Source organism: Ceratotherium simum, chromosome 4 (genome assembly GCF_057802395.1).
Source record: "Ceratotherium simum simum isolate JZ-2026a chromosome 4, ASM5780239v1, whole genome shotgun sequence".
Classification (NCBI taxonomy): Eukaryota; Metazoa; Chordata; class Mammalia; order Perissodactyla; family Rhinocerotidae; genus Ceratotherium; species Ceratotherium simum.
Window position 1 is genome coordinate 2,689,647 of NC_141903.1, and position 72,089 is coordinate 2,761,735.

The window sequence follows — 72,089 nt, forward strand, 5'->3', positions numbered from 1 at the left end:
ACATATATTAAATCATCACATTGTATACCCTAAATATATAGTTTTTTAATTTGTCAATTACACCTCAATAAAGCTGAAAAGAAAAAAACGTGAAGCATCAAACATTCACTATAATCATAATTACACAGAAATACTCATTTAAAATGTGTTTCATTGACAACTTTTACATTTACGGCTGATAACTTTTGTAATATTACTATTTTTCTTGTTTTTGATAAAAATAGCATTTCAGAAACTACTCATAGCTGGCAGTAGTTGATCCCTACACCTAAATCCCCATGCTCCTACCACATCACTTCTCATTTGTATGTTCTTCAGTTTTTCCCATTGGGTTCCTGCCCCCACATCCCCCTTCCTTCTATCATGGATTCACCAACAAGGATGGGAGTGAACCACTCTGTATATCCCTCCTGAACCACTCTCTGCTCCTGACCACCTCTCAGCTGCCCTACTACTGGGTGTGGGGCGATGAAAGATCATTGGACTAAAATTCAAAATGCCTCAGTTCTAAGCACAGCTTGGTGAATTAGGAGCTATGTAAAGGAACCTTACATTTCTGATCCTCAACAACCTCACCATCAAAGCTAAGAAGAACTACACCCTGCCTATGTGCCTTTAAAGAAATTGGTCTTTAATGAATCTTTATCAAGTGATTGACAAGGATATAAAGAGTGCAGGGAATAATACAAAAATGAATTAAGCAAGATCCCTGCCCTTAATAATAATAGGAAAACTTTATTGAGCAAGAGTTTGTCTATGCCAGGTGCTTCTTATCAGTTAACTCACTTACTCCTCATAACTTGTGAGGAGGTGATATCATCACCATAGTTTACAAATGAGGACATTGAGACAGGGGGAGGATAATAACTTGCTCACAGCCTCACAGGTGTTAACTGATAGGTCTGGGATTAGAACCTGGTCACACAGACATTACATTTCTTTTAGAAGCTGTCTCAGCCAAACTTCAATGTAATGAAACCAGTGACAGGAAATTAAGTTTAAATAGTTGAGCAGAGGCTGGAGCACTATTCTATGAATTCCTGACTTTACCCTTGTGCCAATCACATTAAAATACCTAAAATTTAGAAGAATGAGAGGGCTTCTAGATGATTTGTTTATGTTCATAGTGCATTCTCTTAATATACTAATTTTATGTTAATGGAAAACCTTAAGCTATTCTTTTGAATTTGGTGAGATTCTTGAAAGCTATTATTTTTCTTTAAAAAAAAAAACCGTATTGAGGTATAATTCACATACCATAAAATTCACTCATTTAAAGTGTAAAATCCAATGGTGTTTCATATATTCACAGAGTTAGGCAACTGTCCCTGCAATCTAATTTAAAAATATTTTTACCACCACAGAAAGAAACCCTATACCAATTAGCAAAAACTCTCATCCCATTCCTCACCCCTGCCAGCCCTAGGTAGTCACTAATCTATTTTTTTTGTTTCTATAAATTTGCCTATTCTTGACATTTCATATAAATGGAATCATACAATATGTGGTCTTTTTTGACTGGCTTCTTTCACTTAGTATAATGTTTTCAAGTTTCATCCATGTTGTGGAATGTATCAGTACTTCTTTTTATTACCAAATAATATTTCATTATATGGATATACCAGATTTTGTTTATTCTTTTTTTTCCCACTTCTTTTTTTGCTGGATTGGCGTCATGTCCAAGAAACCATTGACTAACCAAGGCCACAAAGATTTACTCCTATGTTTCCTTGTAAGAATTTTATAGCTTTAGCTTTTACATTTAGGTCTATGATCTATTCTGAGTTAACCTTCACCAACGATATGAAGTAGGGGTCCAACTTCATTCTTTTGCATGTGGAGATCTGCTTGTCTTAGAACCATTTGTTGAAAAGACTATTCTTTCCCCCATTGCATTATCTTCACACCAAATTAACTGACCATAACAGTAAGGGTCTATTTGCAGACTCTCAATACTGTACTGATCTGTCTTTATGCCAGCACTACACTGTCTTGATAATTGTAGCTTTGTAGTAAGTTTGAAATCAGGAAATGTGAGTCTTCCAACTTTGTTCTTCTTTAGATTGTTTTTGTTTTTTTTAATTTCAACAGTGTTTTGTAGTTCACAATAGACGTTTCGCATTTCTTTTGTTAGATTTATTCCTAAGTTTTTAAATTTTTTTTTGATGCTGCTGTAAATGGAATGTTTTCTTAATTTCATTTGTGAATTGCTTACTGTTATAGAAATACAACTGATTTTTTTTTTTTGGTGAGGAACATTAGCCCTGAGCTAAACATCTGATGCCAATCCTCCTCTTTTAGCCGAGGAGGATTGGCCCTGGGCTAACATCTGTGCCCATCTTCCTCTACTTTATATGGGACGCCGCCACAGCATGGCTTGACAAGCAGTGCATCTGTACATGCCTGGGATCTGAACCTGCGAGCCCTCGGCCACTGAAGCGGAGCATGTGAACTTAACCACTACACTACCGCGCCAGCCCCAAAATACAACTTATTTTTATATACACTCTTGTATCCTGCAACCTTGCTGAACCCATCTATTAGTTCTAATAGTGTTTTAGTGAATTCCTTAGGATTTTCTGTCAACAAGCTCATGTTGTCTGCAAATAGAGATAGTTTGACTTCTTCCTTTCTAACCCACATGCCTTTTTTTTCTTTTCTTCTCTTTTTTTTTTTTTTCTTTTTTTTTTCTTTCCTCTCTCTCTCTCTCCCTCTCTCTTTCTTGCTCTCTTAATTCATCTGGCTAGAACCTAGAGTGCAATGTTAAATAGAAGCAGTGAGAGGAGATATTCTTATCTTTTTTGTTCTTGTTCTTAGGGGGAAACATTCAGTCTTTCACCATGAAGTAGGATGTTAACTTTGCAGATTATTCTTATTGTTAATTGGTGTCTATATTTTGCATTTGTTTGTCATAATTAATTTTGATACTAATTCTACCATTTTTTTATCAGCATACTTTTTTTTTTTGTTTATTGCAGTAACATTGGTTTATAACATTGTCAAAAATTTCAGGTGTACATCATTGTACTTCTATTTCTGCATGGACTACATCATGTTCACCACCAAAATACTAATTACAACGCATCACCACACACATGTACCGAATTATCCCTTTCACCCTCCTCCCTCCCCCCTTCCCCTCTGGTAACCACCAATCCAATCTCTGTCCCTATGTATTTGTTTATTGTTGTTATTATCTACTACTTAATGAAGGAAATCATACGGTATTTGACCTTCTCCCTCTGACTTATTTCACTTTGCATTATACCCTCAATGTCCATCCATGTTGTCACAAATGGCTGGATTTCATCGTTTCTTATGGCTGAGTAGTATTCCATTGTGTATATATACCACAGCTTCTTTATCCATTCGTCCCTTGATGGGCACTTAGGTTGCTTCCAAGTCTTGGCTATCGTGAATAACGCTGCAATGAACACAGGGGTGCATGTACCTTTGCAAATTGGTGTTTTCAAGTTCTTTGGATAAATACCCAACAGTGGAATAGCTGGATCATATGGTAGTTCTATCGTTGATTTTTTGAGGAATCTCCATACTGTTTTCCATAGTGGCTGCACCAGTTTGCACTCCCACCAGCAGTGTATGAGAGTTCCCTTCTCTCCACATCCTCTCCAACACATGTTGTTTCCTGTCTTGTTAATTATAGCCATTCTGACGGGCGTGAGGTGATATCTCATTGTAGTTTTGATTTGCATTTCCCTGATAATTAGTGATTTTGAACATCTTTTCGTGTGTCTGTTGGCCATCTGTATATCTTCTTTGGAGAAATGTCTGTTCAGGTCTTTTGCCCATTTTTAATTGGGTTGGTAGTTTTTGTTGTTGAGATGCATGAGTTCTTTATATATTTTGGAGATTAAGCCCTTATCAGATGTATGGTTTGCAAATATCTTCTCCCAATTGTTAGGTTGTCTTTTCATTTTGTTGATGGTTTCCTTTGCTGTGCAGAAGCTTTTTAGTTTGATGTAGTCCCATTTGTTTATTTTTTCTATTGTTTCTCTTGCCCGGTCAGATGTGGTGTTTGAAAAGATGTTGCTAAGACCGATGTCGAAGAGCGTACTGCCTATGTTTTCTTCTAGAACTTTCATAGTTTCAGGTCTTACATTCAAGTCTTTAATCCATTTGGAGTTAATTTTTGTGTATGGTGTAAGGTAAGGATCTACTTTCATTTTTTTGCATATGGCTATCCAGTTTTCCCAACACCATTTGTTGAAGAGACTTTCTTTTCCCCATTGTATGTTCTTGGCTCCTTTGTCAAAGATTAGCTGTCCATAGATGTGTGGGTTAATTCTACCATTTAACTATATTCTACTTTATCACTTGTTTAAAATATTATTACAATTATCATTTAATGAATTTAAATTTATAAAAATGATGTATTATTCATTTCAATTATTAAAATGACTGGAAAAAACAAGTAGTGGATGACAAGTGGAAGGGAGATCATCCTCACAAGTTTCCCTAGGATGTGGCCACTGTGAAGCATCAGGAAAACTGGCCGCAAATTCCCAAAGAAAGAGCCCACACCCTGGAGAAAGGACTGAGATGCCTACATGGCTGCATGTGGGGCCTCAGGCAGTCCCCAATCCTAAACCAAGTTATAGTGTTTGATACCAGGGAAAACATTTCATGAACTTTCTCCACATAACTTCCACTGAACTCCTGTCTAATAAGTATTAAAACCCTCAAAATGACTGTAAGGAGGCACACTTTCTGTTTTCAAAGGCGATTGGTGGAATGAGACAAACATTTTTGAATACTTTATGTACCTCTCAGTTTCCTGTAAAAACAGGCCCATTTTCTCTGGAGTGTCGAACTTCTCCCAAGTTGCAGAGCCGTGGTTAGAGATAGCTGATAGACTTGTCCATGATGGTCCAGAAGGGCTGAGGCTCAATCTGGCCCTAGATGATCACCTGAGGGAACTGTACAGTTTCTGGAAGAAAGAAGGATGCTAGCCTGAGGGAGGCACATTAAGACTGGGGAAAACAACTTGTGTTCTCTTTTCCTAACTCAGCTAGGGAGGAAAATCTGCAGGAAGGACTGTCAGGATGGCGACATCAGGTTGCAGCTGCCTGGACTTGTGTTTCTATGTGGTGCTAGTCTTGGGGGAGGAAGTCCCCCTATATGGGTCTAGCATCCAAGGGCCAGACCCATGTGTGAGGTCTGGCCCAGGCCACCCTAAAATCTCTGTGACCTTGTCACCCGCACACAGATGTTTGTTCAGTGTAACCTCCAGAGTTACTGCAGAGAATCTGCTGGAAAAGACAAGGGTCAGAGAGGCTTCTCCAGCTTTGGGTGGGGTGGGGGGCCCAGGGAGCACAGAGCATCCTGCCTGTGGCCCCAAGGTCACTAGTGAGGGCAGAAAGGCTAGAGAAAGGAGATTCCCAGGTAACTGTTGAGCATATATTTTTTTGCTCAGAGTTGGGGACACAGGTGCAGTGCCCCTGGCAGGACTGATCCCCAGAGCCAAGAGTGACTGACCAGGCTAGGCAGAAATACTAAGAGGGCAGGTGGGAGAGGGAGCAGGGCCCTGCCCATTTCCCAGAGCAAGGGCCCTGGAAGTGTTCTCTAAGCTCCAGCAAAGCCTTATAAGAGCTTCTGTCCCTTGATCACTGCCCTAGTCCCACGACAGGGCTTGACACATGACACTTGTGTTTGCTCAGCTGTGCCCAGCATTCCAGGGCAGTAGGGACCAGCCCAGTGAGACCATCTCCTGTGAAGCCTCTTCCCTTGGAAGCAGCTGGAGCTACTTCCAGCCACTCCTGCTTCTCTGGCTGCAGAGCCCAGAGTCTGGGGAGGGAAAGAGCTGCCCTGATGCTCTTTGTTTCTCCTCTCTCTGTTCCTGTGGGGTCCTCTCACTGAGTGTGGGACGGTGAGGGCCCCCTGCTTCCAGCAACTCAGGCCCGGATTCTCCAGGGATGGGGACCTGGTGATTGGGGGATTTTTCCACCTCCTATCAGTTGAAGTGAGCAGCTTCACTCACTGGAAATTGTTCAGACAACATCCCTGCTAGGAGTGTACTGTGTATAAGTAAGTGTGTGTCTCTGGTATATTTTTTTTAATGGACTGGTTTTCTCTCAGGGCTTGTAGGAGGAGCAGCCAGGAGGACACTAGGTTTCTCTGTACCCTGTATTCTGTGACAGGCAGTCCTTAAACTCTCTTTTCATGACCCTGAAATGCAAAGCTGAAGGCACAGACAATCCCAGGCCCTCCTGGTCCTTTCCAGGGCCTTACCCCTAGCAGCTCTTCTCTCCCAGGGAGACCCCAGGGAGGGATGCTGTGAGGCAGCTGTGAGTTAATGAGCTCAGCACTGTAGAGCGCTGAAAGTCAGTCCTGCCCAGGAGTTCAGCAGCTGAAGCAGAAGCTGGGAAATCACAGTGACAGTCAACAAAGCCATGGGCAGTGGGCCCCCTCACTTCTCCAGGCCTTTCCCTGGCTGTGCCCACCCAGTCGGACTCAGGGCACTGCTGGGAGATGGCACTGCTTGGCGGAGCCCAGGTTGCCCTGAGCCCATAAGCACAACCCACAGGCCTGGTTCTTCTCTCTCTAGAGTCGGAGTGATGCTCTCAATGGAGGGTCAGGGATGCCGCCCTGGGATCAGAGCCAACCTGTAGGAGGAGTCCCTCTCACAGAGTGCCTTGTTTGGTCGCTCTCCTTGGTCCTGAATTCTCTGGGGTAGTCGCAAGTCCACCGAGGTCCTTGAGCTCTCCTGAGTCTTGAGCAGAGTCAGGGAGTTTCTTTCAGCCAGGCTGGTCTCTTTTTTCTGTTGTGTGGAGTCTTGTAGTTACAAAAAAAATCACCCTGTGGCTAAGAACATGACAGGGAGATGGCTGGAATGTTGTATTTTCACCAGGCTTATTAAAAATCTAAAAATAATAGTACTGATTTCCAATTATTCACATGGAGATGCTGATTGGGGACTGTTGGTGCCTTCTGTTCAAAAGCTGCAGGACCACTCAGCAGAAAATCCCAGAAAATTTCAGAAAATCACAGCTGAGATGCTAATTACCACACAACCAGTGAGAAGTCAGGGTAAGGCCACTTGTCAGTCGTGTCCTGAGCAGTTGGATGAGTTTTTGTGGAGACTGGACTCTGAATTTGAGTGGTTATCATGGAGACAGTGGATGTGGTAGAAACGTAAGGGAGAGAAACAGTCTAGGAAGACATCTCTGCATCTTCCCTAGGACTTCTCTATTTGTATGTCTAAAATTAGCATTTTATTGGCAAATCTACCCTATAGGCAATATAGCATAATGCATATGTGCGATAGCTAGTTGCAAATAAAATTTTAGATCTTATTCAAGACAATTACGCTGGCAATAAAATTTTGAATTTTTCAATATAAAACCCATATTTAAAGTCATGGATTTTTTTAAAGACCACACAGAGATTATACATATGTTTAAACTCTTTGCAAAATGTAAAGAACAGAGGCCTTAGGTTAGAGCTCTATAAAACCATATATTTATGGAAAAACTGGAGCATATTTCCCTGTATAGGGGACTCAGGAGTGACCAGAGGAGTCATAAGAAAAGCGCATGGGAGTTGTGGCACATCAGCCAAGGATGGAATGAGTTTTTGGTTTGCTTTTGATTTTTTATAGTTCAATAGTTTTTAGTAACTTTTTTTTCTCTTTAAATAGAGACTTCATTATATCCCCACAGGTGATAAAGTCCCAGAGGTAGTTAGGCAGGTAAATACAGATCCTGCTAAACATTTAATATTATCAAGCTTGCACGGTGCACCATGGTTTTGAGGCCAGCAATCTCAGTGTCTGGGTGCTGGCCTGATCTTGCTGGGCATGCAATGCCACTATGTCTGTCCTCATTTCCAGCAGTTTCCTTTCATTCAATGAATACAATTATTTTACTCTTTTCTAGATTAAAGTCTAATTTGGTATCTGTTCCAGCTTAGATCACTTCATCCTTTAACTGATGTAGTTCAAGTTTTATGTTCTCATTTTCTGCTCTGAAGGCAGAAAATTCACTCTTCTCCAAAATACTCATATCCTTTTTCACCGTAGCAATCTGAGACACTGTTTGCTGAAGAGGGATCTCCTGCTGCATCTTGGTGACATATCTTTGTAGAAGATATCCATGTTGGCCTCCGTGATCTTGACCAAGGCGCAGACAGTGATTTCTGCTTGTTGAATAGTAAGCCCATTTTCTTTGAGTAAACACACTAAGGCATGGGAGTCAAAGTAGAAGTTGCTATTCTCAGAAGAGGTGAAATCTCTCCTTTTGCGCTCCAGCTGCAGACACTCTGGGAAGCGAGGACGGCGGCCTGGCAGTGGCACAGGCGGAGGACGCCGGCGGCACTGGCAGTACCTGGGGCGAGGCGGGGCTGGTACCTGCACACGCCGCTTGGGAGGAGCGCTGGGCGAGGGGAGTGGAGGGCCCGGGGCGCCAGTGCTCCCAGTCTTCAAGCGGCCCGGGCGGCGCGGGGGTGGAGGCGGGCGGCGTAGGGACCACCGAGCAGGAGCGGAGCAGCAGGGAGGCATGTGAGGCGCCCCAGACCGCCGGCGAGCGCGGCCAGGCAGCGCCCGGGCTCCCGCAGCGGCCGGTGGCGGGAGGAGCAGAAGCTGCCGGCGGCCCGGCGGGCGCTTCGGCCTGTCAGCTGGGACGGAGCTGCAGCCCATCCCCAAGGCGGCCATGCGGCTCACGCGCGTCGCAGGTCGCAAGTGGCCTCAGCCGGAGTCCGAGTCCGAACCCGAGCGGGAGGGAGCCGGGCAGCAGTGCCGGCCGCCGTTTCCTGCCGTGCGGGCCGGGCTCCGGGCTGATTTTGAGTAACTTCAGCGAGTGGTGTAGCCATCAGCATAAATCAGTTCTAGATTTCATACTTCAATAAGATCCCTCATGCCCATTTATAGTTAATCCACGTTTTTACTCCACGTATCAAGCAACCACCAGTCTACTTTGTCTCTATTAATTTGCCTTTTCTGGGCATTTCTTATAAATGGAATCATACAATATGTGGCCTTTCATGACTAGTTCGTTTCACTTAGCCCAATGTCTGTGAGGTTTATCCACGAGGTGGCGTGTGTCAGCAGCTTGTTCATTTTTCTATGAATAGTATTCCATTTATGGATATTCCACATTCTGTTTATTCATTCGCCAGGTGGTGGGCATTTAGATTGTTTCCAGTTTGAGACTGTTATGAGAAATGCTTTGTGTGAATGTTTTCTCTTCTCTTTGATAGAAACCTGGGGTGAATCCTGGGTTTCATGGTAGTTTTAGGTTTAACTTTTTGAGAAACTACCGAACTGTTTTCTAAAGTGGCTGCACCATTTTACCTTCCCATCTGCAATGTATGAGGATCCTCGTTTCTCAGTATACTCGCCAACATTTGTTATCGTCTATCTTATTTATTACAGCCATTCCAGGGTGTGAAATATTATCTCATTTTGGTTTTAATTTGTATTTATTTATTAACAAAGGATGTTGAGTATCTTTTCGTGTGCTGATTAATCATTCTTATATCTTTGGTGAAATTTCTGTTCATATCTTTTGTCTAATTTCTGAAGGGATTGTCTTATTATTGACTTGTAAGAGACACAAGTCTTTTATTGGATAAATGTTTTTTCAAATACTTTCTTCTAGTCTGTTGCTTCTATTTTCATTTCTTAATGGTGTCTTTTGAAGTGCAAAAGGTTTGAATTTTGATGAGGTCCAATTCACCTTTTCTTTTTCTTTTATGGACCATGCGTCTGGTGTTGTATCTATGAAATCTTTGCCTAAACTAACATCTTGAAGACTTTGTCCTATGTTTTCTTCTAAAAGTGCCATTATTTTAGCTCTTAGATGGTAAGTGTATGATCCATTTTGAGTTAATTGTTGGTGTGAGGTGAGGGTCTAAGTTCGCATTTTTGCATGTGGATATCCAGTTGTCCCAGCACTGTTTGTTGAACAGACTATCCTTTCCCCAATGAACTGCCTTGCCACCCTTGTCAAAATTCAATTGACTATAAATATAAGGATTTATTTCTGGACTCTCATTCCTATTCCATTAATCTGAAGATCTATCCTCATGTCAGTACCACACTGTACTTGATAACTGTAGCTTTATCGTATTTTTAAAATTGGGAAGCAAATGTCCTACAACTTCTTTTTCAGAATTGTTTTGGCTATTCTAGGTTTTGCATTTCCATATATATTTTAGGATATGCTTGTCAATTTCTGCCAAAAAATATCCTGCTGCAATTTTGATGGAGATTGCATTGAATCTATAGATCAATTTGGAGAGAACTGCCCTCTTAACAACATTGACAGGGATTGTTAAGGATTTAGTGTTCCCATCTTTGAACATGGAATGTTCCTCCATTTATTTAGATCTTCTCTTATTTCTCTCATCAAAGTGTTGTAATTTTCAGTGTACAAGTCTTGCAGTTTGTTAAGTTTACTCCTCACTATTTTTTTCTTTAATGCTATTGTGTATGGAGTTGTAGCTCACTTTCACTTTTTAAAATTATTATTTTTTATTGAGGTATAATTGACATATAACATTATGTTAGTTTTAGGTGTAGAACATAATGATTCAATATTTGTATACAATGTAAAGTGATCACCATAGTAAGTCTAGTTAACTCAGTAAGTCTATGTTACATAGTTACAAAAAATTTTTACCATACATAGTTACAAAAATTTGTTTCTTTTGACAATTTCATTTTCAGATTGTTCTTTCCTTTTATATAGAAATACAGTTGATTTTTGTATATTACTCTTGCATCCTGCAACCTTGCTAAACTGATTAGTTTTAATAGTTTTTTAGTGAATTTTGTTTATATTTATCTGTAGAAGATGATATCATCTGCAAATGGAGCTAGTGTCAGTTCCTCCTTTTCAATCTGGATGCCTTTGACTTCTTTTTCTTGACTGGTTGCACTGGTTAAAACTTCCAGTACAATGTTGATAAAAAGAGGCAGAGTGGAATCCTTGCCTTGTTCCTGATCTTAGAGGGAAAACGTTCAGCCTTTCACTATTAAGTGTGATGTTTGCTGTAGGTTTTCAGCAGTGGCCCTTGATGAGGTTGAGGATATTCCCTTCTATCCCAAGTTTGTTAAAAGTTTTTGCCTTGAATAAGTGTTGGATTTTTTTAAAAGTATATTTTCCATTTTACTTCTTCCCCTGAGGATAGTTTTTCTGGATAATGTTGGATCTTGTCAAATGCTTTTTCTGCATCTACTGAGATGATCATTTGGTTTTTATCCTTTGTTGTATTAATATGGTATATCACATAAATTGATTTTTGGATGTTAACCTTGTATTCCTAAGATAAGTCCCACTTGGTCATGGTGTATAATATTTTTATATGTTGTTGGATTCTGTTTGCTAATATTTTATTGAGGATTTTTGCATCTATACTCATGAACAATAGTGGTCTGTAGTTTTCTTTTTCTTTCTTGTAATGCTTTTTTGTGGCCCTGGCATCAGGGTGATACCAGCCTAATCAATGAGTGGGGAAGTACTTTATCCTCCTCTATATTTTGGAAGAATTTTTGCAGTAATGGTATTATTTCATATTTAAATGCTTGATAAAATTCACTAGTGAAGCCATTTGGGCCTAGGAGTTTCTTTTTTGTGTGTGTGGGGGAAAATTAATTATTAATTCAATTTTTTTTACTTGTTACAGGTTTATTCACATTTTCTGTTTCTTCTTGAGTCAGTGTTTGTAATTTGTGACTTTCTAGGAATATCTTCATTTCATCTGCATTGTCAAATTTGTTGGTATAGTTTTTAATAATATTCCCTCGTAACTCTCTTAATTTCTGAGAGGTCAGTGGTAATGTCCTCTCTATCATTCCTAATTTTCACTACTTTTTTTTTGGTGAGGAAGATTGACTCTGAGCTAACATCTGTTGCTGATCCTCCTCTTTTTGCTGAGGAAGATTAGCCCTGAGCAAACATCTGTGCCCATCCTCCTCTACTCTGCATGGGGACACTGCCATACATGGCTTGACGAGCAGTGCGCAGGTCCGTGCCCAGGATTCGAACCTGCAAAACCCAGGCTGCTGAAGCAGAGCCTGCGAACTCAACCACTACACCACTGGGCTGGCCCCGAACCATCTGTGTCTTTTTTATTGGTTGGTCTAAGAGTTTGTCAATTTTGTTGATTTATTCAAGAACCAGCTTTTGGTTTTATTGATTTTCTCCATTGTTTTTCTGTTTTCTATGTCATTCATTCCCACTCTATTATTTTCTCTCTCTTTGACTTCAGTTTGGTTTTCTCTTTGTATATTTTTAAGGTGAAAGATTAAATTATTTATTTTGACATGTTTCTCTTTTTACTAATGTAGGCATTTAAAGCTATAAATTTCTCTCGAAGTACCACTTTAGTGCATCTCATAAATTTTCCTATGTTGTTTTTTAATTTTTATTCTGATCAAACTATTTTCTAACTTCCCTTGTTATTTCCTTTTTGATCCTTGGTTTATTTATAAATGTATTGTTTAATTTCCAAATATTTATAGATATTTACAATTGCAATGAGTTTTAAGGAAGAGTACATGGTTACCACTCAGGTGTCCAGTAGAAGTAAAGCAAGATATAGATAGGAAAGTACCCATAGGTTTCAGCAATATAGAGGGAATTGGTGACCTCCAAAAGAATATGTAGTTTTTATAACTGTACTTACAGAACATAATAAAATGCCAGGTGTAGAGCATAATAAAATCCCCAAATACTCCAGGAATTATACTGCAAGTAGAAAAGAAATAATCCCAGAAAAATGGCCTAGCACAAAGAAAGGTATAGTGAATAAATAAGTTCATAAACATGTAGGTATATCCAAATGAATAAATGTCTTATAGAAAGTGACATAGCATCTATTTAGTGTAGTTAAAAAATAAATATTTGAAATATTGAACCACAGTAGTATGTAGAGATGAAGATTAGAGCTAAAGTCCTATAGTTGAGTTGTTGTTTAATTTTGCTTTGTTAATTACCTGCACATGGTAAACTTTCAAGGGTAACCACTAATAGAGTATATAAATTACAAATCAGCAGAGGAAAAAAAATTGGAATAAGAAAGAAATAATTAACTCAAGTACTCTAAAGAAGGCAAGAAAAGAAAAAAAGGAAATATGCAAAAGATGTTGCAAATAGAAATCAAAAGGTGATAGAAACAAGTCCAAATATATGCATAATCATAGTTGTTAATTCACTAAACATAAAAAGTAAAAGACAGATATTGTCAATATTGTCAGGTCGAATAATAATAACAATGATAATGATAGCAATAGTGGTAATAATAATCATTAATCCAGTGATATCCATTTAAAAAAAGACTCACCTAAAACATAAGGGCATAGAAAGTTTGAAAGTAAAGTATATATAAAGATCAGGCAAATACTAACTAAAAAAGCTGATATACCATACTGATATCAGACAAAACAGACTTTAAGACAAAAAAAATTAGTTATTAAGAGTATTACAATATAATAAAAATGTACAATCCATGAGAAAGATATAAAAATTCTATGATGTATGCATTTAATAAAATTAATATTTTATATTTATTCAAACTTTATATATATTAAATCACACCAAATACATTTTATAAATCTGGCTTCTTTTGTTCAATATTAAGTTTTTGAGATTGTTGTTCATCTTGTTCATCAATTTTTGTAGCTGCATATTATTTTTTTTTTACTTTTTATTTTTATTCTTTTGCTGAGGAAGATTCACCCTCAGCTAACATCCATTACCAGTCTTCGTCTTTTTGTATATGAGCTGCCGCCACAGCATGGCCACTGACAGACGAGTGGTATAGGTCCGTGCCCGGGGAACCAAACCTGGGCAGCTGAAGCAGAGCATGCTGAACTTAAACACTAGGCCGCCAGGGCTGGCCCTACATATTATTTTATGATATGTAAAACTCCAATTATATTAACCCTCCTACTGTTGATGGACTTTACAAAGCAAAAGTTGATAGAACTTTAGAGAGAAAGTGACAAAATCATCTGTCATACTGTGATCTTTGTACAGTGCTCTCAATTTTTGATTGGTCAAACAGACAAATATTATGAGCAAAGATACAGAACATTTAAACAACACAATTAATAAATATCAAATGAACATACATGGATTCTGCAATCAACAATTAGAGAATATACAATCAACAGTCTTTATAAGGCCATTTGGAACATTTATAAAAACTAGCCAAAAAGCAAGCCTCAACAAACTTCAAAGAATAAGTCTTATACAGACCATGTTCTCTGATGACATCATACTTAAGATAGAAATTAATAAAATTATTAATTATTAAATTATAAAAATTATTTTGATTTACTTTGGGGAACTTGGACATGCAAATTATCTTCCCTGGGTTTAAGTTTATCTAGCCAGAAAAGTGGGAGCAGAGGTGCTTACTTATCCATGGGAATGTTATTTGCAACACTTACATAATGATTTGCTGATGTAAATGGCCACAAAAGTGCATTACATTGGTTGTAGTAAGTTTGCATAGTACCTAGCCTCTCTGATATAAATGAGCTTTGAAAAGGGCAGGCTATGAATATTGTAAAAAAAAAAAAATCTAAGATAAAATTGGGATTTTCAGGGTGATAAAGAAAATTTTGTCACCTGAGAACATTTATGAAACACTTTGCTTACTCCCTGAGGGAAGCAATAAATATATACTCTATTGTAAAGTGTAAGTCAATGGGAGGCACGTTTGTGTCATGGGGAAAGTTAGCTTTAATTTAGAGCCACCCAAGACAAAGATGGAAGCCACTGAAAGGATTAGAAGCAAGAGAGAGGACACAGCACCAAGGCCTGTTGGTCATAAACATAAACCACAAGGGTAGCTCCAGTTTAAAGGTTTAAAAATGAAAACCACAATGAGATGCCACTTCATACCTACTCAGATGGGTATAATTAAAAAGACTGATGATGATAAGTGTTGGTAAGGATGTGGAGGAACTGGAACTCATGCATTTCTGGTGGGACTGTGAAGTGGTGCAGTTGCTTTGGAAAACAATCTGGCAGTTCCTCAAAAAAATTAATAACAAAATTAGGTTAAAACAAATAAGCAAACAAATATATATCTATAAGAAAAATACAGTTATATGTACAAGATATCCATGGAAATAAAAAACACATAGAAATAAACGATATTGAAGATTTTTAAACAATTGAAGAGTTGTGGAATATTAATGTCATGTCCAAACTAAGAATTTAAGAAAATAAAACAAAATAATTCAAAATAAAACAGAAGTAATGATATAATAAAGATAAAAGAAAACAGAGTCATAATGAAGAGGATCAACAAAGCCAAAAGTTTGTTCCTTGCTTGGTAAAGTGGAACTCACCCTCACAAAAAGGTAATTTACTAGAATGACTCAAAAAGGAGAAAGACTGAACTAATAAAGGAATTGAAGTAGCAGTTAAAATCTTCCCACAAAAGTAGCTTTAAAAGTGAGTTCTACAAAAATTCAAAGAGTAGATCATTTCAATGTTATAAAACTCTCCTTGAGAAAAGAAAGAGGGAATGGTCCGAACACTTTGTATGAAGCCAGTATAACCTTGCTACCAAAGCCAACAAGGACAGTAAGAATTTATCATTAGGCCCATTTCACTAAAATCATACATGCAAATTTCCAAAACAAAATAGCATACAGTTGAATACAATCATGCACAAAATTATTGCACATGACCAAGGTAAGGTATTGTACTAATGTAATGATAGTAAATATGATTAACTGCATGAACAGATTTAAGGACAAAAAAATATATATGATAGTTTCCAAGTTTGGAGAATAAGAATTTGTGAAAATTAATTTTAGAAAAACCTCAACTAAACTTAGAGTCGAGAAGGGGAAGACCTGTAGGGGGAGCTCTCACCAATATCACTTATCGTCATTTGCATGCCCTTGCCACCATCTGCATGCTCCACAGGAAGAAGTGTACCTTGCTATCTGGGAGGAAGATTTTCCTTCCCAGTAACAGCCCAGCAAATGAGAAGCGCAGCAGCTCAACCGATGAGAAGCTGTTGCCACTCTGAACTCTTACTTTCTCCCAACTAGTTTTGTTTAGAGCAGCCCCTCCCAACCTCCCTCTTTTCTCTATAAAAGCAAACTCCGCTCCTTTGTTCTCTGGATTTGCCTGTGGTCTGCCATAGCCTGCATTTCCTGGATTGCAATTCCTCTGGCTATTCCGGAATGAACTCATTTTGCTGCTAAGATAACTTGCTGTTTTATTTTTTAAAGTTGACACATTGTTAATTAAATGCCCATTTATGATAAAATCTCTTTTAGAATCTAGGAAGAGAAGGAAATATTTTTAACCAAACAGCATCTAAAATGCCCTCAAAATTTTCTCAATGGAGTAAAGTTTTGAAAGCTTTCACTATGAAATGTATAAAAGAACCAAGTTTTCCATTATCACCACTATAATTCAAGTCCTAGCTAGGGCAATAAGACCTGAACATAGGAAGTAAAAGCATAAGGATTGGAAAGGAGGAAGTAAAACTCTCATTATTTGTAAAGGACATACTTGTCTACATCAAAGCTTTTCAAAATGTACAAATTATTAGAAATAATAAAGGCAGCTGAGTGTAACAATATAAAAAACAATTGCACTTATTTTTAACAGCTTTTTACTTGTGAACTATAATAGACATAAGAAAATGTATTGAACGTTAAGTTACAGCAAAACGAATTAGTATAAGGTGAATATCCAACAACTACAACCTAGGTTCAGTAATAGAGCATTGTCAGCCCACCCAAAGACCCCTACATACGTCTTTTTAGTCACAACTCCCTTCATCTATCAAAAATTAACCACTGTCCTGATTTTATGATAATCACTTCCTTATTTTGATTTTGATTTTTACCACCTAAATATGTAGTTTCCATTTACTTGAACTTATATGTATCTATATAAAAAGTTTTGCACAAAATTAATGCACAATGATCAAGGTAAGCTTAACTTTTTGACTGTATAGAACATAGAACTAATTCTAAAATCAAAACTACATAAGATTTTTTCAGATGTGTCTCACTTCCATCCTTCTTCCCTCCACTCTGATCTCTCTCTCACTTTATGGTAGCCATTTTTATTAGCTTATTATTCTGGTAGTTTCTTTCTGCACAAATAAGCAAATATGCATATATATTATTATCCTACTCACCACTTTTAACACAAAAAGTGATATATACACTGTTCTGCATCTTTCTTATTTCAGTTAAAAAATCAATTCATATGAATTTACAGAGACTTTCTTAATTCCTTCTTCAGGTGCATAATGCATATTCCATTGTGTGGTTGTAGTATCACACATTTAACAAGGTTGAGTTTGTTTCAAGTATTTTGCTTTTACAAATAATACTATGATGAATAACCTTGTGCATATGCCATCTCTTATCTACCCCTATATCTTTGGGGTAGAACCTTAGAAGTAGAAAAACTGGGTCAAATTATAAATTTATAAGTAATTTAGTGAGAGAGAGCCAAATTCTCCTCCATAGGGACTTTATGATTTTGCATTCTCACTAGCAATATATGAGTGTACCTGTTTCTCTACAGCCTGGTCAATGGGATATGATGTCATATCTTTGTTTTTCCAGTGTGATGAGTGAGAAATACTTTCCTACTGTAGTTTTAATTTTCATTTCTCAAATCATGAGTAAGTTTGAGCATTTTTTCATATGTTCATGGGCCGTTTGTACTTTTTCTATTAAATATGTATTTTACCCACTTTTTTCTAATATATCATTGAGAGTTTTCCTCTCAGTTTTCAGGAGCTCTTTATATATTATGGACATTTGCACTTTGTGTTATAGAGTGAAAATATTTTTCCCAGTTTCTTATTTGCATTTAGACTCTGCTCATGTTTCTGTATGAATGTAAAATTTGTTGTGTTATTTTAAGTTTTACATGTATGGATTTATTAATATTCTAAAAGAGTTTCTGGATTTTGAGTAAGGATTGCCATGTTTTCCACTGGTACTTGTGTTTTTTGTTTATACTTAGATTTATTTGTTTACTTTATTGTTTCCAGCTTTATTGAGGTATGATTGACAAATAAAAATTGTATATATTCAGGTGTACAATGTGATGTTTTGATATAGTATACTTTGTGAAATTGTTATAACAATCAAGCTGATTAACATATCTGTCACCTCACATAGTTATCTTTGTTTGTGTGTGTGTGTGTGTGTGTGGTGAGAACACTTGAGATCTACTCTCTTAACAAATTTCAAGTATACATACATTGTTATTAACTATAGTCACCATGCCGTACATTAAGGTCTCTAGAATTGATTCGTCTTATAACTGAAAGTTTGTACACTTTGATCAACATCTCCCCATTTTCCCCATTCCCTAACCCCTGGAAACCATCATTCTATACTCAGTTACTATGAGTTTGACTTTATTAGATTCCAAATATAAGTGAGATCATGTAGAATTTGTCTTTCTGTGTCTCGCTTATTTCATTTAACTTAGCACAATGTCCTCCAGGTTTATCTATGTTGTCTCAAATGGCAAGATTTCCTTCATTTTTAAGGCTGAATAATATTGAACATGAGAGTGCAGATATCTCTTTGAGATAGTAATTTTTTTTCCTTTGGATATATACTCAGAAGTGGGATTGCTGGATCATATGGTAGTTCTATTTGTCATTTTTTGAGGAACTTCCATACTGTTTTCCATAATGGCTGTACCATAATGGCTGTACCAATTCCCACCAAGTGTATAAGGGTTCCCTTCTCTCCACACCTTGCCAACTCTTATCTTTTGACATTTTGATAATAGCCACCCTAACAAGTATGAGGTGATATTGCATTGGGCTTTTGATTTGCATTTCCCTGATGATTAGTGATGTTGAGCACTTTTTCATATATCTGTTGAAGTTTTGTATGTCTTCTTTGGAAATATATCTATTCAGGTCCTTTGCTCATTTTTAAATTGGCTTATTTGGTTTTTTGCTACTGAGTTGTATGAGTTCCTCATATATTTTGGATATTAATCCCTTATCAAATAAATGCTTTGCAAATAGTTTTTCCCATTCCATAGGTTGTCTTTTCATTTTTTTAATGATTTGTTTTGCTGTACAGAAACATTTTAGTTTGATGTAGTTTCATGTGTTTATTTTTGCTTTTGTTGCCTGTGCTTTTGGTGTCAAATACAAAAAATCATTGCTAAGACCAATGTCAAAGAGCTTTTCCCCTACATTTTCTTTAGGAGTTTAATGGTTTCAGGTCTTAAGTCTTTAATCCATTTTGAGTTCATTTTTGTATATGGCGTTAAGACAAAGATACAACTTCATATTCTTATTTGTGATATCCAGTTTTCCCAACACCATTTATTGAAGAGACTATCCTTTTCCCATTGAGTATTCTTGATGCCTTTGTCAAAAATTAGTTGACCATGTAAGTATGGGTTTATTTCTGGGCTCTCAATTCTGTTCCGTTGGTCCATCTGTCTATTTTTATGCAAGTATCATACTGTTTGATTACTATAGCTTTTTAGTATATTTTGAAATCAGTTAGTATGATGCCTCCAGCTATGTTCTTCTTGCTCAAAATTGATTTAGCTATTCAGGGTCTTTTGTGGTTCCATATAAATTTTAAGATTTTTTTCTATTTCTCTGAAAAATGCCATTGGAATTTGGATATGGATTGCATTGCCCTGTAGATCACTTTGGGTAGTATGGATATTTTAACAATATTAATTCTTCCAATTCATGAACATGGGGTATCTTTTCATTTGTGTCTTCTTCAATTTCTTTCATCAATATTATTTAGTTTTCAGTGTATAGATCTTTCCACTCCTTGGCAAAATTTATTCCCAGGTATTTAATCATTTTTCATGCTACTATAAGTGGGATTGTTTTCTTTTTCAGCTATTTCATTGTTAGTGTATAGCAATGCAATGGATTTTTGTATGTTTATTTTGTATCCTGCAACTTTACTGTATTTGTTTACTAGTTCTAACAGTTTTTTGGTGGAGTCTTTAGGGTTTTCTGTGTATAAAATCATGACATCTGCAAGCAAGGACAATTTTATTTCTTCATTTCTGATTTTATTACCTTTTATTCCTTTTTCTTGCCTAATTATTCTGGTTAGGATTTCCAGTACTATGTTGAATAGGAGTGGTAAGAGAGGGCACTCTTGTCTTGTTTCTGATTTTAGAAGAAAAGTTTTCAGCCTTTCACTGTTGAGTATGATGTTAGCTGTGGGTTTGTCCTGTATAGCCTTTATTATGTTGAAGTATGTTCCTTCTGTACCCAATTTGTTGAGAGCTTGTATCATGAAAGGATGTTAAATTTTGTCAAATGCTTTTTGCATCTGTTGATATGATCATATAATTTCTATGTTTCGTTCTATTAATGTGGTGTTATCTCATTTATTGATTTGCATATGTTGAATTATCCTTGCATCCCAGGGATGAATTCCACTTGATCATGGTGTATGATCTTTTTAATGCACTGTTGAATTCAGTTTGCTAGTATTTTACTGAAATTTTTTGCATATATATTCATCAGGGATATTGGCCTGTAGTTTTCTTTTCTTGTAGTGTCCTTATCTGGCTTTGGAATCAGGGTGATGCTGGCCTCATAAATATGTTTTGGAGTGTTCTTTCTTCTTCAGTTTTTTGGAAGTGTTTTAGAAGGATTGGCACCAATTCTTCTTTAAATGTCTGATATAATTCACCAGTGAAACCATCTGGTCTTGGGCTTTGTTGGGAGGTTTTTATTACGAATTCCACTTCCTTTCTCATAATTTGCCCTTCAGATTTTCTGTTTCTTCATGATTCAATCTTGGTAGGTTGTATGTTTCTAGGAATTTATTAATTTCTTCTAGGGTATCAAATTTGTTGGCATATAATTGTTTATAGTAGCCTCTTTTGATCCTTTGTATTTCTGTTGTCTCAGTTGTAAGGTCTCCTCTATCATTTATAATTATTATCAATAATAATTTCTTTTGTTTAGTCTAGCTAAAGGTTTGTCAATTTTGTTTATCTTTTCAAAATACCAATGCTTAGTTTCATTAATTCTTTTGTTGTCTTTCTAGTCACTTTTTATTCCTCCTCTAACCTTACTTTTTCCTTTCTTTTGCTAACTTTGGGCTTAGATTGTTCTTCTTTCCCGAGTTCTTTGAAGAGTAAAGATAGGTTATTTATTTGAGATCTTTCTTTCTTTCTTTCTTTCTTTCTTTTTTCCCCCAAAGCCCCAGTAGATAGTTGTATGTCATAGTTGCACAGCCTTCTAGTTGCTGTATGTGGGACGCGGCCTCAGCATGGCCAGACAAGCGGGGCGTACGTGCATGCCTGGGATCCGAACCTGGGCCGCCAGCAGCAGAGCGTGCGCACTTAACCGCTACACCACGGGAAATGTAGGTGTTTAGTGTTATAAACATCCCTCTTAGAACGGCTTTTGTTGCATCCTATAAGTTTTAGTTTGTTTTGTTTTTGTTTTCATATGTTTCAAGATACTTTTTTATTTCTCTTTTGATATCTTCTTTGACCAATTTGTTGTTCAGGAGTGTGTGGTTTAATTTCCACGTTTGTGAATTATTCATTTTTCCTCCTGTTATTGATTACTAGTTCCATACCATTGTAGTTAGAAAGGATAGTAGATATGATTTCCATCTTCCTGAATTTGTTAAGGATTGCTTTGTGGCCCAACATATGATCTATCCTAGATAATATTCCATGTGAGCTTGAGAAGAATGTCTACTCTGGTGCTGTTGGATGGAATGTTCTGTATATGTCTGTGAGGTCCATTTGGTCTATAGTGTTATTCACATCCATTGTTTCCTTATTAATTTTCTGCCTGGATGATACCCAGTGTTGAAGGTGGTATATTGAGGTCTTCTACTATTATTGTATTAAGGTCTATTTCTCCTTTCAGATCTGTTAATCTTTGCTTTAAATATTTAGGTGCTACAATGTTGGGTGCATATATATTTACAATTGTTATATCCTCCTGATGATTTGACCTCTTTATTACTATATAGTGACCTTCTTTGCCTCTTGTGACTGATTTTGACTGAAAGTCTATTTTATCTGATACAAGTATAGCCACTCTGCTCTCTTTTGGTTTCCATTTGCATGGAATGTCTTTTTCCACTTTTTCACTTTCAACCTATGTGTGTCCTTAAAGCTAAAGTGTAGGCAGCATATTGTTGAATCTTGTTTTTTAAATTCATCCAGCCACTTTGTGTTTTGATTGGAGATTTTAGTCCATTTATGTTTAAAGTAATTATTGATAGTTAAGGCCTTATGATTGCCATTTAGTTAATTGTTTTCTGACTGGTTTTTTTTTTTTTTTTTTTTTTAGTTCCTGTGTTGTTTTCTTCCTCTCTTACTGTCTTCCTTTGTGATTTGTTTTTTCGTAACAGTACGTTTTTATTCCCTTTTTTTTTAATCTTTTGTGTATCTACTATAGGTTTTTGCTTTGTGGTTACCATGAGGCTTACATAAAGCATCTTATAGATGTAACAGTCTATTTTAAGCTAACAACAACTTACCTTATGAAAACTCTACATTTTCTTTCACTTCTACTTCTACATTTTATGCTATTGCTGTCACACTTTACATCTTTTTATATTGTGCATCCATTAACAAATTATTGTAGCTATAGTTATTTTTAGTATGGTTTTTTAACTTTTATATTAGAGATAAAATGATTTATACACCACCATTACAGTATTAGAGTATTCTGAATTTGATTGTTTATTGACCTTTACCAGTGAGTTTATACTTTTGCATGTTTTCATGTTGTTACTTAGTGTCCTTTTAGTTCATCTTGAAGAACGCCTTTTAGCATTTCTTGTAAGGCAGGTCTAGTGGTGATGAACTTCCTTAGTTTTTGTTTGTTGGGGCTAGTTTTTATCTCTCCTTCATTTCTGAAGGACGGTTTTGCAGAATATAATATTTTTGTTTGGCAGGGTTTTTTTCCATCACTTTGAATATATCATCCTTCTCCCTCCTGGGCTGCATTGATTCTGTTGAGAAATCCACTGATAGCCTTCTGGGAGCTCCCTTGTATGTGATGAGTCATTTATTTCTTGCTGCTTTCAAAATTCTTTCTTTGCGACTTTTGACATTTTGATTATAATGTGTCTTAGAGTAATCTTCTTTGAGTTTCTCTTGCTTGAGTTTCTTTGAACTTCCTATACCTGGATGTCCATCTCTTTCCCACCATTTGGGAAGTTTTCAGGTATTATTTCATTAAATAAGCTTTCTGTCTCTTCCTTTCTCTCTTCTCCTTTCAGGACTCCCATGATGCAAATGTTCATTTACTTGATGGTGTCCCATAATTCATGTAGGCTTTCTTCACTCTTTTTGTTCTTTTTTCTTTTTGTTTCTCTGACTGGCTAATTTCAAATGACCTGTCTTTGAGTTCACTGATTCTTCCTTCTGCATGATCAAAATGTTGTTGAATCTCTTTACTGAATTTTTCAGTTGTATCATTTTATTCTTCAGCTCCTGAATTTCTTCTTAGTTCTTTTTTATGGTTCCTATTTCTTTATTAAACTTAATTTGTTTATGCATTGTTTTCCTGATTTTGTTTTGTTGTCTATCTGTTTCTCTTGCATCTCATCAAGTTTTGTTAAGATGATTATTTTGAATTCTTTGTCAGGTAAGTTGTATATCTCCATTTATTTGGGGTTGGTTACTGGAGATTCATTTGTTTCCTTTGGTGGTATCATATTTGCCTGATTTTTCGTGATCTATGTAGCCTTATGTTGGTGTCTGTGCATTTGAAGGAGAAAACACCTCTTTCAGTCTTTACAGACTGGTTTCAGCAGGTAAAAATCTTCTCCTGTCTGTTCCCTGGGCTGAGGGGGTTACCTCCTGAGTCACAGTTGTGCTGGGTTGGAGTCAGTTTTGAGGTCTACAGTGGGGTCCATGGTTTGTGGGCTTGTTACCAGGGGCTTAGGTGGGCATGGATCCTCTCTGGTCTCTAGTAGATGGGACTGCTTTCAGTAGTTTATGTTCTATATGTCGGTGCTAGGATAAGGGTCCACTTCAGGGTCCCCATTTGGATCCTTAGACAGCAGAACTATTACCACGTGCATGGTGGGTGTGGCTCATGCCAGGTCCCTGGGAGGGCTGCTGCCTCGTCACCTGGTAGGTCCGTGGACAGGCAGAACTGGCCCTGGACCATGGCTGAGAGAGGCTGTAACCAAGCCCCAGGGATGTTTCAGATTCCACAGCCAAGACTGAAGTCTGTAGACCTAGCTCTGGAGGCATGTATGGGCATGTTCCTGCCAGGTTCCTGGGTGGGTTAGACTGGTCCCTGACTGTGGCTGGGTGGGCTGGAGCCAAGTATAGGGTCCTTTCTGTATTTCCTGAGGTGCAGATGTGAGTGTCTTCCACCTAGTCCCTGGACCAGCAGTACTGCTTGTGGACTGTGGCTGGGAGGGGCTGGAACTGAGTTAGGGCCCTTCAGAATCTTCAGGAGAGCAGACAGAAGTGTCTCCTACTGGGTCCCTGGGCTAGCAGGTATGCTGGCAGACTGCAGCTATGATGAAATTGGAGGCAAATATAGGCCCCTTCAGGATCTTTGTGTGGGGGCAGCCTAGGGTGTCTCCTGCTGGGTCTCTGTGCCAGCAGAGTTCATGGACTGCAGTTGGGAGGGGCTGGAGCCAAGTATAGGGCCTTTTCAGGATCTCTGGGGGTGCAGATGGGAGTATCTCCTTCTGGGTCTTTGGATCCTCAGGACCATGGTCAGACTGACTGTGAGGAAGTTGGAGCCATGTATAAGGTCCTTTCAGGATCTCCAGAGGTGCAGACAGGAGTTCCTCCTGATTAGTCCCTGTGCCAGCAGGCCTGCTCACAGACTGGGGCTGGGAGTGGGCCAATGCCTAGGGTAGGGCCCTTTCAGGACCTGGGGGGGCACAGTTGAGACTGTCTCCTGCAGGGTCCCTGTGCCAGCAAGACTATTCATGGAATGTGACTGGGACAGGAGCCCAATTACAGGGCTGTTTCAGAATCTACTGTCCAACTGAGTTTGGCAGGCCTACCTCAAGAGGCTCCTGGATCACAGCTGAGAGGGGCTGGAGCACAATCACAGGCCACTTCAGGGTCCATAGCCAGGACCAAGTTCTGTATGCCTCTTACCTGGGTAGGTGTGACTACTCCCCAGTCCCTTGGCATATGGTGCTGGTGGCAGTACCAAGCCAAACAGGGCTGTAGCTCAGTCCTCAGAAGTATGGAGCTGAATCTGGATCTGTAGTGGGGACACAGGATATGTGAGTGTCTCCTGCTGGGTCCCTGTGCCAGCAAGACTATTTGCAGACTGCAGCTGGGATAGGCTGGAGCCTAGTTACAGGGCCCATTAAGAATCTACAGTCTGCCCAAGTTTCGTGGGCTTACCTCCAGTGGCTTCCCAACCACAGCGAAAGAAGCTGTAGTCAGTTCACTGGCCACTTTAGGGTCCACAGCCAGAACTGAGGTCTATATGTCTATTGCCTGACACATGGGTGGGTCATGACTTCTCCTGGGTCCTTTGACTTATGGTACTGGTGACAGACTCAAAGCCAAATGGGGCTGTAGCCAAGTTCTCAGGAGTATGGAGCTGTATCCATTTCTGTAGCTGTGACCACTGTTGGTGAGTCAGATGCCTGGTTGTGAGCCTGCCTTCTCAAAATGGCTCTCCTCAGTATTTTTTTGCTGAGGAAGATTCACTCTGAGCTAATATCTGTTGCCAATCTTCCTCTTTTTTTTGCTTTTATATGTCAGCCACCACCACAGCATGGCCACTGACAGATGAGTGGTGTAGATTGGTGCCCAGGAAGTGAACCTGGGCTGCCAAAATGGAGCATGCTGAACTTAACCACTAGGCCACCAGGGCTGGCCCCTCTCCTCAGTCTTGAACTGCACCAGAGTTTCACAGTCTCCTACTTGGATCCCAAAGCTCCCACACAGGCACTGCTGTCCACGGATGGATACCAAATTATTGTTGTTAAGGGAGGATATGAACAAGGATTGTATTATTTGGTCATGTTACTGATGTCACTCTCCTGCTGGGAGGTTTTTGATTACTGATTCAATCACCTTACTAGATATAGGTCTGTTCAGATTTTCTATTTTTTCCTAGTTCAGTTTGGATAGGTTGTATGTTTCTAGAAATTTATCCATTTCATCTAGGTTACTCAGTTTATTCTCATACATGGTATTCTTTTATAATCCTTTTTATTTCTGTAAAATCTATTGTACTGTCCCTCGTTAATTTTTGGTTTTAGTTATGTGTGTGTTCTCTCCTTTTTCTTAGTCAATCTAGGTAAAAACTTGTCAATTTTGTTGATCTTTTCAAAGAACCAACTCTTTTGTTTTTCCAATTTCTATTTTATTTATCTCTGCTTTAATCTTTATTATTTTTTTTCTTCTACTGGCTGTAGCTTTATTTTTTTCTTTCTTTTTTTCTAGTTCCTTAGGTATCAAGTTAGGTTGTTGATTTGAAAGCTTTCTTCTTTTTTAATGTAAGTGTTTACAGCTATAAATTTCCCTTTTAGTACTTCTTCCACTGCATTCTATAAATTTTGGTATGCTATGTTTTCATTTTTATTTTTCTCAAAATATTGTCTAATTTCCTTTGTGATTTCTTCTTTGACTCATTGTTTGTTTAAGAGTGTGTTGTTTAATTTCCACATATTTGTGGATTTTCCAGCTTTCCTTCTGCTATTGATTTCTAGTTTCATTCCATTGTGATTGGAAATGATACTTTGTATGATTTCAATCTTTTAAAGTTTATTAAGTCTTGTTTGGTGGCCTAACAAGCGATCTATCCTGTCAAATGCTCCATGTTCACTTAAGAAGAACGTGTATTCTGCTGTCGTTAGGTGGAGTGTTCTGTGTATGTCTGTTAGGTCCAATTGGTTTATAGTGTTGTCCAAAGTCTTCTATTTTCTTATTGATCTGCGGTCTGGTTAAAAATGAGGTATTGAAGTCTCCTAGTATCTATTTCTCTCTTCAGTTCTATCAATGTTTGCTTCATGTATTTGGAGGTCTCATGTTTGGTGCATATATATTTATAATTGTTATATCTTTTGGGAGAATGACTCTTTTATCATTATGTAATGTCCTTTGTCTCTTGTAAAATAGTTTTTGACTTAAAATGTATTTAATCTGATATTAGTTTATTCATATCCACTCTCTTTTGGTTACTATTTGCATGGATTATCTTTTTCCATCCTTTCACTTTCAGCCTTTGTATGTACTTGTATCTAAAGCTACTCTCTTGTAGATAGCATATAATTGGATCCATTCAACCAATCTATGTCTCTTGATTGGAGAGTTTAATCCATTTACATTTAAAGTAATTACTTATAGAGGAGCACTTACTCTTGCCATTTTAATTGTTTTCTGTAGGTCTTATACCTTTTTTGTCTCTTTTTCTCCCTTACTGCCTGTCTTTGTGTTTAGTTGATTTTTTTATAGTGACATGCTTTGATTCTCTTCACATTTTCTTTTGTGTATATTCTATAGATATTCTTCTTGTGGTTACTATGGGGATTATATAAAACATCTTAAAATTTTAGCAGTCTATTTTAAACTGATAACTTAACTTCAGTCGAATTCAAAAACTACCTCTTTACTGCTCCACCCTTATTTTATGTTATTGATGGCATAAATTACATCTTCATATATTGCATACCCATAAAATAGCTTTATAGTTATGTTTAATGTTTTTGTCTTTTAAATCCTATAAACTAATTAAAAGTGAAGTTATAAAACAAAATTATAATAATATAGGTTTTTTATTTATCCATATATTTACCTTTACTGGAGAAATTTATATTTCTGTATGGCTTCAAGTTACTGTCTAGTATACTTTTGTTTCAACTTGAAGGACTCCCTTTAACATTTCTTGTAGGGCAGCTCTAGTGGTAATGAACTCCCTCACTTTTTATCTGGGAAAATTATAATTTCTCCTCATTTTTGAAGGTAAGTTTTGCCAGATGTATTATTCTTGGTTGATAGTTTTCCCCTGGCACTTTAAATATATCATCCCTCTGCCTTCTGGCCTGTAAGGTTTCTGCTGATATATCCACCAGTTATCTTATAGAGGCCCCCTTGTACATAACCAGTCAATTTTCTCTGCTGCTTTCAAGATTCTCTCTTTTTCTTTGATTTTTGACAGTTTGATTGTAATGTATCTATTACTTGGAGTGTGTTGAGTTTCTTGTATTTGAATATCCATTTATTCTCTCAAATTTTGAAAGTTTCTGACCATTATTTATTCAAATAAGCTCTCTGTTCCTTTCTCTCTTCTCTGGGACTCCTATGTGTGTATATTGGTCCACTTGGTGATGTCCCATAAGTCCTTTAGGCTCTGTTCACTTTATTTCATTCTTTTTGCTCTTCCAACTTGATAATTTCAAATTAATTGTTTTCAGGTTGACAGATTCTTTCTTCTTTCTGATCAAGTCTTCTGTTGAACTTTTCTATGAATTTTACATTTATTTCAGTTATTGTATTTTTTAGCTCCAGAATTTCTGTTTGGTTCTTTTTTATAGTTTCTACCTCTTCATTGGTATTCTTATTTTGCTCAAGCATTGTTTTCCTGATTTCATTTAGTTGTCTGCCCATGTCTCTCGGTGTTCTCATTGGGCATATTTAAGACACGCTCTTAAACTCTTAATTTAAGAGTTGTCTTAAGTTCTTTGTCAAGTAAGTCAGAAGCCTGCATTTCTTTAGGGTTTATTTCTGAAGATTTATTTATTCTTTTGACTAGGCCATGTGTCTCTGTCTCTTTGTATGCCTTGTGATCTTTTGTTGAGATTTAAGAATTTGAAAAAACAGCCACCTCTTCCAGTCTTTATGGACTTGCTTTGTGCAGGGGAAGATCTTCAGCAATTAGCACATCTTAAAGTCCCAGGTTTTCCAAAACCTTTTCTGAGGATTTGTCTTCCCTGGACCAGTGCATATGTTATTCCAGTTCCCCATAATATGGCTGCTTTTAAATGTCTTAATTTCTCTAAGAGTCTCATCCCTGCTTCTTCTTAGAAGCCTTGGATTTCTATTGCATTCCTCCACCTGTAATCTCTTACCCCTAGGTGCCCAGGGATCTGCAGACCCCATGCAGTTCTAACATGCTATGTGCCTACCACTGCTTTCAGCAGCCTCTAACCTGGTATCCAAACTATTCTATGATTCCCATCAGTGCGCCAAGTCAGGCAAGTTAGAAACCACTCCCTCAAGTACCCAGGCAAACCAGAACACTGCAATCAAGTTCTAGTCTTTTTCTTCCATTCTGAGAAAGGAATCAGGAATTGGGTAGCCTCCTCCAAACCACACCACACTATTCTGGAGTGGAGGTTAGTAAGAGATGCGCAAAATGCTACAAAATTTTCTACCAATTTGAGTAATGCTTTTTCTTGATTAGGCATTCACTTGGTAGCTGCAGCTTCTTAACTGGTTTCTAGAGTTCTCAGAAATCTATTTTGGTATATTTTTGTTTACTTGGTGTGTCCGTGGAGTAACAAGGGCCTGGAGCTTCCTAGTCTGAGGAAGTCTTTTTCTAATTGGCAAATGCTGTCAAGGATGTGGAGCAATAGGTAGGCTCACACATTTCTGATGGGAATGCAAAATGGTACAGCTACTTTGGAAGACAGTTTAGCAGTTTCCTACAAAAGTAAACCTACTTTTACCATACAATCCAGCAATCATGCTCAAAAGTGTCAAAAACATCTCCACAAAAACCTGCACATGGATGTTTATAGCATCTTTATTAATAATTGCCAAAAGTTGGAAGCAACCTAGATGTCCTTCAGTAGATGATTGGATAAATAAACTGTGGTACATCCAGATAATGGAATATTATTAAACAATAAAAAGAAATGAGCTATCAAGACATGAATAAAGATGGAGCAACCTTAAATGAGTATTACTAAGTGAAAGAAGCCAATCTGAATAAGGCTACATACTGTATGATTCCAACTACGTGACATTCTTGAAAAGGCAAAGCTATGGAGACAGTAAAAAGATCAGTGGGTGGGGGGAGGAGCAGATGAATAGGTAGAGCATGGAGGATTTTTAAGACAGTGAAACTATTCCGTATGATACTATAATAATGGATACATGTCGTTATACATTTGTTAAAACCCAGAGAATGTCCAACACCGAGAGTGACCACTAATGTAAATTATGGACTTTGGGTGATAATGACATGTCAATGTAGGTTCATTCATTATAACAAATGTTCCACCCTGGTAATGGGATGTTGATGGTGGGGGAGGCTAGGCATGTGTAGGGTCAGGGGGTATATGAGAACTCTTTGTACACTCTACTTAATTTTGCTGTGAACCTAAAACTGCTCTGAAAAAAAACAAGGAACAGTTCCTTGAAAGTTCAGAGTGGATTGGTGACTCTCTCCTTTCCCTGCAGGTGGCTTCACAAACAGTACCAGCAGGCTCTGGTTCTAGAATTTGCTGTGGAGGAGATCAACAGGGACCCTGATCTTTTGCCCAACACTTCTCTGGGATTCCATATCTACAATGCCGATCACAGTGATGTTAGGACCTCAGAGAGCTCCCTGAGGTGGCTTTCTGGAGGGGATTCAACCATCCCCAATTACAGCTTCCAAAGGCAGGCCAAGTCAGCACTTAGTATTAGAGGGAACACATCACCCCTGTCTCTTCAGATGGAGGCACTATTTGTGCTCTATAAGTTGCCACAGGTGATGGCAGTTCAGAGCCTCCAACATGTGAAAGAAACAAATTGAATTGATACATTTCCCATTAAATAGCACAGTTAAGACATGACCACAAATCATAGGTCTCTCTCTTTGAGGAAGAGTTTGAGGAAGTTAGATGTAAAAGTAAAAATACAAGGAGGAAACCAAGATAACATTAAGTCAACCTGGCCCATTTTCACATGAACTGTAGCAAACACTAGTAATATCAGGGCATTCTGTCTGTCAGCACTTGAGTTCCATGAGGAAAGGTAAGGACCAGGGCTTGAGGGTGACCTGAATCCCCTCCTCTGTTGGCTAATTAATTTTGAATTTCACAATATTTATTATTTATTTATGAGAAAGACCAATGTGGGATGCTTTTACCTCATTACAATCAAATTCTTTTTATTTTAAATCCAAAATAGAGTGTGTTTCCTTCCATTCAGGTTACCTATGGCCCATTTTATTCCATTCTGAGTGACGAAGTTCAGTATCCATCCCTTTATCAGATGGCCCCCAAGGACTCTTCCTTGCCCTGGGGAATGGTGCAACTGATGCTGCATTTTGGATGGATCTGGGTAGGACTTGCTGCCTCCAATGATATGAGAAGTGAAAAGTTTCTGTCATATCTGAGAGCAGAAATGGTCAAGAATGGAATCTGTGTAGCTTTTTCAGAGAAGATCCCTGTCCATGAGAGACAACATGAGGAGGCCTTTGGTAATCCCATGATTAAGCTCATAGAATCATCAGCTACAGTGATTGTCATTCATGGAGATAGAGATTCCCTGATGATCATGAGATATTCATAGCCTGTTACCTTGATACCTACAAAGGTGTGGATCATCTCCCCTCATTGGGATATTATTGTGAGACCCACATTTCATCATGGTTATACCTTTCATGCGTCTCTGATATTCTCTCATCTTACCTGATGAGATATTCCCAGATTTGGGACATTCCTCAAGAGAGTCAATCCTTCTAAATATCCAGAAAACATTTTTCTTTAGAGTTTTTGGTACTGGGCTTTTGAGTGCTCAGAGGTGGCTACACCACTGGAGCAAGAGGAATGCTCACCAAATGCTTCTTTGGACATGCTTCCCCTGCAGTATTTTGAAGTGACCATGTCTGCATGTGGTTACATTGTTTAAAATGCTGTGTATGCTGTGGCCTGGGCTCTGCATGACATGTTCCTAGTCAGATCAGAAGTAGACTCAATAGGAGTTGAAGGCAACCAAGTGCCTCATCATTTGAAGGTAAGATTTCTTTAGAAATGGGGTCCCTAGGCATTAGACCTAGCTAAGAGCTGGGACCACCTGGGTTCTTTGTGATTTATTTTGAAAATGCCAGATTTCTCTTCTAAAAATTACCTGCTCAATCTTAGCCATGACTTTCTCACTTCTGCCCAGTGTCAACATCTCAGGAAAGATGTTGCTTTGCCTGATGATTAATAGAGCTTTCCTCCCCTCCCAGAGTACAAAATATCTATATGAGCAGCAAGATGTAATTTCAGTGTAAATTCAGCTTCAGCTAGTCATTTTGAAGCAATCATGAAAGTGGGACATGGCTATATTTTGCAGGGGTTCTATGGTTTTTGTCTCACACATTACTTAGAATGCAGTTCAATGAGGCCCTAGCAATATCCATATGAAGCTGTAGATAGCAAAAAATAGTCCTATCTTGTTGGAGAGAAAGTACCTGATATCTCATACATCAGGACAAGCCTTCCAAAGACTTCCTTCATAGAGAAGATGACACATTTGCCTTAGCTCTGAAGTAATTCTGATCCCATATAAAACATCTAGTTGAACATTTCTAATGCATCTCCGGCAACTGGATGTTTTTTGTGGGTCAATAGGATAGTTTACTTCATTGGTTTTAATGCCTAATTCATTTCATACATGTGAGCACCTGCTTCATGCCCCTGTCCTCTGGAGATGTGACGTGAGCATACCCAGTGATGTGCACACCACACACACTAGAGCTTCATTCTTTTAGGGTTGGGGTACATTGTGGTTTATTGGACACCTATAATTGCATTTCCCCAATGGTTACGTTGACTATGTTGGTACAGTGTGACTCCACTTGGTGTAGGGGAAGACAACTCACCAATCTGCATCAATAGAAGTCCCTCTAGTAGGAATTTCAAATTAGGATTGAAACTCCCATCAGTCAGGTCAATCTCTGTAATGGAGAAGATGTAAATACAGGAGCTATGTGCATCCATAATCCAACATGTAGTCTGAAAGACAGAAAGAGCCAAACTTGTAATAAGGAAATTTAAAGAATATTCAGAAAAAAAGTAGAGATAAGAGATTGGTAGAGAGAGTCTTGATGGCATTGTGATCCCTACCTTTGGATCTATGGGACACTCCATCAGATTTATAATAGGGTCTCCTTTTTGTTTAAGCTAGCTAATGTGAATTTCTGTTACCTCAGCCAAAAGAATCAAAAGAAGTACAGAGGAAAGAGCACTGGATTAGGAAACACCATAAATCACTCATTCCACAAATATTCAGTGATGACCTCTTTCTGTCCTCTAGTGTTCTAAGCCCTGAGCATAGAGCAGATAATTCTATCAGTGGAAGGGGTGAGGACATGGAGGAGATGAACTGGTTTTGTCTTAGATATGCTACTAAAAATGTTTGATATTGGATGAGTCACTAAATATCTCTGAATCTCCATTTCCTCAAATTATGGTCTTGGCCTAGATGACCTCTAGGGCTACTTCCTTCTTTACAGTCTCATAACTCCATGGTTAAACTAGTTTAAAATTCGAGTTTGTCTCAAAATAACATTCTCTACTCCTGAGGTTGTCCCAATCCTGGAATCAGTGAATGAGGCCTACAAGATTCCAATACTAAGTCACCTAAGGAACCTTCCTGGTGCAGAGACTTCTGAGTTTCTAAAACTGCTCCAAACCTCAGCTCACAGGGACCCACAAATCTAAGCCTCTTAGAAATCATACTGCTCTGATCCCCCTTGACTGAGCAAAGCCATAATCAAGACTTCTCTTTCCAGTCAGCTCCATGCCTTTCTGAAGAACGTAAATTTCAAGAATAGCGTGGGTGACCATGTGTTTATAGATGAGGAAAAAAAACCTGAGGCAAAATATGATATTTTGAACTATGTTACTTTCATCAATAATACTGAAGTTATGATAAAAGTGGGACAGTTTATCCCCAGAGCACCAATGGATCAAGAGTTCACCATCCATGAAGAGGTGATAGAGTGGACATGGATTTATGGCCAAAAGGTTAGAATCTACATAAATATAAATCCTCAAAAGAAGAGAAAGTGGAATAAATCTAATGATAATTTTCTGTCTCTTTAGCTCAATCTGTATACCACTTGTATGAATAAAACAATGTTTGCTGTCTTTAAAAAGAAACTATTAATATACAAAGCAAAGAATATTTGTGCAAGTATAAGTTTCAAAATATTGGAATATTTGAAACTTACTATAATAAAATGTCAAACCAAATTGAACAGTCACAAAGATTGGGTCTGTGTGTGAGCCAATAAATTATTAATGTCCTTTTATAATTCACTAAAAATTTTACAGTAGTCTTATTGGCCATTGAATCACTATTTATTTAGATGTAATTTACAATCACTTCCTGACACAATATTCTGCCCTGTAGGCTCTTCCATCACATCTGTACAATTTGAACACACACAGGTACCTTGCGTTAAGTTCTCCAATTACCATCAACACTGACTGACATTAGTTGGTTTCCAATTTCCCTGTTCTTCTGAACATATATCAGGAATAAATTTCATACGTGTGTTATTTAAATCCCTCATGAACTTTCTTTTCCTGTTACTGCTCAGACTGCCGTCTCTGAGTGTTCTCCAAGCTGTGGCCCTGGATTTAGGAAAACTGTTTGGGACATGGAGCCCATCTGCTGCTTTGACTGTGTCCTGTGCCCATTGGGGGAGATTTCCAACAAGACAGCTAAGGGTTTGGAAAGAAACCGTTCTCTTTTCTTTTCTTTTTCTTTTTTTTTTTGTGAGGAAGATCAGCCCTGAGCTAACATCTGTGCTAATCCTCCTCTTTTTGCTGAGGAAGACTGACTCTGAGCTAACATTTATTGCCAATCCTCCTCCTTTTTTTTTCCCCAAAGCCCCAGTAGATAGTTGTATGTCATAGTTGCACATCCTTCTAGTTGCTGTATGTGGGACGCGGCCTCAGCATGGCCAGAGAAGCAGTGTGTCGGTGCGCGCCCAGGATCCCAACCCGGGCCTCCAGTAGCGGAGCGCGCGCACTTAACCGCTAAGCCACGGGGCCGGCCCCGTTCTCTTTTCTTACACTGCAACAGAAACAGAATAGTCTGAAAGTTGTCTATACCTTGTGGGTCCAGGTCTTTCTGAGGAGATCCTGACTTACAGAACTCAGGCAAAACCAATAGAATAGACCAGAGAGTATGTCAGGCAGAGAGCACAGACAGGCTGGTGTCAACATAGCTTGGGAAATATGAACTGTGTGAGATGAAGAGATGTCCCTTTCCTCATCTCACAAGATGTGCAGGTTAAGGAACTTCCTCTAAAAGTTCTTTAGAAAAACCCAAACTTAAGGAAATGACACCATCTTAAAAAGTCTAAACATGGTGAAAGATTGAATGCTTTCTCTCTGAGATCAGGAACAAGGAAAGATGACTACTCTCACCACTCTTATTCAACATATTATCCGAAGATCTGGCAACTGCAATGAGTAATAAAAAGAAATAAAAGGCATATGTATTAGAAAGGAAAAAATGAAACTGTCCCTATTTTCAGATGACACATGATTGTCTACATAAACAATCCCAAGGAATCAACAAAAACCTAGAACTAATGAGTTCAGGATACAAGGTTTTCAGGATACAAGATGAACACACAAAAGTTGATCAAATCTCTGTACATTAACAATAAACATGAGAAAACCAAAATTAAAAATATAATACCATTTATAATCACTCCAAAAAAAATTAATTAGGTAAAATTTTAAAAATACGTAGGATCCATATGCTCAAAATTGCAATATTCTGATGAAAGAAATACAAGAAGGCACAAAAAATGGAGAGGCATACTGCGTTGATGGATTAGAAGACTCAACATAGTAAAGGTGTCAATACTCCCCAAATTTGTATGTGGGCTGAAGGAGATTCCTATCAAAATCCCAGTAGGGTTTTATTTTTAGATGTAGACAAGCTTATTCTAACTTAGACATGGAAAGATGTGGGCCCTACAATAGAAAAAACAATCTTGGAAAAGAAGAATAAGGTGGAAATAAAGTAGGAGAAATCACTGTATCCAACATTAAAGCCCATTATATAGCTACAGTAACCAGAATAGTTTGGTATTGGCAGAGGGATAGACATATAGACCAATGGAACAGAATAAAGGACACAGAAATACACCCAAATACATATGCCCCACTGGTGCAAAGGTGCCAAGTAATTCAATGGAAGAAGGATAGGCTTTTCAAGAAATGGCGCTGGAGCAATTAGACATCCATAGGCCAAAACCCAAAATGAACTTGAACCTAAATCTCACACTTTATGCAAAACTTAAAGCAAAATGGACCACAGACTTAGATGTAAAATGCACAATTATGAAGCTTTTACCAAAAAAAGAGATAAAATATTTAGAATATAGAGCTACATAAAGAGTACTTGAACTTAACACCAAAAGCACCATACATAGAAGGAAACATTGATAAATTGGATCTCATTAAATTAAAAAACTTTTGCTCTACAAAAGCATAGATGAAGAGGATGAAAGTACTCACTACAGAATGGGAAAAAATATTTTCATACCACATATCAGACAAAAGACTACTATCGAGAATATATAAAGAACTTATAAAAGTCAACAGTGAAAAAACCAAACAACCCAATTAGAAAATGGGCAAAGACATGGACAGACCAAAGATGGTATACAGACAGCAAATAAGCACAGGAAAATATGTTCAAAATCAGTAGCTATTAGGGAAATGCAAATTAAGGTCACAAGGAGATATCACTACACACCTATAATAATGACTAAAATAAAAATAATGACAACATTAAATACTGGTGAGGATGTGGAGAAACTTAAGCATTCATAGATTGACCATAGCAATGTAAAATGGTATGGTCACTCTTGAAAACAATTTGGAAGCTTTGTAAAACACTAACCACGCAATAAGCATATCACCTAGCAATTACACTCCTGTGCATTTATCCCAAGACATGAAGACTTATGTTCCCATAAAATCATGTTTAAAGTAGTTTTAGTTTTAATAGTCCCAAACTGGAACCAACCCAGATGTCCTTCAAAGAGTGAATAAACAAAATGTGGTATATCCATATCATGCAATGATACTCAGCAATAAAAAGGAATGAATTATGATACATGCAACAACCTAGATGAATCTTCAGGGAATTATAGTGACTGAAAAATGTCAAAGCCAAAAGCTTGAGTACTGTATGGTTCTGTTTCTGTAATACTCTTGCAATGACAAACACAGAAATACAGAACAGATTAGTGGTAGTCCGAGGTTAAGAAGAAGTGGGAGCAGGAGGGAAGTGGGTATGAACATAAAAGGGCAATATAAAGAATCCTTGTAGTGATGGACACGTTCTGTATCTTGATTATAAATGTCAATATCTGGTTGTGATCTTGTGCTGTAGTTTTGCAAGATGTTAGTTACCATTGGAGGAAACTGGTTAAAAGGTACACAGGATCTCTCCATTATTATTTCATACAACTGCTTGTGAATATACAAATATCTCGAAAGTGTAGTTAAAAATAAAACAAATGAGGATATGTGTGTGAAAGAGAGTAGAAGCTGAGAAGAATCTACACAAATATTAGATGTTAGAACTGGGACGTTCTGCTGGAATTAGAGCACTATTTCTGAATCCCTTCCTGCTGTGCCCCTCCTGTTCCTTTCAGGCATTGGCCAGCGTGCGAAGTGCCCAGAGGACCAGTACCCAAACAAGGAGAGAGATCGCTGCCTCCCCAAGGCCACCACCTTCCTGGCCATAGAAGAATTCTTGGGAATGACCTTGGCCTATGCAGCTCTTTCCTTCTCTCTCCTCACAGTTCTAGTTCTGGGGGTCTTTGTGAGGCATCAGGACACTCCCATCGCCAAAGCCAACAATCGGTCCCTCAGCTGTATTCTCCTCATCTCCCTGACCCTCTGCTTCCTCTGCTCCTTGCTCTTCTTTGGTCATCCTACCAGAGTGACCTGCCTCCTCTGACAAACAACATTTGGGATTGTATTCACAATAGCTCTTTCCACCACTTTGTCAAAGACCATCACTGTGGTTCTGGCCTTTAAGGCCACAAGACCAGAGAGCAGGATCAGGCACTGCACAGGGCCCAGAGCTTCTAACTCTTTCATTCTCATCAGCTCCCTGGTCTAAATGACGCTCTGTGAGGTGTGGTTGGTGAGCTCTCTCTCCTTTCCAGACACAGACCCACACTCTGAGCCTGCACTTATCATCATAGGGTGTAATGAGGGCTCAGCCATGGCCTTCTACTGGGTCCTAGGACACATGGGCGTCCTGGCCTTGGTCAGCTTCTCTATTGCTTTTGCAGCCAGGAACCTCCCCGACACCTTCAATGAGCCCAAGTTCCTCACATTCAGCATGCTGGTCTTCTGTAGCATCTGGGTGTCCTTCCTGCCCACCTACCAGAGCACCACAGGGAAGGCCGTGGTGGCCGTGGAGATCTTCTCCATACTGGCCTCCAGCCTGGGGTTACTGGGATGCATATTGCCCCAAAGTGCAATGTGATACTGCTGAGACCAGACAGGAACACCCAGTTATGGATAAAGAGGAAGGGAGATTTGGGAAACGAAGCTAATTCTAAAACTTTGCCTTAAAGTTTTCATAAAATATGAACTTCCTGTTGGAAAAAACCAACTATGATGCATATCTCATTTGTTCTTAAGTTTTAATTATATTTTCTCAGCAGGACAATCTCTCTAGCATAACTCTTGAGGGCACCACCATTCTGAAGTTTTAGCCTTGGTTTTCATCAACTATCAAGCCTCACTGGATCTTACCACTTCTGTTGTCTTTTTATTTGTGGGAACTACTTTTTCCTTGATCTTACTTTGACCAAAACTGTAGTTGACAAGAGTCCTCAAAATTAATTCTATTCCTGTATTCTATGAACAGAAATTGAAATAGAAAAAACAATGCTATTTACATTAGCATCAAAAATATAAATGCTTTGGGAAAATGTCTGTTCATATCCTCTGCCCACTTTTTATTTGGATTGTTCATTTTTTTATTGTTGAGTTGTATGAGTTCTTCATTTATTTTGGATATTAAACCCTTATCAGATATATGACTTGCAAATATTTTCTCCCTGTTGCTAAGTTATCTTTTTGTTTTGTTGATGGTTTCCTTTGCCATGCAGAAGCTTTTTAGTTTGATGTAGTCTCTTTTGTTTATATAATGATGTACACCTGAAATTTATATAATGTTATAAACCAATGTGACATCAATAAAATAAAAAATATAAAATGCTTAGAAATGAATATAACAAAAGATATGAAATGTCTATTCACTGAAAATTCAAAATATCACTGAGAAATTAAAGGATACCTAAATAAATGTAGAGATACACTTGTTCATGGGCCAGAAGACTCAATATTGTTAAGATATCAATTCTCGGGCCAGCCCTGTCGCTTAGCGGTTAAGCACGTGCGCTCCGCTACTGGTGGCCTGGGTTCGGATCCTGGGTGCGCACCAACACACCGCTTCTCCGGCCATGCTGAGGCCGCGTCCCACATACAGCAACTAGAAGGATGTGCAACTATGACATACAACTATCTACTGGGGCTTTGGGGAAAAAAAAGGAGGAGGATTGGCAATAGATGTTAGTTCAGAGCCGGTCTTCCTTAGCAAAAAGAGGAGGATTAGCATGGATGTTAGCTCAGGGCTGATCTTCCTCACAAAAAAAAAAAAAAAGATATCAATTCTCCCCCAACTGATGATTAAACAAAATCCCAATCAAAATTCCAGCTGGTTTTTTTGTAGAATTTGACAAATAGATTATAAAATTCACATAGACATGCAAAAGACTGAAAATAGCCAAAAAACTTGAAAAAAGAAGATCACAGTTGGAGGATATCACTATATAATTTCAAGACTCATCATAAAGCTACAGTAAACAAAAGAGAATGGTAGGAGCATAACTATGGGATCAATGGAACAGAATAGAAAGTTTGGAAATGGACCCATACATATAAGGACAACTTATTTTTGACAATAGCACAAAGTCAGGACAGTGGAGAAAAGAATAGCCTTTTCAACAAATAGCACTGGAACAACTGGATATCCACATGCAAAAATATGATTGTTGACCCATATCTCATTCCATATGTAAAAATTAACTCAAAATGGATCATAGCCCTAAATGTAAAGTATAAAACTGTAGAAGAAAACATAGGTGAAAAATCTTTGAGAACTTGCATTAGGAAAAGACTTCTTAAATTAGATATCAAAAGCACAGTTCATGTAAGAATGAATCGCAAAGTTGGAATTTACCGATTGAAATTCTGCTCATCAAAAGATGTTATTAAGGGAATAAAAAGTCAAGTCACAGAAGAAAAAAATATCTTGCCAGATCACCTATCCAATAAAAGACATATCAAGAAAGTAAAAAGAATGCTTCAAAATTCATTCATTAGCAAGAAAACAAACAACTCAGCTTAAAAAAAAAAGTAAACAAAAGGTTTTAACACACATATCATCATAGAGGATATAAGGATGATAAATAAGCACAAATAACATCATTAGTCGTTAGGGAAATGCAAGTTAAACTATGAAGCGATAGTCTTTAGCAAGATGGCAGGATAGGTAGTCCCCAACTTCAGTCTCCTCACATAAAGACCATCTAGCAACTATTAAACAAGATGCCTCTGTGAAAATTCCAGAACCTGGGGTAAAGCTGAAGCACCCCTTTAGACACCGCCCCCCCCAAAAAAAGAAAAAATGCATTAGAAGGGTAAGAGGAGCAGTTTCACTTTGACCACGTTGTTCCTCCATAAGGCTGGCACAGCATGGCACTGTGAAGGTCACCTTGGGCCTAGTTTCTCCAGTGGGAAAAAGAGAGCACATACCATCTTCCTACTGGTGGCAGCATCCAAGCAGAGATTTCAGGCAGTGGCTCTGGCCATCTGCAGAGCTGAGCTGGTGGCCCTGTCTAGCCAGTGAGCTCTATTGGAATTTCTACCTATTTTGTGTCCCCACTCAGTGGGCCATCCTTGCTGCAGAATTCATTCTACTGCCCTGCTCAGACATGGAAGCAGGTCAGCAGCCCCACCCAACTGTTGAGCAAAGCCTCGCACCCCACCAAACCAGGAAGTCCTTCCAGAGACCCCAGGAAGTTGTGGCACTCATTCTACAGCTTGCCCAGGCAGGAAAGCAAATCAACAGCCCTGCCCAACTGCTGAACTTGGCCTGCAGCCCTGCCTGACCAGGAAGCAGTGACCCTGGGTAGCTGTGGAGCCCATTTTATGGCCTTCCCAGGCAGGGAAGCAAGTCAGCAGCCCTGCTTAACTGCTGAGCATATCCTCCAGGCCTGCTCAATTAGGGAGCCTGAACAGTGACCCCAGGCAGCCTTGGAGCACAGCCTATAGCACCACCCAGCCACAGAGCCTAGCCTATAGCCTTGCCCAGCAGCAGAGTCTAGCCTAGAGCCCTGCATGATTACTGAGCATAGTCTGTAGCCTCACACAGGCAGGGAGCCCAACCAGTGACCTTGCCCAACAATGGAGCACAACCAGCAGCTTGCCAAATCATGAAGCCCAGCCTGTGGCCCCACTTGAACGTGAACTCCAGCCAGTGGCATTATCCAGCCATGGAGCAAAGTTTGGGGACCCACCTGACTAGGGGCAATTGAGGAGCCCAATTTGTGCTCCATCCAATTGCAGAGTCCAACAAGCAGAAACACCATGCCATGGAACACAACCTGCAAACCTACCTGACCAAAGGTGATTTTGGAGTCAAGCTAGTAGCGCTGCCTGATTAGAGAGCCCAGCCAGCAGCCCTTCCTGACTAGGGACCCCAGCCAGTGGCCTTGTCTGAATGTGGAGCTTAGCCAGCAGGCCCACCCAAATGTGAAGCCCAACCAGAGGCTCCCCTGCCTCATCTCAGAGCACAGGTAGTGCCCCCACCCAACTAGAGACCCTGAGAGCAAGCTCTACTTACCTGTGGTTGCTACCAGCTGACCCATCCACAACCCCAAGCTAAGTTGACTGGTGAAGGTCTTTCCCTGCCAAAGCAAACCTGTAAAGGCTGGAAGAAGAGACTGCTTCCTCAAATGCAATAGATACCAATGCAAGGATACAAGGATCATGAAAAACCACCAAAGGAAACTAATAAAGCTCCAATAATTGACACTACAAAAATGGAGATCTATGAACTGTCTGACAAAGAATTCACAATAATCTTTTTAAATAAGTTCAGTGAACTATAAGAAAACAAACAACAAAATGAAATTAGGAAAATAATACATGTACAAAATGAGAAGTTTAACAAAAAAATAGAACCATTAAAAAAATCAAACAAATTCTAAAGCTGAAGAATACAATGACTGAACTAAAGAATTCAATAGAAAGCTTCAATAGAAGATTTGACAAAGCAGAAAAAATAATCAGTAAACTTGAAGACAAATCATTTGTCAGAGGAACAAAAAGAAAAAAGAGTCAAAAAGAGTGAAGAAAGCCTATGGGACTTATGGGACACCGTCAAGGTAATATATGCATTATGGGAAACTGAGAAGAGAGAGAATGAGGCAGAAATTCTATAGAAATAATGGCTTAAAATTTCCCAGACATGGGGAGAGAAATGAATATCCAGATTCACGAGGCCCAAAAGTCCCTAAATTGGTTGAATCCAAAAAGGGCTACACTGAGACACATTATAATTAAATTGTCAAAAGTCAGACAAAGAATTTTGAACACAGCCAGAGAAAAGTAACTCATCATATACAAGGGAGCCACCATAAAACTATCAGTGAGTTTCTCAGCAGAAACCTTGCAGACTACGAGAGAGAGGGATGATATGTTCAAAATATTGAAAGAAAAAACTGTCAACTAACAATGCTATACCCAGAAAAGCTGTCCTTCAGAAATGAAGGAGACATCAAGACTTTCCAAAACAAACAAAATCTGAGGGAGTTCATCACCACTAGACCTGGCTTACAAGAAAGGCTAAAGGGAGTTCTTCATGCTGAAATAAAAGGATGCTAACTAACAATGTAAAAACAATTGAATGTGTAAAACTCACCAGTAAAGGTAAATATATAGTCAAAGTCAGATTCTCTAACATTTTAATGATGATGCATAAATCACTTTCAACTCTAATTTAAAAGTTAAAAAGCAAATGTAATAAAAATAACTAAAACTATAATGTTATTTGATACACAATATAAATAGGTGTAAATTATAACCTAATAACCTAAAATGTGAGGGCGAGAGTAAAAGTGTGGAGTTGATGTATGCTATCAAAGTTAAGTTGTTATCCAGCTTAAAAAGGATATTATAACTATAAAATATTTTATGTAAGCCTCAAGGGAACCATGAAGGAAAAACCTGTAGTAGTTTCAAAAAAGATAAAGATAAAGGACTCAAAGAATACCACCACAAAAAATCATCAGTCACTAAGGAAGATAACAAGAGAGGAAGAAAGGAACAAAGGAATTATAAAACAGTCAGAAAACAAATAACTAAATTGTTAAATTAATTTTAATTGTTAAATTAACAAAATTGTTAACTAATTTTGACCTAACCTAATATAAGACCTTACTTATCAATAATTACTTTAAACATAAGTGGACAAAATTCTCCAATCAAATGACACAGAATGGCTGAATGGATTAAAAAAAAAATCCATGATATGCTGCCTATAAGAGACTCATTTTAGATTTAAGGACACATATAGGCTAAAAGTTAAGAGATGGAAAAAGATAGTCCAAGCATATGGTAACCAAAAGAGAGCAGAGGTGGCTATACTTATATCAGAAAAAAATAGACTTTAAGTTAAAAATGGTCAAAAGACACAAAGAAGTTCATTCTATAATGACAATGTAGTCAATTTGTCAAGAAAATACAATTGTAAATATTTATTCACCCAACATCAGAGCACCTAAGTATATAAAGCAAATAGAACTAAAAGGAGAAATAAACAGCAATGCAATAATAGGAGGGAACTTTAATATACAACTTTCTACAATGGATAGATCATCCAGACAGAAAATCAATACGGAAAGAACTGATTTAAACAATACTATAGACCAAATGGAGCTAACAGACACATATAGAACATTCTATCCAACAGCAACAGAATACATTTTCTTCTCGAGCACACACAGAACATTCTCCAAGATAGATCACATTTTAGGTCACAAAACAAGTTTTAACAAATTAAAAAGATTGAAATTATATCAAGTATCTTTTCTAGACACAATGGTATGGAAAAGGTAGGAAAGGTAGGGAAAAAAATGAGAATTCTCAAGTATGTGGAAATTAACACACTTCTGAACAACCAAGGTTTCAAAGAAATCAAAAGGAAGATAAAATATGTATATATAGCTTGAGACAAACAGAAATGGAAACAAAACATACCAAAACTTATGGGATGCAGCAGAGTAGTTCTAAGAGGAAAGTTTATGGCTCAAATTGCCTACGTTAAGAAAAAAGAAAGATCTCAAATAAACAACTTAACTTTACACCTCAAGGAACTAGAAAAAGAACAAACTAAGACCAAGGTTAGCAGAAGGAAGGAAATAACAAAGATCAGAGTGGAAATAAATGAAATAGAGACGAGAAAAATAATAGAAAAGATCAACAAAACTAAGAACTTTTTTTTGAAAAGATAATAAAATTGACAAACCTTTAGCTAGACTAAGAAAAAAGACAAAATCAGAAATGAAAGAGGAGACATTACAGCTGATACTGAAGAAATACATAGGATCATAAGAGACCACTCTGCCAACAAAGTGGACAACCTAGAAGAAATGGGCAAACTCCTAGAAACACACAACCTACCAAGACTGAATCATGAAGACACTGAAAATCTGAACATACCAACAAGAGATTGAATCAGTAATCAAAAATAGCCCAACAAAGAAAAAGCCCAGCCAGATGATTTCACTGGTGAATTATACCAAACATTTTAAGAAAAATTAATTCCAATCCTTCCAAAACTCTTCCAGAAAATTGAAGAGGAGGGAACACTCCAAAACGTGTTTATGAGGCCTGCATTACCCTGATTCCATAGCCAGACAAGGACACTACAAGAAAAGAAAACTACAGGTCAGTATCCCTAATGAATATAGATGCAAAAATTCTCAACAAAATATTAGCAAAACAAATTCAACAGCACACTGAAAGGATCATACACCATGATTAAGTGGGATATATCCTTGAGATGCAAGGAAATCAACAAATGTGATATACCACATTAATAGAATGAAAGATAAAAATCATATGATCACCTCAATAGATGCAGAAAACACATTGACAAAATACAACATCCTTTCAAGATAAAAAGTCTCAACAAATTGGATATAGAAGGAACATACCTCAACATAATAAAGGCCATATAGGACAAGCCCACAGCTGACATTGTACTCGATGGCGAAAGGTTGAAAGCTTTTCCTCTAAGATCAGGAACAAGACAGTGGTGCCCTCTCTAACCACTCCTCTTCAACGTAGCACTGGAATTTCTAGGCAGAACAATCAGGCAAGAAAAAGAAATAAAAGCCATCCAAGTCAAAAAGGAGAAATAAAATTGTCTTTGTTTGCAGATGATATGATCTTATATACAGAAAATCCTAAAGACTCAACCAAAAAATTTGGAACTAATCAATGAATTCAATTAAGTTGGAGGATATAAAATCAACATACAGAAATCAGTTGTGTTTATATATACTAAAAATGAAATAGCTGAAAAAGATATAAAGAAAACAATCCCATTCACAATAGCATCCAAACAATACCTATGAATAAATTTAGCCAAATAAGTGAAAGATCTGTAAAATGAAAACTGAAAGACTTTGGTTAAAGAAATTGAAGTAGACACCAATAAATGGAAAGATATCCCATGTTCATGATCATAAAAATTAATAATGTTAAAATGTCCAATCTAGAAAGAGAGCTCAAAAAGATAATACCATTTACAATTGCATCAAAAAGAATAAAATACCTAGAAATAAATCTTACCAAGGAGGTGAAGGACCTATACAATGAGAACTACAAGACATTATGGAAAGAAATCCATGATGACATAAAGAAATGGAAAGATATCTCATGCACGTGGATTGGAAGAATAAACATAGTTAAAATGTCTATATTACCTAAAGCAATCTACAGATTCAATGCAATCCCAATCAGAATCCCAATGACATTCTTCACAGAAATAGAAAAAAGAATACTAAAATTTATATGGGGCAACAAAAGACCCTGAATAGCTAAAGAAATCTAAGAAAAAAGAACAAAGTAGGAGGCATCACAATCCCTGACTTCAAAACATACTACAAAGCAATAGTAATCAAAACAGCATGGTACTGGTACAAAAACAGACACACAGATCAATGGAACAGAATTGAAAGCCCAGAAATAAAACCACACATATACGGACAGCTAATTTTCAACAAAGGTGCTAAGAACATGCAATGGAGAAAGGAAAGTCTCTTCAATAAATGGTGTTGGGAAAACTGGACAGCCACATGCAAAAGAATGAAAGTGGACCATGTGCTATCGCCATTCACAAAAATTAACTCAAAATGGATCAAAGACCTGAAGGTGAGACCTGAAACTATAAAACTCATAGAAGAAAATATAGGCAACACACTATTTGACATCGGTTTTAAAGGAATCTTTTCGGATGACATGCCTACCCAGACTAGGGAAACTAAAGAAAAAATAAACAGGTGGGACTTTATCAGATTAAAGAGCTTTTATAAGACAAATGAAACCAGAATCAAGATGAACAAACAACCAACCAGCTGGGAGAGAATATTTGCAAAACATACATCTGACAAGGGGTTGATCTCCATAATATATAAAGAACTCATATAACTGAACAACAAAAAAACAAACAACCCAATCAAAAAATGGGCAGAGGAAATGAACAGACACTTCTCCAAGGAAGATATACAGATGGCCAATAGGCACATGAAAAGATGCTCAACATCATTAATCATCAGGGAAATGCAAATCAAAACAACACTAAGATACCACCTCACGCCCGTTAGAATGGCTATCATCACCAAGACAAAAAACAACAAATGTTGGAGAGGATGTGGAGAAACAGGAACCCTCATACACAGCTGGTGGGAATGCAAATTGGTGCAGCCTCTATGGAAAACGGTATGGAGATTCCTCAAAGAATTAAAAATAGAGATGCCCTATGATCCAGCCATCCCACTACTAGGAATCTATCCAACGAACCTGAAATGAACAATCCAAAGAGGCTTATGCACCCCTATGTTCATTGCAGCATTATTCACCATAGCCAAGAAGTGGAAGCAACCTAAGTGTCCCTCGACTGATGATTGGATCAAGAAAATGTGGTATATATATACAATGGAATACTACTCAGCCATAAAAAAAGACAAAATCGTCCCATTTGCAACAACATGGATGGGCCTGGAGCGTATTATGTTAAGTGAAATAAGCCAGAAAGAGAAAGACAAACACTGTATGATCTCACTCATATGTGGAATATAAAGCAACACATGGACAGAGAAAACTGGACTGTGGTTACCAGGGGCAGTGGGGGTGGGGGGTGGGCACAAGGGGTGAAGGGAGTCATATATATGGTGATGGACAAACAAAAATGTACAACCCAAAATTTCACAATGTTAGAAACCATTAAAACATCAATAAAAAAAAATGTCCAATCTACCCAAAGCCATCTATAGATTCAATGCAGTCCCTATCAAAATTTCAATGGTATTTTTCACAGAAATAGAAAAAACAATCCTAAAATTTGTATGGGGGGGAATATAATTAAAACTGCCTGTGGGGGGAAATATAATTAAAAACAAAATCTGCCACTGCAGAAATCTCCACAAAGGTAGAAGAGAAGGAAAACAGAGTTTTTTAACTGAATAAGCATTAATCCAGATTGTGATGCCCACCGCAGACAACCCATGAAAGAGGATGCAGAGACAGGCGGAAATCTCACCCTTTCATATAGTCTGGTGGTGACAACCCCGGGCATCACGTGTTCAAGGTACGCCACAACTTGTCCTCAAGTAAGAAGACTGACAGCACCATTGGTCACATGCAGTTCATCTGGTCTGCATCTTAGAGCCAGGCACCTGCTGAGGTAGGTTCCTACCCTCCTACGGGGCCCGGGAGACAGGAGCTCCACCTTCCTCGATCACAGAAAGATTTTCTGTGTAAACAATTTGTGAAATTTCTCAACTGAATATTTGAAATTAGAAGGGCACTGTGTGTGAAATGTAATTAATTTTGCAGAGATGGCTCCCAGGTCCTAGAGAAAGACATTCTCTATCTATGAAAAGCTGGCAAGAGTGTTATTCAGCTTTCAAAAAGATTGACGTATATATTAAAGGGACAGAGAAAGAATTTAGAGATACAAGGTTTCTTTTAAAATGCTCTGAAGGGAAAAGGAGGGAGAGGCTCTTTCTGTTTTGACACCAGAAAATTAGATTTTTTCATTTTCTCTTTGCGCTTATCTTACACCTGAAGATGACTGGATGACCCCTCTGCCCTCTGCACTCCGCCTCACCCCCCACTTCAGCCACGCCACCCTCCTCTCTGGGACTCAGCCCTATGATTGCCAGCTGCCTGTCCCTCCTCAACTCTCATCCCTGTTTCCTTGACTCAGGAGGAACCCCACGCTCTGCCTGGACCCTCCTCACCGTGCTCTGGAAGCTCTCTGCAGGCTCTGAGCTGGGCAGCCGTGGGGACCCCTCGCTTGGTTCCTGCCTCCACACACTGTCCTGTGTCCTGTGGTCAGCACCTGGAACGCTTGCTTCATGGAGTTCATCTGGCTTTTTACTCGTGTGACACTGGAGGGAACTCTAGATCTTGTTATTCCAGCACAGGCAGAGGAGGAAGCTCTGAGAGGATTTTGAAATAAATTCGTGGTTACTAACTTGGGACTGAGATTCTCTATTACTTTACAATGAAATAATTCTAGTTTTTAGTGTTAAGAATGTTAAATTATTATTCTCAATACTGTGATTTCCCATATTTTAACAGATTCACAGGCAAGGCATTAATAAGGAGATTGCCTCATATTAGAATATCTTTATTTTTTGGATTAGGTGACTCTTGACTGAAATATAAAAACTTTAAGGCAGTAAAAGAAGAAAAAGAAACTCAGGGAAAAGAGAAGCCTCTGGTCACATGTTGTTCCAGACACTTTTCTTCTTCTCTAGACTTTCTGCTCGAGCCTTAGGACCTTCACCAGCCCTAAGTTCCCCCCACCCAATCCCCACCCCACCCCCCCACAGCCCAAGGGCAGCTTCGTGGATGACAGGGCCCTGAACCGGGCCTTGAACTTGAAGACAATTTGAATGTGATCCCTATGGTACTTGAGACAGCGGGATATCACAGTTCCATACACTCATGACTCCTTCCCTTCCCCAAACCCAATGTCATGAAAGTAAAATGTGGAATTGAAGGAGATGCCCCTTACCTCTTTCATCCTGGTGGCAGTGGCTTAGATGGGACCCAGGATTACATGGAGAGTGACAGAGAGAGGCCAGGGGCAGGGAGGGCCTCAGCTCCTGGGAGCCTGGAGATCTGCCGTCCTTCTCCCTACTCTCACTCATTCCTGGTGCTCAGGGTCATCGACCATCGTAGGACAACTTGTAGATTCGAGGATGACAGGCTTTCAGTCCTGCCTTCTGCATTCTCTAGGAGGCTGTCATTGTCCTTTAATCTAACAGTACTGGGCCTCACCCACGCTTTAAATTTGACCTGAGGTTTCTGACTTCAATAGTCAGTTTGGGGAGAATATTTTCTTTACACATATACATATACATGTGTTTTATATGGCAGACTCATTCTGTCTCTTACCTCTGTTTCTCCACATTTCCTGGGAGAAATTTATCAAAATGAATATATTTCTCCCCTGTGTAGATCTCAATTTACTCTAGTCTTTTTCTTGAAAAATTTTTCTCACTGTTACACACATATGACCATATTAGTACTCTCCTAACCATTACTAATAGATCAGACAAAATCACTAGGATTGCGGTCCCGTGACGAATATTGCTTTTCCGTGGAGAATGTAAGCTTTGTGAGAACTGAGTTGGCTCACTAGTCACCAGAGGGTGCCCGGGAACGGCCAGAGATCCAGAAATGAACCTTTGGGAGAATCTGGACCCTCTGTCTTGAGGGTCAAGCCCAAGCAGAAGGACTCTGCTAGGACTCGATGTGAAGGGGGGAGGGGGCGGTCAATCCACCCATAGTTTTGTCACAGCAGGAATGGGCGCAGGCACATCTGTCAGGACTTGAGCGCAGCCACCCCGGCTCAGAGGCCCTTCCCCTGGAGGCCTCTCCATGCAGATGGAGGCATTGGCTTCCGAAGCTGACTTGGCCTGGGATCCAGATTCTCGCCCTGCTCAGCCTTTCAAAGACTCTCCTTCGGGGCACAGAAAGGAATCAGCAGCCCCAGGTGCACCAGGGCCTGGGTTCCCCCTTCTTGGCTGATGGGGGTCTTATACTGAGGCTGTAGGCTGGATACCCCCCACTCACCCATCCATCCACAGGCCTCCAGAGGCAACTCGCTGCCCTCAGATTTCATGGAGCATCCAAGGAGTCAGGACTGAAGTGATGCTGCTCTGCCCCAGGCTGGGATCTCCATGACCCAGAAGTCAGAGCCACCTCTTCCCCACCCTTTCCCCAGAGACCTACAGGGGGTGCCAGCCGCCACCAGGGGGCACCAGGGACAACAAAGGGCTGGAGTGTCTGCAACTGGGAAATCGAGGCTGCCTCAGGGGGCAGAGTCTGAGGAGGGCTCCCCCGAGCACAGAGGTGATCACTGTGTGTGTCTGGGAGCCAGCTCTCCACAGTCTGAGCCTGTCCTACAATCAGCCTCTCACCGTACAGTTAGGATAAAATGGCCATTGATGCCCTCAAACATTTTTCTCTCTGCTCCAGTCTCTCTTTCCCCCGACAGTCTCTCTTAAAATGTCATTTTCTTCATCTCATTCAGGAATCTGCAATGACTCTCTCTCTCAGCAAATAAAATACTTCCCAGTTGTTTCCACGGCACATCAGAAACTGTCACTGGCTCACCCAGTCCACCGTAGTTCTGACCTGGGCAGACCTTCCTCCAGAGGAAAACCCGATAGTTCACTCACTTCAAGTGCACTGGCCTGTAATGTACTAACACAGTGCCCCTCCTGTTTCCAATACTCAGCTGAGAAACTACAACATATTTACACAGAAAGTGTTTTTAATTGAAACAATCATTGCATTATTACTGAATATGTTGTTTTACACTGAAATATAGAAACAATTTCCCTTACATTGATGATTTTCCCTAAGCTGTAAAGCTGAACACAAGCGTTTCCTCATATATGCTCAGGAAGACACATGGCCCTAAAAACATTTGAAAAACATACTATCAAATCCACCTATCCCTCCAGAGCAAGTCTTAAGAAGAGGTTCTAGGTTATGCCCTAGTCCTCTGCCCAATCCGCAGGGATTCTCATACAGCTCTCTTCAGTTTCTCAAGGAAAAATCAAACAAAAACCTTAGCCACTTGGACCCTCTTGAATCCTGACATTCTCAGTCCTTATTTTTCATTAAAACCACTGGGGACCTTTAGAAACACTGATGCTCAGGCCCCAGTCTGCACCATTACATGAGAATCTCTGGAAGGGGCCCTCATGAGGACAGTGCTACCCTCTCCAGGTGGTTCTAATCTGCAGCCCAAGTGTGACTCACGGTCATATCGTCCCACCTCCCTGGAGCACAGTGAGGTGGGAATGGACCAAGGAGGCCCCTGCACTCAGGTGCAGTTTACGGCAAAGTGCACGATGTTCCTCTAAGGCAGCAGATCCCAGCTCAGGCCGCACGTGAGAATCACCCAGCAAGCCTTTCACAAACACAGCCATGGGCCTCAGCCCAAAAAAATTAAGTCTCAATCACTGAGATTGACCTTTTAAATAGCCCTCCAGATGATTCCACTGTAGAGTCGGGGCCGGGAAGCTGTACTACAGTGGAATTCACTTGTGGACAGGATCCATGATTTCACAAAGCTTAGAGACCAAGGGGAGAGCTAGACTTTACCAAGGAGTTAGGTGAACCATACTAGGTGTGAGTCGAGTTTGAGGACTGAATAACCGGGCAGCCCCTACGAGGAGCGTCACTGCCTGAGAAGGGTTCTATGCACAGAGTGACTCACTGAGGCCTGAGCGAGGACTATGAGCCAGCTTGATGAATGGCACTGGGGGGAGATGGGAGAGGAGCAGCTAAGGCAGTGTAGCAAAGACCCCAAGACAAAATTGTGCCACCTATATTCAGGGAGTGAGAGAAGGTATGTGCAGCTGGAGCCTGGATATTGAGAGAAAATCATCTTGGTCTGAAGCTGTCAGTCGACATGGAATGAAGAACATCTGCCCTGAAAGGCCAGAGAGAGAGGTTTGGTCTGCTTACCAGGGACAATGAGAGCAGGGACCCTATTAAAATGCTATGGCCAGTGTTCATGGGAGTGACTCTTAATGCCTGGGCTATTTTAGGTCCAGTTTGAAAAAAAAATTATATATATATATTTAGATGTTAGGATTTTGAGACATTCTAATGAAATGGATGCCGTGAGTAAGGGAGAATTCAGGAGTTGGTCCCTACGAGGAGCTGCAGTTGGCGCCCACGTGATCTATACACAGGATCCTCAGGACCTGGATGGGAGCCCTGCACCCTGAGCCCTCCATGGTATCTCCAGGCCCATTTCCCGTCTTCGTCCCAGCAGGCCCCAGCCCAGCAGCAGCCATCTACCTCCTCTGACTCTGATTCCGATCCTGAGCTTAACATTTGGACCCGATTCTCAATTCCACTTGAGAGACAAGGGATTTCATGACTTTCTCCTCCCCAATCCCAATGGAATGAAACTAAAATGTGAAATTGAGCTGGAGGATCCTCTCGTTCTGCTGGTGGCCAGGGCTTGGATGCGACGCAAAAATGCAGAGAGGCCAAAGGGCTGGGAGGGAGTGCAGCTTCCTGGTGACAGGATCTGTCACCCCTCTTACTCTCCTCTCCCCAACATTCTTGCTGCACGGAGGGTCATTAAGCATCAGGGAAACTTGTTAATAAAGGACCCATGGGGTGGAATCCTGCCATCAGCATTCTCTGGCTGTGTGAGCAGAGTGCTAGTGTTTAGTGTTCCCAGACCTCAGTTGCCTCCTTGTGACGGTGGAGCTGATGCTTCTTACGGCAGCACTCACATTTTGGGTAAAGTGAACACGTGGCTTATAATGTAAGCCATGTTATATATAAGATTATATTGTCTCTTAAACCTGTTTCTCCACGTTTCCTGGGTCTTTATAAACATGATTTTACTTCTGTTTTCTGTAGACACAAATTTCACAAATCTTTCTCTTAAGCAACTTTTACTGTCATTTACATACACACACACAACCTTATTTTTCACTTTTCTAACAATGCCTAAAATAAGGCAAATAACTAGTACTGCAGCCCCTCCACAATATTGCCTCCCTGGAGAGACAAGCTTTGTGAGAGCTCAGTTGGCGGATGGGTCACTAGAGGAGCCTGTTACCTCAGCTGGGTAGAATGAAGATTTGCAGCTGGGGGCAAGGTTGGTTCAGAGCCTCTGACTTGTGTGTTAAATCCCAGGCAGAGGGACACAGCTAGGACCCGCTGGCATGACAATCCACCCGAATATTTGTCACTGACAGGCAACAGGTGGGGTCACAGGCACGTGTGCCCAGCACTGGAGCACCATTACCCCTGATCAAAGACCCTTCCCCCAGGGCAATCTCCTCTGTCCAGTAAACCCCTCTACGGAGGTTTGGTCTGAACACCCAAGGACAATACCCGCAGGGTTGCCCCTGAGGAAACCATTGCTGTTGTCCATGGGAAGTCCCTTAAAGTGGAGTTCCTTTGATTCCAGAGAAGAAAACCCAGCTAACCCCACAGTTTCATAGAGGCTGGGGTTCGGCACTTTTTTTTTTTTTACTGGCGATCCCGGTGAGGTTAAAAAAAAAGAGGAAGAGGAATTCAGGAACCAGGGGTGTGCATCTGTGGAGATTTTCCTTGGCAGTTGGCGGCACAGAGCCCAGAATCCTTCAGAATCACTGCCCTGGCTGAAGTCTAGCACACCCTCTCCCGGTTATCCCACCAAACACTAGGTTAGGGACTTCCGCTTCCAGTTCTCAGCATCACTCTGGCCTGGCTCTGGCTTCCAGCGAGGAGGTGGTGGGTGGGCAGGATCCAGGCCATAGGACTCTAGAAAGAATGAGTGAGGTGGTTTACAACGACCCTCTGGAAAAGAAGGTCTGCACTAAGTGCAACACTGATGACACTTTCGGGGGTCTTTAGAAGCTGATCGCAGCCCCAACTAGCACGGGTTGGAACAAGGTTGTCCTGAAGAAGTGGCACACGGTTTTTAAGATCCACGTTTCTCTGGGGGATGAAATCCACGATGGGATGAACCTGGAGCTTTATCACCAGTAGAGCAGAATTCCTTCCTCCTGCCCTGTCCTCCCCTCTCCCACCCTCGACCCCCACACGGTATGGATGCTCGTTTTTAAAAACTCAGGTTAAGGAGGGGCGGCGGGCTGACACCAGCCCAGCCGGCGACAGCGACGAGCGCTCCGCTCTCCGGCTCCCGGGCCGCCAGTTGCCCGCCTGGTGCCGAGGGGCAGGAGCCCCCAGGGGGAGCCAGCACTCCGCAGCCTCCCGCCTTCTTCCTCCCCCCGGGCACAGGTGGATCCGAGCGCCTCCGAGAGCGCGGCGCCGGCGAGCCTCCCCGTGCGCCCCGCACCGGGCGCCCAGCGGCGGCGAACGCGACCTTCCCGAACCCCAGCGGCCTGGAGGCAGCGGGAGGCTCGGGCGGGGCGGCGGGGCCCCCTGGGGAACTGCGCCACGGACTGGGCTACTGCCCGGGGATGCACTGCTGGCCGCCAGCGACCGGGTCCCCGCGGATGGCGCCGTTGGAGCGCAGCCTGTGGTGTCGCGCGTGGCGCAGATCGAGGTGCTCAGCGTGCTCTCGCTCCGCCTGGTTTCCGCGTTTTCTTCCTGAGCTGCAACTGCTCATCAAGGCGGAGAGCACGATCAACTTTCTGTGCAGGAGCACCGGGCCTGCAAGGATGAGGGCGCCGCCTCGGCCCGCCCTCGACAGCCTGGCTGGAAGGAGACGGAGAAGGGAGACCGGGACCCTCGTCCCCCTCCCCGGGCTCTGCGGCCGCCTCCTGGCGGGCAGCGGAGGACAGTGACATGCCTCTGGGCGCCCGGGTTTGGGGACACGGTGGGACTCGAGGGGCGGCGCGGGAAGGGACTTCCACACCCACCTGGGGCCTGTGTGCGCTTCAGCCTTGGGAGTTGGGAGGGTAGAGGATGGGGTTTCTTAACTGTTTTTTCAATAGAAGTTCAGGCAGGGTGGGAGTGGTTGTGGGATGCAACTTGGAGCTGACGTCACCGCGTGGGAGTTTTGTGGGTGGAGGTGGGGGTGGTGAGGGGGCGAGTTGTTAACGAATCCGGTCTCTCAGCTCGTTGGCCGATTTGGCACTGGTAAAGAAATTTGAAAAGAAGCCTTGTAATCAAACTGGAGCCCTCAGGCTTGTGGCGATTCCACCCCTTTCCCCCGCCTCCCCGCCCCCCCACCTCATGTTAATAAAAACTCAGAAGCTGAAAACAAAATAGAAGAAAACAATACACTAGTTTAGTTTTAGGTACAGCTGAAGGGATTTGACAGATGTAAGCAGTAAATCAAGAGTGAAGTTCTGGATTAGCCTGACTCCATCACGTGAGATTTAAGTCCCCTGCCCCCACTTCTCAGTGGTGGATACCAGGACTCAGGGAACATAGGATGTGCCCAGCATCACAGAGCATGTGACAGTGCTGAGACCCAGTACTTTCATGGAAACCCAGGGCCTTGATACCCAGTGCCTGCTATGGGTGTGACCAGTTCCTGGGCATTGGTGCCAGTGTCTGCCCCTAGGGCCCCCAGGTCCCCTCTACCACCAAGATAGTCACTGCCTGAAAGTGTGTCAATGACTCTCTGTCCTCTACTCTCCAGTCTTTTCCCTCCATCAGCCTCTCCTCTCACAGTTTGGTTCATGGGGTCATAAACTCATCCCCAACGTGCCATTCTCTCTCGGCTCCAAACTTGTTTCCTGACACCTTGGTGTTCTCCCTAAGATATTTCTTTTGTTGCTAAGGAGCCTGCAATGACGCCCTGTTATCCACAGATACAATTCTTCTAACTGCAGTCCAGGGCTCAGCAGAAATTCCCAGTGGACCCACTCACGCCCATGATTTCGACTTCTAACCCCTTTTCTGTTGACAACTGTTTCCACCCAGGACACTGATATCACCACGTGCCCACTGAAACCTCAATCACTTTTACCACATCCCTCTCTATTTACTCCAGATTCCCTTTAATTCCAAAATTTTGGCTGTGTGAATTTTCCTAAATTGAATTTCAGGCTGGTATTTTAAAAAATTCTTAAAAGCTGGTGATTTTATATCAGCTTACAAGTGTCCTCTCATATCATTGACGATACAAGCAGCTCTAACTGATGGTGAACCGCACTTCCCTTTACAAGACTCATATTGACCCTTTGGGAAAAAGTCAGGGGCCAGGGTGGGAAGCTTTGCTCCTGTTTATGGAGAGGCCCCTCTTGAAATCTTTGAGCTCTCTGTCTCTCTCCCCTCTCCCTTCTCTCTCTCTCTCCCTCTCTCACAACCTTCAGCCTGGGAAGGCTCAGTTTCTCCGCACAGTGGGAATCACTTTGTGTGTTTGTCTCCCTGACCGTCTCTCCTCTGGCCTCTCTCCCACCTCCTACTTCAGCTTCTCATGACACCATTTCTTTAGGGAGAAATTCCATTGATTCTGCCCAACATTTCTTTCTCATTTGCTCAGTCTCCCTTATTTCATGACACTTGATGTCTTCACTTTTCCTTTCAGTAAATGTTCTAAGTTTCCTTTCAGGACATTCAGAAACCTGGAAAGACTCCACTTTATCTTTGAAGAGAAGCTACTCCGCATCACTTCCTGGCACGTCTGAAACAACGGCAGGCTCTCGCAGTGACCCGTGTTTCTGACCCGTGAAGACCTTCCTTCGCATGGGCACACCCAGTGTCACGGACACTTGCATCAACTTCAACCACTTTTCCTCCCAGTGTTCTACCCCGGGACCCTCCTTGTTTCAAAAATTCATCCCAGAAACTTCATATATTGGTGTTTCACAATGAAAAATTGATACAATTTCCCCTAAACTAGAAGATTTTCCCTAAGGTTTGAAACTCAATACCCACGTTCTCTCATCCTTAGAAGGACATGCTGTCCTAAAATTGCGTGAACTCATTTCCTTTAAATCCTCATGCCCCTCTTGAATAAATCTCAAACCTCAGGAAGTCTTTTTTGGATCAGACCCTCGTCTTCTGCTCGAGACCCAGAGATTCTCTTAGAGCTACAATCCTTTCCTCAGAGGGGGGGAAAAAAAGCCCCTTTTAAGAGGAGCTTCTCTTCCCTGGTTGTCATTAGAGCCACCTGAGACCTTTGGAGCCACAGATGCTTGGGTCCCAGACTTTATCTTTACCCGAGAATCTCTGTGAAGGGACCCTCATCAGGTTAGTTCAACCCTCTCCAACTAGTTCTACTCTGCAGCCCAGGTGTGACTCAGACTTACTAAAGTCCCTGCCTCCCTGGAGCACAGTGAGTTGGGAATGGACTAAGGAGGCCCCTGCACTCAGGTGCAGCTCATGGCAGAGCACACGATGTTCCTCTAAGGGAGTAAATCAGCCAAGGCTGCATGCTGGAACAACCTAGAGAAGTTTTTACAAACACACAGCCATGGGCCTCAGCCCAAAATAATAAGTCCGAATCACTGAGATTGGCCTTTGAAAAAGCCCTCCAGATGCTTCCTCTGTAGAGTCAGGTCTGGAAACCTGTCCTACAACTGGATTCACTTGCAGAAAATGGATTGGAATCCATGATTTCCCTGAGTTTTTAGACGGTGGGAGAGCTAGACTCAACCTGGAAGTTATGTTGAACTGTACAAAGTGTGAGTCAAGGTCAAGGACAGAATAACAGGCAAGCCCCTCTGAGGGCTGTCATGTCTGAGAAGACCTCTACGCACAGAGTGACTCATTGAGACCTGAGCGAGGAGTACCAGCCAGCTTGGTGAATGGCACTGGGGGGAGATGGGAGAGGAGCAGCCAACCCAGAAAGAGCAAAGGCCCCAAGACAAAATCATACCCACTGTATTCAGGGAATGAAAAGTTAACTGTGGCTGGAGCCTGGATATTAAAGGAAAGTTATCTTGATCTGAAGCTGTCAAAGTGGACGTGGAAAGAATGTCTACCCTCGAATGTCACAGAAATAGTTTGGCTGCATATTGAGGACATGTAAGCAGGCTCCCCACTTAGAAGCAATGACTGTTGTCTGTGGAAGTGCCCATTGGTATCTGGACTGTTTTAATACCAGCATGAATAAAAAGCCAGTTAGTGCCACATATATTTAGAAGTTAGAATGTCAAGAATTTCTGCTTGAGCAGAAGCCAATGGGGAAGAAAAAGAATTCAGGACTTGTTACTGCATTTCTGCCTTGGAAACAGCCTGGATGCAGCTGCCATTTACACAAAGGGAGAAGCCCTGAAAAAGAGTTGAATTGGGGGTGATGCTGGGTGTGGTACTGAGGGGAGGGTCCTGCTAGACCCGGAGATGAAGGTGTCTGAAGCTTATACTTGCCTGCTTCAACACGAAGGGCTCTCCGCTGGAGAGAAATACTAGGTTTTTATCAGCATTTGGAGGAGGGGCAACATGGTCAGATTTTAGTCTTAGGTGGTCCCTTAGGTAGTCACTGTGGGGGTGTATTGCACAGGTTTCATGTGGGAAGCACAGTGTCCAGTTGGGGATTTTCCCGACCATATGGGCATCTAGAAATGAAGGGTGAAATCTGTCTCTGGAGATGAAAAGAATGTGATATTTTTAGGTGACATGGAAAGACTTAAGGAAGACTCTGGAGCCAATATACACTGAGTTTGAGCTGATTTAAGATGGCCCCACTCCTATATTCCCCTCCTCTGTCTTGTCATGATATAAACAACATAAATCTGAAGGATTGGGTAGATTTATGGTTGATTCTTGGATGGTTTCCAAGATTCAAAATTTATTCTAAGATCCATAATAACAGCCTGGACTATACCTGAGATTCGGAGGCCAAAAACGCCAGTTAAACGTTGTGTCGCCAGCATTCTGGATCACAGTGTGCACTGAGCACCTCCCTTCTCTCCACCATCAGTTGTTCCATCTATTAACGGTCTCCCTGCGTCCCTCCTTCAGCATAATCAAATCTCAAATCTCTCCTCTGGTGAAGAGAAAAGCTCTGTTTGCTCTCTCTCTTCCCCTCTCTAAACTCTTTCAAACTGAGCATTTCATCGAGGGCCCCATCTCTCCAATCCTGAGCACCCCCCACCAGCTGAAGCCTGATCTCTTCCCCTCACCCTCCATTCTAAGCACCCTCTGAAAGTCACCAGACTCCTCGTGCCAAACCCAAGGGCTTCCCTGACCCTTTAACTCGAACTCATGGAGGGGAAGGTGGTTTATTTGTAGGAATGTGACAACCTCTCACTTTGCATTTGGGGATGTGGGGCCCAGAGACCCTTGGAGTCAATACTGGAGTTGATCTCTAGTTAATCTTGTGCCAGTTGTTCAATCAAACTCCATTCTAGATGCTGTGTTGAAGGGATTTTTTAGATGTAATAAAAGTACTAGATTAGTTCATCTTCAGTTAATCAAAGAGATTATGTTGGGTGGGTTTGATTCAATCACATCCAAGGCATTTATTAGCTGCTCGACCTCCCATGGGCTTCAGAGACTGCTAGAAGCAGAGAGAGGCAGACACATTTCTACCTCCTGACCTCCTGAACTCCAGAGGGAGAAGAAAGTGCCAGCTCCCTGCAGGCCCTGGGTTAGGCCCTGTGGCTGCAGAGATAACTCAAGAACATATGGAGGTAAATTGGAGAGAACCTGCCTCCTGTGTGTTTGTGGGAGGATGGCTGGGTTATTTGTCTTTTATTTTATGGCTTTTATTTTATTTTATAAGCATTTTTACAACCATTAAAATGTGTGTCCAGCAAGCTTCTCTGTTCTTTACAAACATTAATTCATTTAATTCTCATAGCAAGCCTGATGGAACGTGTTCTGACTATACTCATTTGACAGAGAAGGAAACTGAGGCACAGAATGGTACCTACCTTAAACAGGGACCCACACTTGTAATGTCAGAGCTGGGAAGAAGAACCTGGCATTGTGGCCCCCGAGTCCATGCTCTTAACAGCCATTCTGTGCTGGCTCTCAACTGCTTGATGGTATATCCCTCACAAATGCCTGATTTTAACCAGATTGTGTGTCTGCTTTGATATTTTGCCTTAGTTATTGTATTTTTCATCTCTAGATGTTCCATTTTGGTTGTTTGTATCTTCCTGTTATGTTGTGCTCCTGTAACCGAGCAAAAAGGGGCCTGTTCTGCCCGCCGCAATCCCGTGTCAATCAATTGCAAAGGAGTCCGTGGTTGAGCAAGGAAAATTTATACGATTGGCTAGCACAATCGGAAGATGGTGGACTAGTGTCCTAAAGAACCATCTTATAGTCATACAGAATCTTGAGGCAGTTATATAGGGGAAATGGGCAGGCAAGGAGGGGGTTTTGGAATGTCCATCATCCAGTGTGATGAATTTCAAGGCACCTCATTATTTCTTTCTTCTGTCATTTGTGACAGGTACCAACACAGAGTTTTTCTCTCTGGAGGTCCTCATGTTCCTAGGGAACTCAGAGAACAAAGTTATCCTTATCACAGCTGGGAGATATATGTAAGCAAGGGTCATAGAACTACCAGATCACGTATTTTGCAAAAGTGAGAGGTGCTTAATCATCCAGGCTACGTGCAGGCTAGAGTGCATTCTCAGAGACTAGTGAGTCAGGATTACAGTTGCAATATTGCCTCCTTTCCCTAAGATGGCTTCCCTCGTGCTAACTTAAGACCAGCTGTTACACTCCTGCTTCCTTTCCATGCTTGGCCACAGGGAGTCCATTTCTCATGCCTGTTTTAAAGTCCTTTACCAGTTCTGCCCTCTATGTGATGGATTTTCTCCTAGTGGTGAATTGAATTTCTGTTTTGTTGCATGCCAGGTAATTCTAGGTAGGAGACCAGCACTGTGCGTTGTTGGGTGCTGGAAATTTGTGTTCCTTTAACTAGTGTTGGGCTTTGTTCTGTGTTGCAGTCACTTAGGAACACTGAGTGATGAAGGATTGTTTTGAATCTGCCTTAGTTGGGAACAGACTGGGCTTCTGTCTGTCGATAACTTGGCCCCACTGCTGAGCACTCTATTGGAAGCCCCTTGGATTAGGGGGTCTTTCCACTCTGGCTGCTGGTGACACAGATTCTTCTGGCCCAGGGTGACCCCAAGGGATTTCCCAGCCTGCTCCTTTCTGTGGTTCTTACCCAGTCCAGGCAGGTCCCACCCACTCCTGGGTTCATCTGTGCTTGGAGGGGGACCTCCCTGTAGATCTCCAGAGCTCACTCTCCCCCTCTCTCTCCCTCTGCAGCTTCCTTGTCCTGTACTTACCCCCATGATATCCAGCACCTTCACTCCAAGTTCTCAACTCAGAGGCCACCCAGACTCTGTTTGGATTCCCTTTCCTTGCTCTAAGGTCTGGAAACTGCAGACTCTGAGATGGGGCACCTGTAGAACCCCTCTTCTGCCTTCAGACCACTGTCCTGTGCTCCTGTTGTCCAGCGTCTGAAAACCCTTGATTCAGTCCTTTCTCTGGCTTTTTACTTCTTCAATGCAAGAGCACAGAAAGGAACACTCAGCTTTCTTTTGAAGTAATTCCTTGGTCAGTTGTGGCTGAGATTCTCCATTATTGTAGAATGTATATTCTCTAGATCAGTTCTGAAGAGTTGAGAATGTTTGGTTTTTATTTTCAATTCTGTGACTGGCTAATGATGTAATCAATCACAGGTAGGTCATTAAGAGATTACCTACTATGTAAATATTCATCTTTTATTTTATTTTCAATTAGAAAGTGACATTTCAGACTGAAATTACTAGAAACCTCCAGGAAGTAAAGGAGGAAAAAGAACCCCAGGGAGCAGAAAAGCCCTCAGGTACAATGTTCTCAGTCATATTTATGTTAGAGAAAACTCTCTGTCCCCCCTCCCTCTTCTTCCCAAGTCTGACGTGCTCGTCCCTGGTGGAAGCAGCTCCAGGAAAGACAAGAGGTCCTCAGTGTCCTGGGAGCTCTCTGCCCCTGCCCACAGCCCTGGAGACCTGGGGACCTGAAAGGCCCCACTGGTGGGTGGGATGTAACCCCACGTCAGGAGAGCCCTCCCAGGCAGTAAATGAACCGTCAAAGCCCTGTCAGTATTCTCTGAAATATAATTTATGGAACCGAAACAACATCCAGACTCTCAGATGCTTCCTGACCTGTCCCGGTGACTGTGTGGCTGGGACATCAGGGACTCTGGTTAATGCCGAATCCCTGAACTTCTCATTTAAGGTTTTATTATCTCTCCCTAACTGGATCAAGTCGTATTCGGGGCTGTCAGTGCAGAGGGAGAGTCTCTGAGCCACCCTCAAATGTGCGTGAGTTATGCCAAAGCACGTCCACATTCCTCTCTCCTTTCCAGGCCAGTGTGTTAAAGCTTGGAGTGACCATGAGATTCGGAGTTTCCTACAAGAATGGGAATTCCTTGCATGTGAAGAGTTGAGGGGGAAGAATCACAGAACATCAAAAGCAATTGCCCAGCGTCTCAAGTACAGGGGCATAAAGAAGAGCTGGCGACAGTGTCTCCAGATGCTGCTAAGTTTGCAGGATTTATATTGGACTGTTCATGAGGCCAACCAGAGTCCCAGGAGTGAGCCTTTGTTATGTCCTTATGGAGAGGCCCTTCACCAGATCCTGGGACACAGGAGGGAGGACAGTGTCTTCTCAGGTTTGTCTCTTCTGTATTCATCTTCATGGTCTGTTACTGAGTGGCATCAGCTGGCCCAGCCATCACTCTTCCCTGAGCAGGACAGAGAACGATGCGACCGGCCCTTGCCCACAGTTCCCTCTGCACATAGGGACCAGTGCTTCTCTCTCCTATTTGCCCCTCAACAATGTTCCCAAAGCAGGGGCCTGAGGGACTTTTCTCCTGGATTTGTTCAGAGTGGACATGGCTGCTGGGCTGGGCTAGGTCATAGACAAAGATTCAGGGAGAGGGTGGGCGATGTCCTCACGAGTGCTCACGTGCCTTTCTCTCTCTCAGATCCTTCCTGTGCAGAGAGTTCTGACCTCCTACCTCCTGACCTCCCACATCCTGAGTACTGGCCTCAAGCCTATGCCATCCCCAATCCCCCTGAGGAGCTGCTGTGGTCCCCGCCACCTGTGATCTACATAGAGGATCCTCAGGTACCGGAATGTGAGCCCTGGAATATGAACCTTCTGTGGTCAAGTTCATGCCTGTTTCCTGCCTTTCTCCCGGCACCCTCCATCCCCCAGCAGCAGTGGTCAGCCTCCTCTGACACTGATTCAGATCCAAAACTTAAAGAAAATTTTAACCTTGATCCTAATTTTATTTGAGAGACAATAGAATAGCACAATTCTGTACACTCATGACTCCTTCCTTTCCCAGACCAATGTAATGAGAATAAAATGTCAAATTAAATTATTGACTGTGATCCTCATCTCTTTCTGCGTTGTGCTTGGGGCTTGGATGGCACCCAGAATTATAGAGAGGCCAAGGGGCAGGGAGCGCACAGCGTTCCAGTGACTTGGGGCCTGACATCCTCACCCCCTACTCCCTCCATCCTGCTTCCTGCATGGAGGGTCCTTTACCGTAAGGGACAACTTTAACATTCAGAGATAACTGTGCTCAATCTTGCCTTCATCGTTTCCTAGCCGTGTTATCACAGAACCTTTTTTTAACGTTTCTGAGTCTCAAGTTCCTCCCATTAAAACTGAAGCTGATGTTTCTTACTTCAGGAGACAGTTTTAGGACATAAACACACACACATGGTATAATCACTGTGTATGTGAAATTTATTTCCCTAAATTCTTTGGTGTTCCTTTTTTTTTTTTAAGGAAATTTTTTATTTTGAGATCATTATAGTTTCACATGTAGTTGTGACAAAGAATAGAGAGGTCCCTGAGAGCTCCCTTGTACCTTTTATCTGGATTTCCCCAGTGGTAATATCTCAGAAACCAAAGCACAAGATCATAAATGGGATATAGACGTTGATACAGTCAAGACACCAAATCACCACCAGATCCCTCCTTTTGCCCTTTTATGGCCACACACACAACCCTCCCACACTCACTCCTACCTTAACTCTTGGCAACCACTAACATGTTCTCCATTTCTGTATGTTTGTCATTTCAGGAATGTTATATAAATGGAATCATACAGTATGTAACCTTTGGGGACTGCCTTTTTTGGCTCGCCATATCTCGAGACTCATTGAGGTTTTTGCATATATCAATAGGGAGTTTCATTTATTGCTGAATAGTGTTCCACTGTATGGACTGATGTACCACCGTATAACCAATCACTCACTGAAGGACAGCTGGATCGTTTCCAGTCTGGGGCTGTTATGAATAAAGCCACTAAAAACAGTCAGGTACAAGTTTTTGTGTAAACGCAAGTCTTCATATGGGATAAATGACCAGGAGTGCAACTTCTGTGTGTATGATAATTGAGTGATTAATTTTTTAAAGAAACTGCCCAACTGTTTTCCAGATGGCTGTTTCATTTTACATTCCCACCAGCAATGTATGAGTGATCAGTTTCTCTGCATCCTCACCAGCATTCAGTATTGTCACTATTTTCGTTTTAGCAGGTCTGATAGTCCTTTAGTGAATGGCGTCAGCTAACCCAGCCCATCATAGTGTGCCCTGAGCAGGGCTTAGAACGATGGGTCTGGCCTCTGCCCACAGGTTTCCTCTGCACGTCCTCACAAAGTAGTGACATCTCATTGAGGTTTCAGTTTGCAGTCCCTATCACCTAATGATGTTTAACATCTTTTCATGTGCTTATTTGCCGTCTGTATATTCTCTTCAATGATATGTCTCTTCACGGTTTTTGCCCATTTTCTAATTGGAATGCTTGTTTTTACTCTTTGGAATTGAGAATTCTTTATGTATTCTAGATAATAGTCTTCTGTGGGATATGTGTTATGCAAATATTTTCTTCCTCTTTGTAGCTTGTCTTTTCATCCTCTCCACATGAGCTTTCACAGAGCAAAAGTTTTTCATTTTGATGAGGTCCAATTTATCAATTTTTCAATGGGTGGTACTTTTGGTGTCAAATATAAGAACTCTTTCCTTAGCCCTAGATCCTGAGAGTTTTTCTTCTATATTTTTCTAAAAGTTTTGGAGTTTTACATTTAAGTCTGTAATGCATTTGAATTAAATTTTAATTAAGGTGTGAAATTTAGGCCAAGGTTCATTTGTGTGTGTGTGTGTGTGTGTGTGTCTATACCTATGGCTGTCAGTTGCTCCAGCACCATTTTTGAAGAGACTGTCATTTCTCCTGCACTTTTGTCAAAAATTAGGTGGGCATATTTGTGTGGGTCTATTAGTGGGCTCTACATTGATCTACATGACTATCACTGTCAATACCATACAGTCTAGATTACTGTATCTGCATACTGAGTTATGAAATCCTGTCAACTAATTCTTTCCACTTGAATCTTCCCTGATTTTCAAATATTGAACCAGCCTTGCATCCCTGGAATACACCACTTGTTCATCAGGTAATTCTTTTTACATATTGCTTTTTTTTTTTTCCTGAGGAAGATTCGCCCTGAGCGAACATCTGTTGCCAATCTTTCTCTTGTTTTGCTTGAGGAAGGTTAGCCCTGAGCTAACATCTGTGTCAATCTTCCTCTATTTTGTATGTGGGTTGCTGCCACAGCATGGCTGATGTGTGGTGTAGGTCTGTGCCTGGGATCCGAACCTGGGCTGCCAAAATGGAGCATGCCAAACTTAACCACTACACCATGGGGCTGGCCACACATGTTGCTTATTAATATTTAGTAATATTTTGTTAATGTTTTCTGCATCAATATTCAAGAGAGATGTTTTGCAGTTTTCTTTCATTGTATTGTCTTTGTGTGGTTTTGGTCTCAAGGTAATACTACCTTCATAAAATGAATTGGCCAATGTTCCCTCCTCTTTTATTTTCTGGAAGTTATTGTGTAGAATTGGTGTTAATTCTTTAAATCCTTGGTAGAATTATCCAGTGAAACCATCTGATCCTGGTAATTTCTTTTCTTTTTTTTTTTCTTTTCTTTTTTTTTTTTTTGAGTTTTAAAATTATGTGTCCAGTTTCTTTAATAGTATAGGGCTATTCAAATGATATATTTCATGTTGCGTGATTTGTGGTAGTCTGTGTTTTTTTAGAAATTGGTCCATTTCATCCAAGTTGCCAAGTTTTATGTGTATAGAATTGTTCGTAGTATCCCTTATCTTTTTGATGTCTGTAAGATCTGTAGTGATTTCCGTTGTTTCACTCCTGCTATTGATAATTTGTCTTGTCCCTTTTTTCTTTGTCAGTCTTGTTCAAGTTTGTCTATTTTATTGATCATTTCAAAGAATCAGTTTGTTTTATTGACTTTCCTCTATTTTTTTTGTTTTCAACTTTATTTCTGCTCCTATTGTTATTATTTCCTTCCTTCTGCTTCCTTTAGGTTTAGTTTGCTATTCTTATTCCAGGTTCTTGAAGTGACAGATTAGATTATTGTTTGGAGAATTTTCCTTTTTTCTAATGAATGAATTTGGTGCTATAAATTTCCTTTTCACCACTGCTTTAGCTGTGTCCCACAAATTTTGATATGTTGTATTCTTATTATCTTTTATTTCAGTGTATTTTTTATTTTCCTTGAGACTTGTTCTTTGACCCCTGGGTTATTTAGAAATGTGTTATTGAGTTTCCAAGAGTTGGAGATTTTTATGTTGTCTTTCTGTTATTGATTTCTAGTTTGATTCCATTGGGATCAGAGAACACACTCTATATGATTCAATTCTTTAAATGTATTGAGGTTTGTTTTATGGCCCAGGAAGATGGTCTATCTTGGTATATGTTCTGTGGGCACTTGAAAAGAATGTGTATTCTGCTATTGTTGGTTGAAGTGTTCTACAAATGTTGATAACATCCTGTTGGTCGATGGGGTTGTTGAGTTCTTCTAGTTCCTTGCAGATTTTCTGCCTATTTATTCTGTGTTCTATTATTGAGAGAGGGATGTTGAAGTCTCCAACTTCAATTGTGTATTTGTCCTTTCAGTTTCTACAAGTTTTTTGCTTCCATCTTTCTCCTTCCTTGTACTTTCAGTATACCTATATTATTACATTTGAAGTGAGTGTCTGGTAGACAGCATATATATGGATTGTGTTTTTTAATCCACTCTGCCAAACTCCATCTTTAACTGGTTTGTTTAGACCATTTACATTTCATGCAATTATTGTTAGGACTAAAGTCTGCCATTTTATTTTTCATTTCTGTTTGTCCTCCCTATTTTTTGTTTCTCTGTTTTCTTTTTACCACCTTCCTGTGGGTTACTTGAACATGTTTTATAATGCCATTTTGATTTATCTATAGTGTTTGAGTGTATTTCTTTCTTTAGCTTTTTTGGTAGTTTCTCCAGCTATTGCATTACGTACATAACTTATAGTCTACTGGTGTTGTCATTTTACCAGTTTGAGTGAAGTTTAAACTTGTATCATTTTATGTCCTTTTATCCCCTCCCTTTGTAGTATAATTTTATTAAATATTTCCTCTACATACACTTAGAACCGTATCAGACAGTGTTATAATTTTTGCTTCAATCATCAATCGTAATATAGAAAACTCAAAGGAGAAGGAAGATCTATCGTATTTGTCCTCATTACATACTGGTGAGCATGAAAGTCTAGGCTCTCATTCAATCTTTGTTGGCATAGGTGGGGGTGTAGACACGGTTTTCTCTGTGGATTGGGCTGAGTAGAACAGTCATTGTATAAAAGTTTTTCTGTCTGGATAGGCTGCCCCTTCCCTAATCTTTTGGCTTGAGTGAAAAGATTTTGTTGGGGCTTTGCGGGGGGGAGTTGGTCTGCACCCATTAGCATTTCTGGGTTGCCAGCTGCTTTAGCTCCAAGACTGGGTTATCTGAGGCAAAAAGAAAATCCTGACAGAGGGACATGAACTCATAGGGAAGACAGTTGTAGCTGTAAAATAGGAAAATTAGGAGAGTCTGGTGTCATTGAAAGCAAGGCTTATAATAGCATGGCAGCAATACAGATGGGGAAGCTTCACTAAGAGAATTCATTCCTACTCAGTTGATTCTTTTTGAATGTTGTGTGTGCCTGTGTGTTTCTATATGCAAACACACATCCATCCATACACACACATACATATGTGGTAGATATGTCATAGATTCATACAACTATTTCCAATCCAAATCCAGGACTATACGGTACCTATATCACAACTGTGTCTCTTTTTACCCCTAGTGGCTCAGTTCCTGGAATTCACAGGGCATATACTGCTTTAATCCCTTCAGTCTTTTCTGTGGACCCTGACCTCCCTCACCCACTATTGGAGTCAGCAAAATTCTTCCCAATTTCAGTTCTTCCCAATTTCAGTTCTTCCCAAATTGTTCCATGACACTTTCCAGTGACTACTTTGTGGCTGTCTTGGGGTCACCTCTTCTCCTGTTCTCAGGTCCCCCAGAAAATCCATTGGTTCTCTCTGATTTCTCCTGCATAGACAAAGATTCTATGTAGGTATTGTGGTTATTAGTTAGTGATTTGTCCTCATCCAGTTGTATTTTGCGGCTTGTGTGTTACCTTGTCACCTAGTTTTATTGTAAACCGTGTCCATGCCTGTTTGGTTTTTACCTTCTGGTTGTTCTGTTTTTATGTGGGAAATTGAAGTGATTCAAAAGCTGTGCCCCAGCTGCCATCTTCCCAGGATCCTCCTCTGTGTGGTGCTCATTTGCAATTATATCATTATCAGCTTCTTTTCGTGTGTTAAAGGGCCATTTGTACTTATCATCTTCCTAATCAAACCTTTGCCCATTTTTCTATTAGATTGTTGGTCTTTTTCTTTTTAAGGACAGTTTAATATTTTGGAGATTAGCCATTTTTTGAAAAATGAATTGAAAATATGTTTTCTCAGTCTTTTATTTGTATTTTGACTTTATGTATGGGTAGATTTTACTATACATAACTATGTTATTTTTATGCAGTTGAGATTATCAGTGTTTTCAATCTTGGCTTTTTAAAGTATTTCACTATATATTTTAAACAATAATGATTCTTCTAGAAAAGAAATATAGCCACAATACCTGTCACACCTAAAAGAAATTGACAGTAAGTCCTTCATTTCCTCAATTATCAAGTCCATGATCAAATTTGCCACTGTCTATAAATACGTTTCATTTTGTTTTTACATCTTGCCTGTGTGAAGCAGTATCCAAATAAAGGTCCACATGTTGGAATGGAGTTGACATATCCCTTAAATTTCTTTTAATCTATAGGATTCCCTTCTAAAATGGGCACAGAAATACTAATACATAATATAAAAACACAGTTGTGATTTTATCAATAGGAAAATGTCAGGGTGGGATATACAGAAGAATATGTTTAGAATGAACTCACCATTTAAAGATGGGAGGAGAAGAGCTGGGACCAGAAATATCAGAACCATTTTCAGTTGTTAAAAGGCCGCCAACCAGCTCACATTTACTGAATACCAGCTGTGGAAGAGCCACTGAGTACAGAAGAGGGGAGAACAAGAGGCACGTGAGACATTATTTCTGTTCTTCTAAGACCGTACAATCCAGTGGGGAAGATGACATTACATCTTTGAAAAGTAACACAGTATTGCAGGAATTAAACAGATTAAGACCAGCAACTGAAGAGATGTCCGTGGATCTTGGGACCGTCTGTAATTTTAGGTCATACTTTATTTTTTCTGGATGTAGACGCTGTAAGTTCTTTGGAAGCAAGCAAATATAACCTAAATTCTAATCAGACACTCAAACCAGAGCAAAATAAGTGGTCCATTGAGTCGGCCTGCACACTGTATGACACCCGCTCAAGAGTGCTTTTGGAACAACCTCCCCATGACTTGCAGTGCCGGGTGACGTGGATCGTGGAATACGGTTGGTAACACATTTCCTTTCCTCCTCCTGTAAATCCTAATTAGCTTGGTAGCAAGATTTATAACATAAAACTAGATTAGAGACCCTGAGTTCTGAGGGTGGTCAGGAAGGATATTAGGACCTGCTGTAGCCCCATGACCTAGCGTAGGGCCTGGCACATGGTAAGGGCTCAGTCAGCGTTTATCGGATGAGTGGGAGAGGGGAGAGCGAGTCTGTGGCAGAGACCTGAACCTGCAAATCCCACTATTTGCGTGCAACCCTAGCCTTCACTTTCTTTCCTAAAAACTCAAAGTTCTCTGAAACTACTTTATAAAAGAATGTGTCTATACAGACAACTTCAATGCCATTTGAAGTAGTATTGATTCCCCATTCCTAGCTGTTATATTTTTTCTCTATGAGACTTTTAAAGACAGTTAAACTTGGGTTACATTTTCACAAAAATCAGCAAAACCTGATGAGGGGTTTACGAGTGGAGACTGTAACAGAGTTGCAGCCAATGGTTTGAACGTGGCATGTTGATGACTTTTGTTTGGATTGTTTTTTTTTTAAAAAAAAAATCATAGCCATTATTTTTTTAGATAATTATTGGCTTTTGAGCTTTGTGTCCTACTGTATCCAGTAAAATCTTCAATCCAAGGTTATACAATTATTCTTCGAGGTTTTTGACATTTTCGTGATTACACTTTTATATTTAATTTATATATATGTATATGTATATATATGTACACACACACACACACACACACACACACACATAGAGTCATATAATTATCTTTGGTCTGTTTGGAATTCTAGTTTGAGGTTAGAAATAGTCTACATTTTTCCCCAGATGGGTAATCAGTTATGAGAAAGGATTTTTATAAAAAGACAGCAACACATTGGAATGCTTTTATGCTGAGAAGCAGAATGAAGCAGAAAGAAGGTAAAGATATTGGAGATGATATTGGAGAAAGAGTCAAGGGCCATATCACTTAGGGCCTACAGGCAATAGTAGGGATTTGGGCTTTCACTCTAGGTACAAAGGGAAGACAATGAAACGTCTAATTTTTTGAAAAAATATTTTATGCTAATTTTTTATTATGAAATTTTTCCTACATACACAAAAATAGATTGTGTAACAATGAGTCTGTATTACCCAGTTTCAACAACTATACTAGATGGTTTTAAGTAGGGCGGTGAGAACATGAAATCTATACTTTAAAACATCCTTTGGGCTACTATGTAGCAAATGGATTGTTTAAGAATACTAGTAGGCAAACCAGTTATGAGAACCTTGTGGTAGCCTAGGGGAGAGATTACAGTGAGTTAGACTAGGTGATCATCTGTGGGAAGACACCCTGCAGGACTTGCTGATGGAAGGGGTGGGATATGAAAGGAAGAGGATGACTCCGTGAGCATTCAGGTGGGCAGTTGTGCCATTACGGATATGGGGAGACTGGGATTCAGCTCACATAGTAGAGTTAGTCCCAACAGTCTCTTGGAGGATGTGGGCACTATGTTCTGACATAGTTGGTCTGAAGCCCCAAAAAAGGGAGGATCAAGTGTTTGTGGTATAAGTTCTATGCAGTTGTAAAAAGAAATAAAGATGATTTCTGAAAATTGCAGTATGGAGTGGTGTCTAGAATATATTATTATGTGGCGAATAGTGTAGAACAGTGTGTATAGCACTTTTATCACAGAAAGAAAGGGATAGAAATATATATATAAAATATATAATATATAATAAATAAAAGATAAGACATATTATATATATTTTAAATGATAAAGAATAAAACCAAAATTTGTAAGGTGAGGAAAGGAAAAGGATGGAGCGGTCAGGGAGAGAATCTAGATTTCTCTCTAAAGTACTTTTTTTTCAGTTTTGGCAATGGAACTATGAAAAATGTTTTATATAATTTTGAGTGAAATTTTTTTTTAATTCCCTAAAGATTGAAAGCAAAATGAAACACGTGAACCTCATCCTGTTTCAAGTTAGTGGCTTCACTAAAGCAAAAAAATTTTTTCAGGCATCTTTAAAACACTGCAACTTTAGTGGGTTATATCCTAGTGGGTTATAGCCCTCTGTTCCAAGTGTACTGAGAATGTTTATCATGAAAGGGTAT

The 72,089-nt window shown here is 40.3% G+C and overlaps 2 protein-coding genes and 2 pseudogenes across 2 annotated transcripts; 3 read left to right on the forward strand and 1 right to left on the reverse strand.

Annotated features, from left to right (window-relative positions):
• Window positions 1-7,649: 7,649 nt before the first annotated feature.
• Window positions 7,650-8,668, reverse strand: LOC101389016 (mitochondrial calcium uniporter regulator 1 pseudogene; annotated as a pseudogene).
• Window positions 8,667-38,536, forward strand: LOC101389279 (vomeronasal type-2 receptor 26-like). The gene is given in 3 exon segments (XM_087430273.1): window positions 8,667-8,800; window positions 30,354-30,645; window positions 37,512-38,536. Coding segments are annotated over 3 exon segments (1,320 nt in total). The 3' UTR covers window positions 38,406-38,536.
• A 15,555-nt stretch (window positions 38,537-54,091) lies between these two features.
• On the forward strand, window positions 54,092-54,310 carry LOC106801583 (ubiquitin-like protein 5 pseudogene; annotated as a pseudogene).
• Window positions 54,311-59,808: 5,498 nt separating this feature from the next.
• MSANTD5 (Myb/SANT DNA binding domain containing 5) lies at window positions 59,809-63,472 on the forward strand. The gene is made up of 4 exons (XM_087430274.1): window positions 59,809-59,814; window positions 61,886-61,970; window positions 62,493-62,798; window positions 63,114-63,472. Exons 1-4 carry the CDS (start codon window positions 59,809-59,811, stop codon window positions 63,425-63,427), a joined length of 711 nt encoding a protein of 236 aa, XP_087286400.1. The 3' UTR covers window positions 63,428-63,472.
• Window positions 63,473-72,089: the final 8,617 nt, after the last annotated feature.

Excerpts from the sequence above, each read along its gene's own strand:
- MSANTD5 (XM_087430274.1), top strand. Across the intron at positions 61,971-62,492 it reads GGGAGCAGAAAAGCCCTCAG|GCCAGTGTGTTAAAGCTTGG; the intron begins GTACAATGTTCT and ends TCTCCTTTCCAG. Across the intron at positions 62,799-63,113 it reads GGAGGACAGTGTCTTCTCAG|ATCCTTCCTGTGCAGAGAGT; the intron begins GTTTGTCTCTTC and ends TCTCTCTCTCAG.